General features: G+C 39.0%; 2 protein-coding genes across 2 annotated transcripts in view; one reads left to right on the top strand and one right to left on the bottom strand.

Annotated features, from left to right (window-relative positions):
* The first annotated feature begins 33711 nt into the window (after positions 1–33711).
* LOC117295809 (GTP-binding protein Rit1-like) lies at positions 33712–51775 on the top strand. The gene is made up of 5 exons (XM_033778572.1): positions 33712–33901; positions 40292–40348; positions 44432–44505; positions 49321–49512; positions 50037–51775. The coding sequence occupies exons 1-5, from the start codon at positions 33736–33738 to the stop codon at positions 50274–50276; spliced, it is 729 nt and encodes a 242-aa protein (XP_033634463.1). The 5' UTR covers positions 33712–33735; the 3' UTR covers positions 50277–51775.
* Positions 51776–69354: 17579 nt separating this feature from the next.
* Positions 69355–72089, bottom strand: part of LOC117295828 (integrator complex subunit 3-like) — a 33258-nt gene continuing 30523 nt past the window's right edge. The window contains exon 32 of the mRNA XM_033778597.1: positions 69355–70432. Within this exon, the coding sequence (XP_033634488.1) occupies positions 70349–70432 (84 nt within the window). The 3' untranslated portion in view covers positions 69355–70348. The remainder of the gene's footprint in view (positions 70433–72089) is intronic.

The raw sequence follows: 72089 nt of genomic DNA, 5'->3' as shown, positions 1-72089 counted from the left end.
CATTTTAAAGAGTTGTTCGGTGCACACAAAACAGCTTTTTTTCTTCGTATCAGTGAGTAGTGACTATAATAACACAACTTTGCGCCTTAAACGTGGAAGATACAATTTGCCGTTTTGTGGAGTGAAACATTTTGTTCCACAAATAGCGGACTGTGTTGTCATGAAATTACACAAAACATTACAATTTCATGGGATGTTTATGTGAACCAATCCGAATCAAAAGTGCCGAATCCGAATACAACGTGCCCCTTTAATTCTGAGATTTAAATACTTCTTGATTGACTGGCTGTTTTGCCCAATAATCAAAGCTAGCTGTCTGACTTCAGCTAGATTTTTGTTCTCCTTGTTGATTAGAAGTTTGTGTTTTTCTTTGGCTGTCTCTCTGGCGCGGAAAATCTTGAGCTTGCGTTGAAAGTTTCCTTAATATAGCCAGTAAACGCTTCCACCCAAACCTACCCGTGCATACTGACTTGTCAATGCCCCCAATTCCACATGTATGAAGAAGAAGAAACAAGATAAGCTGCCATAAGTGCAGATCGGTCGATTATCCTAACAATAATGCAATATTTGTTTCTTACTTGTGGATGATCGAGTGTACCATCTACGTCGATCTAGTTGGTGACAGAGAGCAAAGTGGGAATCAAATCCATTACATCTTGCGACCACTCAACACAATCTGGGTTAATATTGTACACTCGGATACCGATAAATCTTCAGTGGTAATATCAGCAACACAAGAAACATTATCTAATCTTGGAAGTAGAGATGGCTACGGAAGTTAACTGGACCGGGAATAATCTTACAAAATGGACACTTAATTTGTTAAGGCGTTTTCTGTTAATCCATGTGTGATAAGTCAAATTAAGTGCGTTTTGTTGAATTGTGCCGCCTTGATCTTCCCGCTTATTGTCTCTGTTCCGTGTATTCGTTTTTTTTGTTTTTTTTTACAATACTAATAACTCAATAACTCAATTTAAGGGGACGCTTTATGTTGTTTTCTTGTTTTTTCTGCAAGGCCAATTTTATTCATATTTATATCCCGTCCGGTATATATGAAGCACGAGAGAACGGGATAAAAAAATTGTTTTAAGCAAACTTCAAAGAACGTCTTTACAGGGACACGTTGCTTGCGGATTGGGCTCTTTGGGCTTAACAATCAGTTGATAAGAAATGATGGCTGGAAAGATGTGTTAAAAATAGAATATAATGATTCACACAAATATCCTTCGAATTTGTAGGGTTTTCCTTTTACTTCGTGAACCAACACGGTCTGCCATTTTGCCGAAAAAACATTTCGATGGGATTGTTTTTCCATCACATGGATTCATTCGACATAGGAACTAGCAGTTTCATGACCCATGTTTCGATGACGTGGATTCATTCGACCTCATGGAACTAGCAGTTTTCATGACCCATGTTTCGGCGGCGTATGTTTTTATAATAGTCTTAGTGGCTATTGGGACTTGGGTCTTCTTAACGCACAAAAGGACATTTTCTTCAGAAACCTGAAGAGGATTAGGTGTAATATTTTGAGTAGAAATAAGTTGTTTCTGTCCTTTACTAAGATTGGGACCAGGCTCGAGACTGATTAAACTGGGGACGTCCCATGTGACGTGATTTCCCTTCAACAGAAGAGGCTTAACGGAATCGGGTTGTAGGGCCGGAGGGATTATAGGCGATGAAAAACAAGGTTGGGTTATTGTTGTTGTTGTTGTTGTTGTTGTTGTTGTTGTTGTTGTTGTTGTTGTTGTTGTTGTTGTTGTTGTTGTTGTTGTTGTTGTTGTTGTTGTTGTTGTTGTTGTTGTTGTTGTTGTTGTTGTTGTTGTTGTTGTTGTTGTTGTTGTTGTTGTTGTTGTTGTTGTTGTTGTTGTTGTTGTTGTTGTTGTTGTTGTTGTATCCATAACACGTGGTTAGCCGCATTTTCTTAATACTGATGCTAATGTGGAAACAAATGTTAATTGAATATAGGATTTTTCCAATCATGAATCATGAATAAAATCATAAAATGTCGTTAGACTTGTGTAAACAGCTGGAGAGTTACAGAGAATGTTCACACGTCGCATACTACCGCGAACCAAAACCTATCTAGCAATACCATGCAATCCCCTTATAATGGGTTATAAAATGCAAGTTGGATGCCAGGGGCACATAGCATTGAATTGTATAATAATCGAAGTAAACTAGTACACTTTTAAATGACAATTTCTACCAGGAATTATTCTGTGTACTATATGTATTATATATTGTGAACAATAGAACCTCAAGAAAAAGAAAAACACAACATGTGTTCATAATAATTATTTTGTGTATCACGTATTTACGATACTCACGGTAATAGTAAGGACACCATAAAAACGCTTATCCAATGCATACTGATTTAACGACTGTCTAGCATAATGTAATGGTGTGTAATGTGGTCGGTCTGTGTGGAAAGGAACGGCTGATTAGTTCTTGTGTAATGTAGATGCTAGGCTGCTGAGCGGACCGTTGTAACGGCCAATTACAGTAAGTCAATGTACCGTTGCATTTCTTCACACTTGGCGTATGCATTGCATTTTATACTTCTTGGCATTTGGTGTCCATGGCTTATGGAGTCATTGTCCATCATGTTTCGTCTGAGCTCATGTTTAATAAGACTTATTAGAAGATAATTATGTTAGGTTATATTATGCCACGCGACGCCCAAAAAACTAATATAGGATTCCCATATGGATTTTCATTGGACGCTTACGACGCTTCGTATCAGATCAAACGAACAAAATAAAGGTTACGTACAACTTTTCTGCTCACCAAAGTTTATTTGCTTTGCAATCTACATGTATTTAGATGAGCATTTCTATCAGATTTGGCCCATCCGTCTTTGAATGAGACTGTTCATTCATAACGACATAGCAGCGCCTACGTCCACATCAACAAGCCATAATTACGAACACGTATCTAGAGGTTTACCAGAGGGCGGCAATGCAAATCAACGTACATTGCTGATGCCAAATAATCGAATAGTTTGTGCTCATCCAAAGGGTTAATCACTGTGCAATATTGACACAATGATCAACAGGGAAATCATACTAAGGGTTTTTGCGCTAGAGTGTGATTAACATCCATCAAAATCAAACAGGAGAGTGCTTTTTAAGTTAAGAAACGGAACAAAATAATAGCTGTTGAAAACTATATTTTTATTTACCAATGGACACAATAAGTTGTCGTCCTCACGTTACGACCCTACACAGACAAATTTGCGGGTCAGAATTGGGCCGGAATCTGGTTGAGTCAAATGAGAAAATGGAAACGGGTCAAACAAGTGACGCAGTATCTGAGTTACAATCCAATTTTAAACAATTTTCTGGGTCAATCCCGACCCCAAAATGGCCCGGGTCACCGAGACCCAGTCCGGATCACTATGTCTAAGGACTTCTTAGAGTAGTGGCAGAGTCTACATTTTCGGATGTGCTCAACATGACGCAAGTTACACATTTATTTGTTGTAAAGGATTGCCCAAAGAAGTCCCAAGGTGTCCCACATTGTGGTCTGACAGTGTTGCCATTTTGTGTTAGTCAGTATATAGGGGGTGTTTTCTTTGTGTTTTATTCCTAATTTCTTATTGTTAATAAGGGTGCTCAACATCCGAGGATGCGTGGGATGTTGGTAATTTTAATTAGCTGATTATTTACTGCGGTCAGAGCCATGGAGGAATCATATAACATTAATAATTGCGGTAATACTGGTCAGGGGCTGTCGTTTTCCGTCAACGGACGCATAAGGTCATTAAAAAAACAAGGATTCATAAATTATTTCTTGAGTAAAGTTTACCCTTAATCTTGGCCGTGTACCATGGACTGAAAGGCCATATAGGCAAGTAACTGTGTAATATTCCGTAATGGTACGGGGTCAAGTAAGAAACACGAGACTTGACGAGACTCTCTAAACGATCCAATCAATTGTGCGTTGAATTCTCGTTGGATCTCAGGCCCTATACGAGATATCGATATCCACATATTGCCCACTGCATTGTATTGTAAAATGTAAAATATACAATATACACGTACAAAGAGTAAGCCTAGCTGAAAGGCCGCCAGGGCTAACCTCTACATGGCGATTGCATAATGGCTATTTCGATTCCTGTGATAACAAAGTGCCGTAAAATGGTGCGGCATAGTGCCGTGTGTTTCAAGGGGCGTAACTAACTAATTCACAGTATCATTACGGTGGTTAAACTGGCTGTATGCATGGAAAACGATTGTCGTAAAATGTATGGGTTCCCATTTTCTACGTATTATTTTGATATGACTCTCTCAAGTAAAAATCGGTTATTGCACTGCAATGTTAGCGATCGATTACAACACAACGGTGCCTTTTTACGGTACATGTTTGGCAGCGATGCGTCAAGGCAGGTCAAAGTTGAACAATATTTCCGAATTTTTAAGAATGTGGAACAAACATAGATCCATAATTGAGAACTTTAATTAAAGCTAACCCAATTATTAAGACAATCATGTATCTATAACATCATAAATATTATCATGATGACAATAATGTTAAACTTTTGTTGGTAAAGTGTCATTATAATACGACACGAACACGGCTGAAACATGCAGATAATGGTATCGAAATAAAATGCACGATGGCGGCCACAAGCAAGTGCGATAACCTAGGCTTGATTGTTTCCGTCAGTTTACTTTAGACGTTGACCGCAAGGACAATTCAACTTTCCTTGAGTTTTTATCATGGTGGTCTTGTTTTATATAGGCCTAAGTGAGAAACTGAGACAGAAACGCAAATTGGGAAGAAAAACCCCTAACTTATTTTGATCAAACATCAAGAACCAATATGGTGCACACTTAAGCAAGCAGGAATCACAAGATGCAGTATGCTGACATCGCTACTACAGAAACCAACGTCATCGTCAAGCAATAAGTTGTGAAGATACAGTGAAGATTGGCCGCATAACAGAAATGTGAAGATTTACAGGAGCTTTTCAGACGTAAATCCTTCTGAATTGAATATCTGTAGGCGACAGGCTGTTTTAATAGAAACAAACGCTAAGTCTGACGTTTGTTTCTATTAATTTAATACCCATGTTTGCACACTGTGAGGGATTGTTGGGATATAATGGAGAGCACTTACGGCAATATTCAACAGACTGAAAATATTCATGGAAATAGAAGCCTTAAGGTAGCTTTACATTAAGGATTATACTGGCTCGACACGACACTGCGTTTTTGTTAGTATTGTTAAGTTCATCTGAAGAGCAGTTTCGATAAGATATTTTTTGTGGTTGGGTATCATGCGGTTAACAGTTTGTGGAACTAAGTTACGGGCAAAATCTACATAAATTGTTGACATATTTTCACATTCACGTTATACTAATTATTTCTTCTCATCGAACAATCGCGCCCACACATAAGCATGGGAAAGAACAATAGAGACAAAACGTGAACTTCAAATACAAATACAAATATTAGTAAAATATTAAAAGAGGGCCCTTATAAAAAGAAAAGTTAAATGTGGCGACACTGTTGCATGTTTCAAGAAGGAATAAGAGTCTGGCTCACATTGATCATTGTGTCCCGGATTTGGGAAAGATGAAAGACCGAGCTGCTCAAATTAAAAGACAATCTTAAAACTTATAAGGAAGATCATTAATATGCAAATTGTACAAAACAATCGAGGCCAAAATCGATGATAAATCTTATAAATATGCATGAGTAAATAGCCGTATGGTTAATGACCAACCAATAAATAGCCGCAGGACTTCAGAATCTAAAGCCATAGAGGTACGATTAAGGCCGTGTCCGAAACGACGACTTCGGCTACAGCTACGGCTAGATCGCGCGCTTCTGCTATTCTTCAACACTGGTAGACGCGCTGATCTAGCCGTAGCTGTAGCCGAAGTCGTCGTTTCGGACATGGCCATAGCGTCTCGATGGCGATGAACCAGGTTATAAATATCATTACTAGAACCAATCGATTAGAAGGAGGTCGAGTACAGGAAGGGAACTTTAATTGCTTGTTTATCCTCTCTAATAAGGCATAGATAGCCTTTCTCTCAAGGCACAATATGTCGTCTCGCCATCGTTAAGGCAGTGTCTGGTTAGTACATTGGGATTGATGTCAATAAGTCATGTTTTCTGACTTGTGTTGTTTTTCTGCTGTCAACTGCCCTTCATTACTAGACTCATTCTCTCACACGGCAACACCATAGTAGAAATGGCAAGACTGACACGACTCACAGATTGACAGTGATTGCACGAAAGGTCCTCTCACAATATGGTGCCGTTCTCTGGCAAAAAATATACATTAACAACAGCGATCGAAAGTCTTGAGTATTTTAAAAACACCGTGTGATGCACAAACATTTCCGAATGATACACCAGGGCAACACATCTAATTAACGTACTTAGCTCCAAATCATGCTCCCATATTGTTCCCAATAATAATATAATGCTACCAATGACAGAACAAATCAGCATGGAATCTACACTTTTGACAGAAGACACCAAGCACATCAACAAAAAGGCACAATCCCCAAACAGTGGAAATGGTATTTAGCATGCCTTCCCATATCAAAGGGTGTTCAAACTTTTCTGAAAACATTATTATTCAATGAAGGAGCTGGAGATGACATGGGAACTAAAGTGGACGGTAAAAACAACAAACATGTTTGTGTGGAAGTTCTTACACACTGTTGTGACCCCAGAGTTTCTTTGAACCAAAATACCCTTTTTCCATTGTTCACAATATTCTGGCCATAGTTTTTTTGGTTTTTTTAAGGAGTACCCCATGAAAAACAAGCATAATATTCATTAGGGATACCTAAGTGCTCAACAGACTTATTCAACATGTATACACATAAATAGTAAAACAAGACAATAGTGCATAATGCAGGAACCTGATATGCTCATAACAATGGAATAATTAGCTTGTCACTTCAGCCGGGGACAAAGGGCGCTTGATCTACAAACCTCAAAGTATCAAAACTGGATTTTCCGATTGATGTAATTCAAACGCATCCTCTACCTTTTTGACAATCCCACCTTTAACAAACAAATCATCCCAAAGATTTCCATCTCCGTATTCTTTAATAAAACAACCTCACTCAATGCACCACTCAAAAGATGCTCACTCTCGACGTAGAGCAAAGGTGTGATCTACTTTTGAGCTAATAAAAGTAGCTGTGCCAACATATAACGTAATTAAAGTAAAAATGTCAGTGCTAAAGGTTGTAAATCTCAAGTTTCTTGTAATATCAAAAACTTTCACCTTTCACAGCCCGGATTTCCTTAGAAAGCCATTCAGAACACCTTGCTGCTTACGGAACAATTCAAATATTATCTGTATTAAGTTTTTTGATCAAAAACGAAGCTGACCTGAAAGGGTGTAATTTCCCTGAAGATGAGCTACGCATAGAACATATAAAATGCAATCAAAATGTAATCGAGACTGAAAGTCTTTATAGGTTACAACTGATATCGCCAGAAGAAGAGTAACTATTGAAGTATTGTAATAACAACGTCAGCAGCGAGTACAAAGTTTGTGGTTATCTATTTTAGGCTTCAATTCTTATATTATAGGGACAGTGACATTTGATTTTGGTCAGTTAATAATTATAATGACTTGGACTGTCCAGAGCAGAAGCGATGTGTATTAAAAGTGTTTGGTTAAAAGTAACTATTGAAGTATTATTGTAAAAAAAATTAAGTCAGTAGCGAGGACAGAGTTATCTATATTGAGCTTTCATTCTTATTTGAGACAGTGACATTTAATAATTGTGGTCATCTTTATAATTAATTGGACAGTCCAGAGCAGACCGGAGATATTTTGAAGTGTTTGGTTAGGATGTTTGCGGCCGTAGCACCTGAGACCTTAGAGTACTGTAAGCTTAACCGGGTACCGAAGGTTGCACTGACATTTCAGAGCAAAGGTTATATGAATTAAGAATTCATGGAGAATAATAAAACAGGACCATGGATTGTCTTGTAGGTTGGCAAGTTCCAAGTTGGGTAGATATATCGAAGGACTGGACAATCAATGTCCTTATTCGTGCACGAGGTTCAATACTGAGGCCTTCTCGAACCGATCGACGGAAGCAAAAGAGCGGTTGTGATTTGTCTTTGGTAGATTTAGATTGGGGTCGGGTCAGAAATGACCTCCATTGTAAAACTGCGTCTTCCTCTTCCGAATGAAAAGAGACAAACGGGAAGGAAGTTTAAATGCTGTGTTTGATGAAACATTGAAGGGAAATATACCAATTGTCCCCTGAAACCACGTACTGGCAATTTATGTTCACGAATCCGAATGAAATAGCTTTTTAAATATTTCAACATGTCAACTATTCACAGCAAAATTTCACCATTAACTTTACAGTGAGGGATGTGTGAAACAAAAGAAGAAAGAAAATATTTTCTATAAAACGCGATAGGTGAACATTTGCCGTTCCTCGTCACTAGCCATTCATAAAATCGGAACGATATAGAAATATCTTGACCAACAGACCACTGAAAGGCTGGTCCACATTACATCTCATGCCGTCTGGATTTCTGCAACAGCCTCATTTATTGTCTTCCAATCGCCCAAATTTTAAAACTCCAACGTATTCAAAATTCTGCTGCTATAGACTGGTTACCCGCTCCTCACCTCGACAACATATCACCCCAGTACTTCGCTCACTTCATTGGTTACCCGTCTCAAAACGCATAGAATTCAAACTTCTCCTGCTGACATACAAATCTCTTGACCAATCCGCACCTCATTATCTTCAAGATCTCCTTCATCCATATGTACCTCATCGTATCCTCCGCTCCAGCTCTACCTCTCAACTAGTCCCATACATTACTCGCACGAAGTCTTATATTCTTCACCCTCACTCTGGAACAACTTGTCACGCAACATCAGAACTGCTCCATACGAGAACATTTTCAAACATCTGCTGAAAACTTATACCTGTTTACTCATTAATTTTTGTTAAGCGCTTCGTGACTGTTGTGCGAAGCGCTATATAATTGCCGTTCATTATTATTATTATTATTATTATTATTATTATTATTATTATTATTATTTTTATTATTATTATTATTATTATTATTATTATTATTATTATTATTATTATTATTATTATTATTATTATTATTATTATTATTATTATTATTATTATTATTATTATTATTATTATTATTATTATTATTATTATTATTATTATTATTATTATTATTATTATTATTATTATTATTATTATTATTATTATTTCAATGATTGACATCTTGTTCGAGGTTCAAACCTCTTCCACACACTTGCTGTAATGTCCCTTTAACACAACTATCTTTTGATAAAACACTATTCAGAAAAATACTTTTAAAAAAAACACAATCGCATCTTTAAAAATGGAAAATTTTGAATGTTATGTCAGCACTTTGCCTCCAGTCAACTTGTCAACGATTGTTCGTCTTGATCAATCAATCGGTAGTTAATTGTCGTTGCCTTATTGGCGCCATTTTATTTAATAAAAAAAAACACTTTCCAGGATCAATCAACAAAAGACGTTTTGACACCTGCTCATTCGATGGCTCACACGTCGGCAAGTCTTTTTGTTTCTAAATCACTGAGTAAACACAATTAATTTACACATTCTGCATTGGTGGATACCATGGAGCAGTGGATACCAAGACAAAGTCCATCATATTGATCAATCCCTAATGATTTGTCTTTCATGATAGAATTTAGTTTAAAGGCAGTGAACCCTGTTGGTAATTGTCAAAGACTAGCTTTCACAGTTGGTGTATCTCAACATATGCACAAAATAACAAACCTGTGAAAATTTGAGCTCAATCGGTCATCGAACTTGCGAGATAATAATGGAAGAAAAAACACCCTTGTCACACGAAGTTGTGTGCGTTTAGATGGTTGATTTCGAGACCTCAAGTTCTAAATCTGAGGTCTCGAAATCAAATACGTGGAAAATTACTTCTTTCTCGAAAACTATGGCACTTCAAAGGGAGCCGTTTCTCACAATGTTTTATACCATCAACCTCTCCCCATTACTCGTCTGCTAACAATTATTTTGAGTAATTACCAATAGTGTCCACTGCCTTTAAAGGGATACGTTTGGTAATCACTGACAATAACAACTTTTGGTTAGAGACCTACACACATTACACTTTCAACGTAGCTATGTACACAAATAGAAATTTTTATGCCTCAAAATCGGAACTAGAGAAACGTTACCATGGTAACGCTTCTTAGGTTGTGTTTTCCTGGAGGGGTTAGTCTTCCTGCATAATTAGCACCGATTTTACGGTGATATCTCAAAACCGCGACATTTTTTAATGAAATTTCCACAGGTTAGTTCTACTGTGTAAACCTACATTTGTATAGGATTTCAAAAGTCGAACGGTTCCAAAAACGTTTGGTATACTTTTTCTTTAAAATTATATTCCTTAGACTACGCTGGAATGGAAAGAAAGCTTTATCTTCACCTTCAATACACAATGCTATATAAGTCCCATGCTCTTTATGTTATTTTTGTTTTGTTAAGTACTTGTCTTGTTTTTATCGATTGATACAAATTCACCACGTGGGAGGGAGTTTTGAAATAGGTAAGCCGAACGCTGTCAATCATTCTAATACTGTGTCGCTAACGACACTCCTGACGTCATATACTTAATTAGTGATTCATAACAACGCATTGGGTTGCACTAAATGGACTGCGTTGTCCATAAGAACGTGCACTAGTTTATCGACTCACTTTTTATTTTCTTCCTTTTTTCTTTTTTTATAATTTAATCAATAAATTCTTCAACCTTTCTTGTTCTGCCTGTATAGAATCCTTGACCTTAAAATGTTATAGTTCTCTGAAACCCAGCCTTGCATTCTCATTCTCAGTACAAACATGTAGTATTACTGTATATTTTCCCAGTTCAATTCATCAACAATTAATTCATTTTCGTTCAAATGGATTCAAATGTAAGCATTTCACCATATTTGATCAAAGTTTATCATTCATTTTCGTGTTCGTGCACACTTCTTTACATACACATGTATATTTGAGTATTTATATTTCATTTATAACATTCAATGACTATAGTAAAGTAGTTATGAACCTTGAAATGTTCTTTTTTTCTTCAACTATTCAGTTAAAATTCTCCTACAAACTATGAAATTTAATGGCTGATCAGCCCACTGTTGCTGTATGGCTTGTACACAATCTAATGATCTTTGCGACCTATTTAACTTGCATAAGCATATAAATATTTGTCCAGAAAAAAACAAAATGTTGATTTTAAACTCCTTATTGTGTGTGTTGTTTCGCTGATACGATGTAAAATTTATTTTTAAACAAAACTAAGTTAAGTTGGATTTTTTTTTTTTAAGTGAGGCACCACTTATCTTGATGATTTCGGTTACATTAATGCTTGATCTTACCAATGCTTAAAGCCATTGGACACTTTCTGTAAACAGTATTGTCCAAGGCCCACACTTCGTGTATCACAACTTATATATAAAATAACAAACCTGTGAAAATTTAGGCTCAATTGGTCCTCGGAGTCGGGAAAAAATAACGGGAAAACCCACCCTTGTTTCTGCACGTTTCGCCGTGTCATGACATGTGTTTAAAATAAATCCGTAATACTCGATATCGAGAATGGATATTGTTTTAATGTTTTCTCAAAAAGCAAAGTATTTCATGGAATAATATTTCAAGAGATGTCTTTCACCATTACATTCTGTAAACCCTGTAAGTTATTTGTGAATCTATGAACTTTTAATTTGTTTTCTGTTCCGAAAGTGTTCAATGGCTTTAAGGGTTGTGTACATTATAATCCCACGGTGCACAAAAAGATGGTCACGGTGGAAACCTATACGTAGAAAGTATACGGAAAATGATACAACCATAAACTAGGATAGGCTATCACTCCAAAGGTTGCGACGATATCGCGTTATCTGACACCAAATGCGCCTCTGTAACCGAAACGAAGCTGCACAAATTCCCACACCGTGCCGTAAAATATCGACTAAATCTTTAAATTAATCATTTCTAGACCTAAGATCATCGAGCCACTTGCCGTGCAACATCAAAGATTCGCCGGTTAGTCTATTTTCTCCTTCATTAAAGTACATTTTGAGCACGTTTGAGCTTCTCAGGCGAAGACCCGTAGCTCGTTTAAAGGTGCACACCAAGGCCTGTACGCACCCATGTCTTTACGCACCCATGCCTGACGCCACCAACCAGCTTCGCCAATCCTTCTAAACCTATATATTCTTACCTTTTTCTTTTTTTGCAGAATGCCGCTAACCAATTAAACAGTTCGCGAAGTGATCAGCTCGTTTCTGTGCTTTTATATAACTAATTTTGCTAATAGTATTTGTTAGTTATTTTTTTTTATTCAGGATTCAAACGAGAGTTTTGTTTATTATGCCAAAACATGTAGCTAATCCAAGTCAAGTGGTACACATACCCATCATTGACTCAATAATTACGTGCTATTTCCATCAGGAAAGGGTTATCCCCATAGAGATTTATCCACCAACTAATAGGCGTGTCCCGCTAACAGAATATTCAACTTCTTTTTTTTTTAAAAACACATAATGGCCAAAGATAATTCTGTCCATCACGATTACTGAACATATACAGCCCTTTAAATAATATGCATGACGAAGACAACCAGCCCGTCGTAACCGACTAACGATGGAATAAAAAGTGCACTGCTTCAAATTGAAGGTTTGCGCGCGAGTTGCCATGGCAATAATTTATGCATCGTTGACAAAATTGACGCAAGAGATATGGAGGAAATGCGCTGCCTGTGGCCATGGGAGTTGTCTAATAAGCCAGAAAATATTCACTGGACAAGGTTTGGGACATTCTTCCAATGTAAAACAAATCCCACAATCTCACTGTTGCAGTGACGACAGAGCTTGAGTTTTTCTTGTTCATAACATTTAATTATTTTACCCAAATGTTTGTTTTTGTCGTTGTGTTTTTGTTGTTGTGTGTGGGTGGAGTGAATACAACGCGTATATTTTCCGTTTATACAGAGTCTAGTATGTACTCACTGTATTTAGTCTTTTCACAAGTGTAAATAACAGCATTGCAAATCTGCCAGTAAATGTCAAATGTGTTAAATCATTTTCTGAGATGATAGGAACAAAATATGAATAAAACATGCATCCATAAATTAATTAATTTATGCACAGCATTAATGCACAAATTTATGTATACGCACGTTTCTTTTAGACAATTGAATTTTCTCTTCCCTCGTTCTTTGATTAGGTTGTTATAAATAATGCATAAGACTGCATGCGAAGAAATGGAGAACTCATCACGCATAGCTGTCAATGTGTTTACAGAAGATCTCATCTCGAGAGATTTTCAGACAAATGCGCAAACTAACAGAAACCTCAGTACCTCAGTGAATATAATCAAATAAAACATCTTTCCCAACTCACTCCCTCTCTATTTGTTCTGCAGTCCTTCTGGATATTGTTTAAGACGGAAGTCCGAATGACGTCAGTTGCTACGGATAATATAAGGGTCCTTGGCACTAATGGTCCCAACACGAAGAAAATTAATAATTTCTGTCACTTTGTCATTCGAAGGTGGGAATTAATCCCAACATATTAACTAGCTCCTTGAAAAGAGAAATAACTTTGTGATGAATATTACCCCAGACAGTTCAGAATATCCATACTTTTTGTTAAAGCTTACACTGAAGAATGTATAATGATGATAATGCATAGAAATGTATAGCCATGACAATGTCAGTATACATTATCAACAATCGCTCTGTGCACAAAACTCATCGTGAATATTGAGAGGAGCTACCCACCGGTCGGTAAACTCGTCCACACCATAAAGGGACCATGGCTCAAACTTGAGGTGGGCTACCCACCGGTGGGTAAACTCGTCCACACCATAAAAGGATCATGGCTCAAACTTGAGAGGAGCTACCCACCAGTCGGTAAACTCGTCCACACCGTAAAGGGATCGTGGCTCAAACTTGAGATGGGCTACCCACCAGTCGGTAAACTCGTCCACACCGTAAAGGGATCATGGCTCAAACTTGAGAGGAGCTACCCACCGATCGGTAAACTCGTCCACACCATAAAGGGATCATGGCTCAAACTTGAGAGGAGCTACCCACCAGTCGGTAAACTCGTCCACACCGTAAAGGGATCGTGGCTCAAACTTGAGATGGGCTACCCACCGGTGGGTAAACTCGTCCACACCATAAAGGGATCATGGCTCAAACTTGAGAGGAGCTACCCACCGATCGGTAAACTCGTCCACACCATAAAGGGACCATGGCTCAAACTTGAGATGGGCTACCCACCGGTGGGTAAACTCGTCCACACCATAAAGGGATCATGGCTCAAACTTGAGAGGAGCTACCCACCGATCGGTAAACTCGTCCACACCATAAAGGGACCATGGCTCAAACTTGAGATGGGCTACCCACCGGTGGGTAAACTCGTCCACACCATAAAGGGATCATGGCTCAAACTTGAGAGGAGCTACCCACCGATCGGTAAACTCGTCCACACCATAAAGGGAATGTATAATGATGATAATGCATAGAAATGTATAGCCATGACAATGTCAGTATACATTATCAACAATCGCTCTGCGCATAAAAGTCATCGTAAATATTGAGAGGAGCTACCCTCGGTCGGTAAACTCGTCCACACCATAAAGGGATCATGGCTCAAACTTGAGAGGAGCTACCCACCGGTCGGTAAACTCGTCCACACCATAAAGGGACCATGGCTCAAACTTGAGAGGAGCTACCCACCAGTCGGTAAACTCGTCCACACCATAAAGGGATCATGGCTCAAACTTGAGAGGAGCTACCCACCAGTCGGTAAACTCGTCCACACCATAAAGGGATCATGGCTCAAACTTGAGGGTAAAATCCACAAGACCACAGGGCCCATGACCAGAATAACAAGGGAATACAAACCTGTACAGTTTCATGTAAACTGTTGTTAAAAAACAAACCAAGAGAAGCTTCATCTCATTTGTACTAAGGCGAGTTACACAATTTAAAGATATTACACAGTGATTGAAAAAAACAAGCAAACTATAAATAACTATAAACCTAAATATAAACTAATAGTAGACTTGTAGGTACAACCATGTATCAACTTTCTTTTTACATTCCCTCAATTCTTTTGTCTACTCATGGTTGTACCCGCAAACCCACTATTTATATTTATCATTATTGTTGTTGTTACTCTTCACACCCTGCAAAGCTTCAAACACCATATACAAGCCAACTAGACTCCGGTCATAAGTTTACATGGCCTTATCTTAAAATCACTGGTCTCAGAATGTGAGAGCCTTCGTGATGCCGTCACCTTCTGCATTCATTCTCACGGACTGTTTTAAAGAAGATCTTCAACACTAAAGCGATACCATCCTTGCATAGCCTGATTTCTTACAGTGCCCAAGTTCCAGACCAGCAAGTTTGTCCATATAAAGTATATTGGCATTGAGAAGACTTATTAACATCGACTTGAGGAATACTTCGTCTGATTTTGTCGCTAATCCTGTTGTATTATTGACAAGATGCCCAGCTAATCTCATTTGGGGGAGAGATGCTTCTATAAGCCATTTGAATTATTCAAATTTAGGCTTTTGGATTTCCTGTGTGCTCAGATCTATTTTCATATCAGCGCCAAGAAACCCAATTGAAATGTTTTCGTAAATGCGATTGGATTGAAGTCTATCAAATTTGAAACTGCTATTATACGGGAAGTCGAAATAATTTTATTGCGGTATATGATCAGAGTTTTTTATAACGATAATTTTTGTGTGAGTTAACACAAGAGGGACAACAAAGATGTGGGGGGGGGGTGGGTGTGATGGTGTGTGCTAATTAGTCTTTTCGTTGTTCAAAGAAGACATTCATTTAACAATGCGGCCCACATTTCACTTGTATAAAATTACTGAAGTACTTTTTTTCAACGGAGGAAATTGTTTAGTAGATATTGACCTATTCACCATTAGTGAAACTGCATAAAGATGTTATTTTGTTCCAGTTGTCAGAGGTTTAGAGGTCGGATTTCAGCGGCTAATGCAAGTCTTGATTTCCATTAGTCTTCCTTTCTTGACGCAGTACCCCGTGTTTCTTATTTACTCCCTAAACTGCTCTCTCTCCATTTGTCCACAAACCTCTTTCCTCTCGGAAGATTCAAACCGGGAGAGAGGATGATACCTCGGCTTGAAGACACGGACACACATAAGGTGACTCACTCTAATGGATTGGAAACATAGAAACCCCATCGCTTTAGGGACCTTTCGGTACAACAATGCGCCCCCCCCCCCCCTTCCTCTCTCCCATCCCGGTTTATGGATCTAGGAGCAGGCAGGTAATGAAGCGCTCAGACATGTTTCATGTAAATCTCTTGGACGGCGTAATCAACAACTAGAGGTTTATATATAGAAAGATAGATGACTGACTTGAGGCGGTGTGTGGCCCTCTCTATATGTGAGCACGTACAGTCGTCTGCGGCGGTGGTTTACAACGAAACTGCACGGTCGGCTGGTCCTTGGCTGATCCAAATAAATCAGATGCAATCAGTAAACACGGAAATATTTCAGCAGTTATTTTTTGCTAAGAAACATTAAAAACAAATCTGACCCAGTAGTAAGTACATTTTGTTCGTTCTCTTTATATGCAAGCATGCAAAATGGGTACCCGAACAGAATGACATTTCAGCTCTTCAGTAGCCGTTAACCTAAATTAGCCTAAATGTATTCCGTGTATATACACGTACAGGCCAAAACAAACCCACTCAGCACTCAGAACTGCTTCCATTATTTACAGTGGTTCGAGGCCTTTCTTTAATGAAGTTTTATATATATTAGTAATTTTGAAGTCTTGTTCAGTATTTATATACTTTGTACCTTAATGACCAGTTTTATAATTCCCACTTGACGTCACATAACAGTGTTTAGTGTCAAATTGTGGCTATTTTATGGGCAAATTTGAACGCACACCTGTACGTGTATGCGTAAAATGAACTGCCACTTGTAGCAGGCAGGTGTTTTGTCCAATTGCTTGAAATGCTTGACTGCATGGTCGGAACCACTTGGCTGCGTAAACAAATCTGACACACTAAAAGAAACCTCGTTCTGATAGTACGATCTCGTCGCGACATTTTCCCCCCAGAATTTCTTGCTCGATCGTAAGTGACGAGAAGCATCGGTGAGGCTGCCCTTGGTTAAAGCAATCCAACTTTGCAGTAAAGATGGCGTTTATCGGTTTAATATAGAGCCCTTGCATCGCGCAATGCTATTGGTACGCTGAAGTCACGTGCATGTTTTTACGCACCATAAGTAGTTCTCGCCCAATGATCTGCCTCCTTTTGCTCAGTAGGGCGCTGTTTGAAAATGTGACGTCACATGAAAGGGTATATTAATGTTCAGTCGAAACGTTCAAGGAAAAAACATTACTTCAAAGACGCCCCAATCTGCCATGAATAACATGAATCGTTTGGAACAACAGTCGAGTAATTTAACGGAAATCTTTACTGCTACAGGAAAACGTTTCGATCCCTCACTATACGAAACATGACCAGACTCCTACGTGTGTGTAAATCAGTGGCCGATCAATCTCTGCGGCAATTTGTCAAAACTGCCAACAAGATTCGGGTGAAAGAGAGAGCGAGGAAACTTTGCTTTCTGACAACCAAAGATTTCCCGACAATTAAACATTGGCAACAGTTTTAATATTTGACAAAACGCATCAGCGATCTTTAAAGCGAATTGCATGTGACCTATTTATATCAAACATTGATAAGTGAAGAGTCCAGTGTGTAAATAAAGGAGTGTCGGGAAGCGATGTCAGCAAAAGAAAATAAATTGTGAATGAGTTGATGGTTTTCACGATATGTTGCTATTGTATGGTGTCGTTTGGCCTAATGTGTGGAATGAAATGCATTCTTGACACGCAAAACACAACATGTACGGTGTTCTAATTATGAGTCAAACACTGTTTAATCAACGGGCGCATCTATTTTGTTAGACCAATTATCGACAACGCATGGGTGAAGTCTTTTTTTCACCCAAGTACTAGTTTCTCCGAAAGAAAAATCAATGATGGCACTTAAGTGAGATACCAATTTAAACGAGCAAATAACCTCAGCTTCTAAAAAATAAAAAAAAATAAATGAAAAACTGATGGACTTGTTTTAGGGCAACGAGGCAGAACCCGTAAATCCAAATATTTGTTTTCATTTCTCAGCCGTTATAAAAAAATAAAGCAAAGTTTCAGATCCCATAATGTCAAGGGCCACCGTTCCCTCTAATTATTTCAATTAAAAGTATTATCAAATTTGCACATTCCCCTTAATATGAAGATATAAAAGGTCAGCGGTGAAATTAAAATTAAAGTAAATAGGTTATTCTTTGATGTAATCATCAGAACCCCATTTGAAGTGTATGTTGCCGCCCGCCGCCTTCACAATTTTTTTTAATATCCGGTCAGAGATGATGAATTAATGAATGTTATTTCTTCATGTTCTTTAAGGCCTGAAGACCATATTTCTTTGCAACTATTCTCCTTCAAGCAAGTACCAATATATTGTTTTTTTCTAAATGCTGAAATGCTCATAATCACAATGTTTAATTTTAATGACCTTATGCATGCCAATTGTGTTAATAATCATAATTACCAACCAAATGATTTGGTTCCTAAACTTGAAACGTCTCTGATTGATTGGGTATTTCAACAAACCGTTTATACGATTCACATTTAAATCACAGCTTTGTATTACGAAGTTTGAATCTACCTTCGCCTTGACTCTATATTGTTTCCTCTGCAGATACCCTCTTCGACTTCCGTTAGCATGTATTTTAGGCCGTACAACCTCGTTCATATAGTGGTGTACGATCTCGCATCGCCATTTTGTTTCTTTCCCAGAAAGTAAACCTGCAAATTGCACATACAATAGTCGTCGCGTATATTCATATTTGCCGATCGATTGTTTCCATGAATTGAACAGCACAACATAAAATGATTATTAGCTGAATAGGCTCTGAGGGTTGAAACAATACAGATCCATCATAAACCATTATTCCAATCGCATCATTTGAGGTTTTAACATTCCCCTTTCTATAGGTGCGAGTCATCCATGCCCTAACGAAGACTCCCACGCCCCACAACTTCTTCATTAGAGTCACCAGAATAACGAAGTAAATGCGCAGCATATACGCTGCGTGCACGTCTTATCCCTCTAGTGATTGAAATAAGATTCGTTCAATTTAAGGGCTGCCGATACTGGACCAGAGGGTCCATGGAAACGACAGTCGTTTTAATTGCGTGCCCGCACTGCAGAGACATGTCTACTACACGGGATGGCATTAGCTTCAAGAATACTGTACATTCTTATCTTACTTTCATTTTTCAATAAAAGAAATACGCTAAAGATATTCAATAACAATATGCTGAAAATGTTATGGAATAAAGTTTTAAAAAGTCTGATCACTGACTGAAGAATTGTAATGTCTTAAAGGCAGTGGACACTATTGGTAATTGTCAGAGACTAGCCTTCACAGTTGGTGTATCTCAACATATGCATAAAATAAAAAGCCTGTGAAAATTTGAGCTCATTCGGTCATCGAACTTCCGAGATAATAATGAAAGAAAAAACCACCCGTCATGCGAAGTTGTGTGCGTTTAGATGGTTGATTTCGAGACCTCAAGTTCTAAACCCGAGGTCTCGAAATCAAATTCGTGGAAAATTACTTCTTTCTTGAAAACTATGGCACTTCAGAGGAAGCCGTTTCTCACAATGTTTTATACCATCAACCTCTCCGCATTACTCGTCACCAAAAAAAGGTTTTATGCTAATAAATATTTTGAGTAATTACCAATAGTGTCCACTGCCTTTAAGTATATTCTATTAACTCAACATTCAATATCCTGTTTTATACGAGTACAAGGTATCTGTTGGATTGACTATGATACCTTGCGCGTTTTATTTCGTTTGCTTTTTACTGCAACAAATTAAGTGAGTATGCATGCCTACTAAGTTAAGCAGGGTTACTCTTTAAAACCCAAGTAAATTATTTTTAACAGGGTGAACAACAAATAAATTGCTATAGGACGGGATTTGAACCTGCGCCTCAGGATTAAAGTGCTCTACCAATAACTGAGCTGTCTAGCCCTAATATTGGTGGTATCCCAATTGTATGAAGTCATTACAACCCGAAACTGCCGTGTAACCAAACCTCATCTAAAATTACTTTACACGGTACAACCATCTGTACTTACAAGTTTACACCGTCTTTAACCAATCTACGCAAAGGAAAAATACAATTCTTCTGATGTTTTTTTTTCAACACAGACGAAGTATATGTTGACGTCGCTACTTGGCTACAATAGTCTACATGGAGGTAAATCAATATACAATATGTGAACTACCATTGAGCAAGGCAGATGTACACGGACACCATTGGAATAGAGTATTCATCGTTAACTGCCTCAAGCACCAGTTGATAAAAGAACTGCCGAGAAGTAACTCATTTCTAGAAAGCCTCAGACAGATTTTCAAGATAACCCAGAATATATTTCAGATCAAAGGAGTGCAGCCGTAAAGAAAACACATCTGGTTGGTACTATGGTGGATTAGAGCCGGGAGCTGTTAATACAATTCATTTTAGTATCATTAAATTTGGATCTTTAAAAGAAATATTATATAATTTTCAGAACGGAAATTAGAAGAAACGAAGAAACGAACCAATGATAAATACAGGTTGTTTATTACAACTTTAACTTGTATAATCAATACCGCAATAGAACAATGGCATCAATCAAGCCCTATCGCACAATATAAGTGGCTGAATATAATCGCATAAGATCCAAAATACGGACTTTTGCGATATTTCCAGGGAAAGTGCAGTTGTCTTTTATTCACATTTTTTACATCAGGTAACTAGCACAAAGTTAAGACGAACTTCTTGCTGAACAAAAGTAACGAATGATATCCCCCCAAAAGCTAGAATTTCACGGCACGCTGTCACTTTGTGAAGTAACGTACTTCGTAAAAATTATGACATTGTTTCTTTTACATTCATCTGTCTTGTATATTACAACTCTAGCAATTCGGCGGGTCTTAACTTTCTTTTTACAATGAAACAAAAAGTAATTTCAACAAACCGTAATTTATCACCCTCGTGCGATGACCGAGGGAAATAGAACTCTAAATCTCCATATAGTTTCTTTATTTGCATTCCTCACAATGCCTGCCGATGAGTGTGTGTATGTGTGTGGGGGGGGGGGGGTCGAGCCGGTTGCCCTCTCCAGCAGCACCTCGACAACTCAGTGTTGGGTTCAGTGAAACCAGAGACAACTGCTCTCTCACATTCACACCACACCTTCATGTAACCTTAAAAGATAATGTCGAATAAATTGTCCTTCCTTCAAAGTACTGTGAAATATCACCAAATCACGTTGCCATGGGAACACAGCTATATCAACTCCTTTCGTGAGACCGTAAGGCGAAAGCGGCTGACATCAAAGGCCTACGTACATAATTAACAACAATTGTTTTATCATTAGAAAAAGCACTGCATACTCATCATGACCAATGTACTGTATAATTTATTACTTATCATTTCCCGCCGGCCTTATTACAAAAGCCCTTTTTCGACAAAGCTAAAAAAAATTAAAAAAAAGCATCTGAGAGAATCTTCCAATAGTTTTCCCACATCGTTGCAAGCCTTTGTACGGACGCCTTTCAATGTACTTTGAGTAAGTCGGCCGTTAGGGTATATATTCTGCCGCAAGCATGCACATCGCATTTTCCCGCGTTATTTCATTTTGACACCTTGTTCTGTCTGCCCCGTGAACCATGCGTGCAGTCCAGTCGTGACTTGGTTTTAAGTATCACATGAGACACATAAGCCACTCGAGGAAAAACACAAGTGAGAAATCGTAAAGTGACTATCTCAAGCTTGAATACTGATATCTGAAAGTGTCGTGCTAAACTTTAACCTGGCAATACGGTTGGTGTCATAATTGTCAAAACATTCAATACTGTGTTGAATAAACTAGGGCAGTGGCGTAAGTATATCAAGCTATGGTGTTTCTGATCTGCAGAGTGTGGGTTCGAGTCCCGTTCTTGGCACTTCACTTTTGTGTCCTTGAGCAAGGTATTTTATCCTCATTGCTTTGGATGGACATTAAACAGCATGTCCCGTGGGATTAAAAGTGCTAAATTACATGTAACACTTATGTGGAGTTTCTGGTTCACATTATAAGAAGCACTCTTGTTAACAGGTTCCTTAGATTTCCGGGTTACATTGATTAAGTTCACTAATGAGGCATCATTCGTTTGTTTACAAGAAATAGTTAACAATAATAATTGTTGTCATTGTTTTGACATGTATGGCGCTTTAGGGACGCCAGTGTTTGATAATCAGACACACGCCCACACAAAGCAGCATGTCATGTAAGTTAGCACACATTAGTTAGTAAGCTCATGCCCTTAGGACGGTGACAAAATGTCGAGTATGTTGAAGAAAATGTCGAATCAAATTCAACATAATGTCTAAGATATCAAAAACAACACAGCAGCCAAGAAGACTAATCTGTGACCCGGGTTACGAAACAAAATACTGGCGTGCGTCTCCAGATTGATTTATTATTTGAAGCTCCGATGCGTGTTTATTTTGGACTCATTCCATCGGTTTACGTGTCTGATTAACCCAACAGATTTGACCAGTGACGGAATCGGATGTTGCGTGGTCTTTGACCAAGGTTAGCTTGCCGCAAAGCCTTCCAAACCCTCTACAAACACCGACACATTCTCCCCACGATCAATCCTAATTATAACCCCAACGCCTCTTCGTTGATATAGATCATATGCGCATATTAAGCACCATGCTAGAATTGAGAATATTATTGCGGAATAAAAACACATTCCATAAGAAGGAGCTATTTACTTCCAGAGAGCGGCCGAAGCTTCTAGCAACGGCTGACACCTGCCGGTCACATCGACCGGGGCGCACCATTGATCCACGGCCGGTGTTGGTGTTTGAAGAGTGCGGCGTTACGGAGTCGGGGATCCTCTCTTAAGTGATCCACAAACAACTTTAGTTTAAGCTTTAGATTGTCACGTATTGGCAACTAAAATTCATAAAAAGCAACTTCAAATAATAAGTGAAATATTGGAAAGAGTGTCAAGTACACAATACACCTGTTATTTAGCTATTTTGTTTATTCTAGTTTATGCTACGTAACTTGGATTTTTGTTTGCTCACAAATTGCAACAAAACAAGATCAACAATGTTGCGCCTGTCCATTATGTCTTTCTCGCACAGAAAAAGAAAAAGCTTCATGCAAAGTTCAATTTGGCCTCACCACGAATTTCAATTTTCAGCTCAAAAATATCGTTTGATTACATACATAACATTGCCCCGGATATTGCTATCACGAAATTCCGTGACACATAGGGCCATGCTCGTTTTACTCGAAGACGCTCTACAAGAACTCGCTCTAATTAAAATGTCTGGAGCGTTTACAATTACGTTCACGTACTTGCCGTCAAAAATAACAGGTCTTTTGTCTTGGGATCTTATATTTATGCACGTCTGTTTTTCATTACCATGCGTCCACGCTCTTTCAGGAACATGCACACGCATAATTTCCGGCTGTGTAAGAAAATGGTGTCGACGAGTGAGATGCGCAAAATACACACCGATTGAAAACTCTCAGAAATGCTGTTGCTGTTTGGAAATGGAGGGTAAATAAACTCCTGTTCGGCAAACACATTTCGTATTTTTGTATGGGTGTTCGATTTGGAAGTAAACTTGCCTGTTTTGTTGGTTTTTCGTATAAAATTAGAGACGGGGTGTTAAACTTTTCTTTTTAGGCCTACTGCTGGATGGAGGAGATGGGAAATATTTCAAATAACAGATTAACATGACATCTTTAGTAGACTTTTAATTGAAAGGGTTGTCTTATCATTAATAAAAATTTGACTTTTATCTAAATGGCAGTTTAACAGATAAATCCATTTCCGGTGTTATCAATACTCAATGTTTTTATCAGAATCGTTTCCACATACCATTGCGTCACTGACTCCATTATCATTTTGTTCGCCTAATGTAAATTTCAACTAGAACCTGTTCAATTTTTATATAATGAATAGGCATTATATGGATCGCTCGTTATGTTCATTTACGGGTAAAATTCGTGTTGTACTTAATTGTTTGCTTATAAATCCCCATTTCGCATTTCTAGTTTACAGCAGCAAACAGCAGTTGATCCTGACAATTAGTTTGAAAGACAATTGTTTAAAACCTGCTTCGGAATACGTTGTTATGATATTGTCTCACCAAGCGAGGCGTCGAAACGCTGTGGTTTGTTTGAGCAGTTGCCCGTTGAATTGAATTCACGTACTCGCTCTTCCAAGCAACAGCATTTTATAAATACAGAAATCAAACAGCCTCTTATCAAATTAAGCCACCCGCTATGTACAGCGCGTGCATCCGATGATTCATTATTAAAACCTCGTCAGAAATACAGTATGAATATAATGTTTTGAGAATTGGTTGGTGGAACGAAGCAAAGCAACAGCGCAAATATAGATTGAGCTGGTTTGGTATCAGATTAAAAAGCATGTCATAGTGGCTTATTGGTGATCATTATTGTATCGCAGTATAGTGACTAAATGTGTATTGTATTTCGACCATAATGAACTCGTCCATTGTTGGTTGATATTATATATTTGAATCAAGAAATAAATTACATATATTTGACGATGGTTTACTGTGGTTGCGAATTTATGGCTTCAGAAATTAAATTAAGGCTTTACTCATGAGGAAAATAATCTTTTAAGTCTCTCAAAGCATCTTACCACTCCCAGTAAACCTTGTTGAATCCACCAGAATACATCATCAGAATAGACTGTAGGACAAGTCTCACGTGTATTCGAACATATGGGGCTGAATTTGTTTCGCGTTAAAGGACCAAAGTAGTACCCCCCCCCCAAAAAAAAAACAAAAAAAAACAAAACAAAAACCAGTGTGCAATATACGCGCGAGACTAAACACGATCTAATACAATAGATGTTAAATTTGCATCGGGATAAAGAATATTAATTTTTGGTTTTTACCCATACACCGATATGTGTTAGCACTGTATACTCCCGAGTCCTGTGAAACAAAATATCACAGGCATGTTACTCGGGTGGGATTCGAACCCACGACCCTTGCAATTCTAGAGCAGTGTCTTACCAACTAGACTACCGAGGTTGCCCGGTAGCATAGCGGCAGTTCGAATCCTATGTTTTGGCAGCGGGTACCGCAACGATATAATAGATGTTAAATTTGCATCGGGATAAAGAATATTAAAAAAAAAAATTGTTTTTACCCATACACCGATGTGTGTTAGCACTGTATACTCAGTACTTTCCCGAGTCCTGTGAAAAAATAATAGCCTATAGCGATAGGTATACTAAAACTAAACCACATTTCTTTTACTTTCGGAGTGCAATGTTGAGTTCATCTAATGCAGGCCAATCCTGCTGTGGATTTTGTTAAAAAGGCAAAAGGTGTTTTTGCTCTATGCTCTTCTTTTTTTTAATACAAATAAATACATAGGCATATTAATGCTTCATTTGTTATCTGCGAACAACAACACGTTCTATTTAGTATGATGTGATCGTATTCCAGTAAAAAGTCAAGTTGTTTTCAACTCACAGATTTTATTCTTTCTGGCAAGGACACAAACACATCCTCAGAAGAGCCTAAAGCCATTGCAGCCCGTCCACCAAAACGCACCCTGAGGAAACGTGTGCAGCGTGGACTATGAATGAGATATTCTTGGTTTTAGACCGTGGTAGGCAAACCCTTGGGACTCTGAAACCAAAGCCTACTCTAAATGGCAGAACAAATCCAAACCATTGTAAGATTTAAAACATGTAACTGAAGCCATGCATGGAACTGGGAAACTACGCACAACACTACATTAATTAGCATAATTTGGATGTATTTTTTTGCTCGGCTTCGTAATGTTGTTTAGTGTAGCATTCCACGCCTTTAATGTCCATTTCTAAAATCGTTTGTGATTGCAATTATAAATCATGATGGGTCTAGTCATTTCTATCCAGCTATGATTCCAGCGCACCATAAGCTATAGTTTAGAAACGCCAAACGATATTGTTGTTTTAGAGGAAGGGTTACCTTTGGTAATTACTCCCAAACAGAATTATCGTAAAATCGTACTGGGTAAGAAGCGCAACAGCTTTTCAACATGAATAATGTTGATTAATTAGAGAAAGGGGTTGAAAATCATTCCAATATGAAAATGAAACGTTTCTCTGGTTGTGTATTAAAATTACGGGTTATTCTTCAGGCGTATAACATAACAGCTCCGAATTTCCGGCAATAACTCTACCCCAAATTCTACCACCTTTTCAAATAAAATTTTCACAGGTTAGTTTTATGTATAGGCTATGTATATCCGTTTCCAAAAACCAAAGGTATACTGAAAAGAAGAAAAAACTTTTATTTGAACGGTGTTAAAAAAGGATCAACCTAAACCAACCTTAAGTAATGTTTTGTTGTCTGTTGCTACTGATTAATAATATACTTGTAAAGCCACCAGTATACACTATTATAGCAGCACTCGTCTTTGTGTCTGAATTCCTAATTTGATACAAGCAAATCTATTTAAATGTTTGTCTTTCTGATTGAGTTTAAATTTAAAATCATGTTCCTTCCTGGTAAGAGTAAGTTCCCGTGTGATGAAGAAATAACTTTTTGAATATTATCAAAGCATAAGGCCCTATTAATCTGCAAGCTATGATTGTTTGCCCACCGCACGTGTGCAGATTAATATCATAAATATTAATAAGCTCTTGAGAAGACATGTTTATTTAAAAGAAATCACCCACTCAGTCCCCCCTATATAAGCCGAGGTCATTATATTGACATACTTATCGTTATCCACACTATAACTACCCACCTGTTATGAATCCATCCACGGAATAAAACAAATATGTTTTCTCATCAATGCCAACGATCATAATTCACTTGGACGCACGTTTTCTTTTCATATTTTTATTACATGTTTTCTTTGTCAACCCAAAGTAAGTATTTCACCCCCTGTATGAAAGCGTTCGAAATAAATAAATTAATCACTTAATAAATAAGTAAGCAAATTCTGAGACGTTGCATAAGTAAACAATTCGGGGAACTCGTCATAATGAAGTGTCAAGGTTTTTACACCTGTCGCTTTTTATAGATTCCTAGACGTGATTTTACGGGACGAGAATGATCAAAGTGTTTACTCACGGCCGACATTGGCTCCTCCGAAACCTGCCTTTTCACCCATACTACAAGCTCAAACACACGCCCAAGAAGCTAGCCTCGTGCACGCTCGATAACCACACAGCTGTCAGTACATCATCGCTATCTCAAAATCACTCCATAATTTTCTGGTGTGGACACTCGCCGTAAATGCCACAAAATTCCACTTTTGCCAACAGTTCAGCTTTTCATATTCCGGAGACTACACTACATCTGCGATAAATTCTTGTGAAAAACGGGGCTGAGATTTGAAGAAAAATTCTAGAGATGTAGCTCTGTGAGCATTAAATTCCTTGTGTTGTCTTCAAAGCGATTGTGTGATGTAAACGTTGATGCGGTACTGCGTTGCCGTTATCTCCTAGCGCCAAGCATCAACCAGTGAATGGCTCCTAATGCAATTTCATGTAAGAGCAGCAGTACGTGTACTCCTTAGGGGAATGTCGCCCGCTCATAACGATCACGATAATTGTGATGACGAGGTCGCTTGGTGGCGCTCATTAACTTTTCTCACTATATGATTATTTTTCTCTTTTATGGCACATGCAGCTAGCTATATATATATTCGGTGTCCAGGTGATGTACAATTAAGGGTTGCCTGCGAGTAACATGAGAAGAGGCTGCTCTCACTCTGTTCTGATTCTTATAAGAAAAATGAGACAGTAATCTTGTTAGCCCACTGTTTGTATGATGGGTCAGAAAACAGGCCACCCGCACTCAAAACTTAGACACAAAACAAACTAAAACACAAAGACCCACGAAATTGCTGAAACGATATCTTGTTCTGACTGCACCTCGAATTCAACCGAAGGTGGAATCGAGAACTATAATACCGTCGTCCACTTCGATATACAAACCAGTCATTACAGAGCATGACGCCCTCTGTTGTTTGGTCTGTACTGAGTGGCCAACTTGAAGGGGCAAACAATTACCCAAACTCAATCCTGCAATATAAGCAGAGGTTTGTTTAAAACTACAAGAAAACTTCATTGTGTCTAGTTTTTATTATCGTTACATAGTGTAGACCGACGTATGCAGCAACTGCAGCAACAACCAAAGAATGGTGCTTCCCTTGTGTTAAAGTCACTGCATAAGAATGAATTAAAATGACATGCACAATTTTACGATTACACAAAACCGTGGGAAATACATTAACAATACATTAAAATCTACTTTTGCACGTCTATTTATTTTCTATTGAGTTGAACCTGTTTCTTAAAACTCATGTAAACAGGAAATACATTTTCATTCTAATGAATATCTCAACAGTTGAAACCATTTACTTTTGATAAAAAATATTCTTATACGTCAGAACCAGAAGTTTTCAAAAAAATGAGTTGTGGTCGTTACTAAATGGTAAAATGTCTTAAAAATGAGTCGTGGTCGTTACTAAATGGTAAAATGTCTTTAAAATGAGTCGTGGTCGTTACTAAATGGTAAAATGTCTTTAAAATGAGTCGCGGTCGTTACTAAATGGTAAAATGTCTTTAAAATGAGTCGTGGTCGTTACTAAATGGTAAAATGTCTTAGAAATGAGTCGTGGTCGTTACTAAATGGTAAAATGTCTTTAAAATGAGTCGTGGTCGTTACTAAATGGTAAAATGTCTTAAAAATGAGTCGTGGTCGTTACTAAATGGTAAAATGTCTTAAAAATGAGTCGTGGTCGTTACTAAATGGTAAAATGTCTTAAAAATGAGTCGTGGTCGTTACTAAATGGTAAAATGTCTTACAGCACTTACACCTTTCTTTAGATGTCAAGACTTTTGCGAGAAACCTGGAAACCTAGGCGAGAGAAAAAGGTGAACAATCGACTTCTCAAAAATAACATGCTAAAAAGTCGCATATAGGCCTAGGCCTATAGAGTAGTTCCATGTGTTAAACTCGTCGTCCTTTTTTATGACTTCCGTACAGGAAATTAATCTCAAACAATATTATGGCAACAGAAGAAGGCGTACAAATAAGCGCACGCTGAAATTATTATTATCTGTTTCTAATTCTGGTGATTAAACCAAGGATGTTTTTATTTAAAATAAACGTAATCACTGCAGCTTGCAAGCCAGAGTGTATTTGTAAACAAAGGTGCTTACAGTGAACCAGATATACCGGGATCAATCCCTCAGCTGTAGTGTGCTGGGTTCCATAGTACACAGGACCTACGGCGTAATGTCCCAACCGAAGGACAAATCATATGTACAATAATCTTGCTTAATAATTAAGGACACAAGTGCCATTACTAGAACCCACACCCCGTTGATCAGATCTGAACACCAGAGCTTGAGTATACCTCTTAACCGTTTGACCAATAAGCCACAAATTTTCATAAACTTAGATTGGAGTCTAAATTTATTTGTTGATTTCGCTTGTTCAAGTCTCCCAGCTTGCCATAACCCCTCGTAGAATAAGTGCATTACGGCCACACTGAATAGACCAATTTTCTGTACAAAAAAATATTTTTGTACTACAACTGCAGTTCCTTTTCCCGAAATTGAATTAACTGTGTGCATACTTTGGAAATGTAAAAACCTGTTTCTGCCCCGTCTTCCCCCCCCCCCCCTTTTTCAGGCGAATGGTGATTATGACATTAACTTATAATAAGTTCAATTGAGATATGAAAGTGTCCACCAGTCATTCATTACAATAATAATTATTTAAACTTACATTAAACCACAAAATGTAATTTTATGTAATTTATTACAAGCTGTTTTAAACCCATCGCCCTATACAAGATTCACAGTCGCTGTTTTAAACCTATCGCCCTAAACAAGAATCTCTCCACAGGTAATGACTATGGTGATCCATGGACAGATTATGTAAATTCATCCCCCTGTTAAGTCCTAATAAAAATAATATTGAACAGCTTTAATGTCGGAAATTGCCTGTTTAGATTATACTCAATCATGTTTTGTCAGATGCTGGGTTCGCCCGTAGTTGTTTCAAGCACCATGACCCACTGTCTGTTATAGAGCTATGACGACAGCACACGCCCTCATTAAAACAAACCTTACATCAGACAAAATGTTGACCTTCCCAAGGCACGCCCAATATTGGTCTCACACGGTACGCCCAATATTGGACTCCCATGGCACGCTCAATATTGGACTCACATGGCACGCTCAATATTGGCCTCCCATGGTACGCTCAATATTGACCCTGCCAAGGCACGCCCAATATTGGTCTCCCACGGTACGCCCAATATTGGTTTCCCACGGTACGCCCAATATTAGACTCCCATGGCACGCTCAATGTTGGCCTCCCATGGTACGCTCAATATTGACCCTCCCAAGGCACGCCCAATATTGGCCTCTCACGGTACGCCCAATATTGGCCTCCTGAAGACACCCCTAGCTTCACAAACATTGCTTAACTGTTGTCTGCATGGCAAAACAAAAAAGGGTACCAGTCACAATATGTAATGTTTTTGGGCTGGTACCTATTTCCAGTAAGAACATTTTTGTTTTACTTGCTCAGCATCTCTGTGTTGGGCCCTCAACGAGATAAGGAACGGACGTCGGCCATTAATGCTTGTGAAAACTAAAGTGATGCTTTTCATCGGTCTACCCATCAAGATTAATATTGACATGTACTGCAACATTGTTAAGAATTTTCTCAAATATTGCACTGTTTTCATATAATGAACAACTGAAACACTTAATTTCTAATTTCTAAAGTGAATAATTCCGTCGATGGTAAGTTTTCGCAAGTGAAACGTTTACTGCATAATTCGAATTGGGTCCATGCCGCCAGACCATTTATTTTTTAGGGGGGGGGGGGGGTTTGACTGACCCCCCTTATTGCCCCTTCCCTCCATCATGTCTAGCTCGTAACTTACTCCAGACAGAGGGTTTTTTGAGATATCAGTCGCTTACGGTGACTCATTTTAATTCGTTTTAGCTTTAATCTCGATCATTAGAAGGGGTGAGCCCAGCACAACTGTTGGTAAGGGGGAATCTGTGACGGATCATGCTGATAGATTCATCGATGAAAGCTTACATATAGGGAGGGTCCTAATTCTACTTAGAAGGAGATGTAAGCCCATTACAGACAGAAATGAACCTCCCTTTTCGCCAGAAACCTCACTCGAGTTTCGGTCTTGATTTTAGAGCTTGATTTGTAATGTTGATATGGAATTAATTTGGGCTATCTGAAAGTTGGCCATGATAAGTAACTATTGCCTTTCTTGAAACCTTACAATATAAAATGACCCCAAAAAATATGCAAACGCATTTATGAATAAGTAACCTAATTCTAAAGAAAGATGTTTCCTTAATATAAAATCGGGCCAGACGCTTGACTTTTCCCCTCCAACGTAAGTACTGGTGCGCCCTCTCGTGACAAAGACAGAATCATATATAATGTAAAACAAAATCAAATTCTGGAGGGGGAGAAACAAAAAATACATTCTGCATCGTATAGATGTTCCCCCTAGCATATGCCTCCAAATTCTCAAAACTCTAGCTACAATTTAATGATTATATTGTGCTTAAGGTGGGCCAGTCGGCGTTTTAGTGGTATCTTATCTTATCTCGCCTTTTAGAGCCCGGTTTGAATTCTGCCGGGGGCACTAGTGGATTGGGTTTTCAGTCCCTCTGACCCTGACTGCGAGTGGGTTTTCGTTCTCCCTGAATTTTGTCTAGAGTAAACCCTGGAATATTTCTCTAGGGTTTCCTCCCACAACCCAAACTGAAAATTCCTTCTGTTTCCTCTCCCCATTGGGTTCTTGGATTTTGATTAAGTTCGCTTTTCTAAGAGTCATGCTTCACAGCCAATATAAATACATTAAATGATATGAAAAGATGTAAAAAGGTTGTTTCCCTCCATATCTCTTTTGCAACGAAGCAATAATAACCTCATACAAGCCAAAACACACAACCAACACTCCTCGTCGTTTATGTTCCAAAAACAGCTTGAATGTCAAAATCAAAACACTTCGGACGTGGGAAACAAAGGTCCGAACACGGCACGAAACTCAGCAATAGTCATCAAAGCGCTGATCATTTTTGAGACAGTGGTTTGTTTAAGATTTTGTGTATTTTTTGGAATTACGAGACCCATATTTCTCTGATAAAAGTGCACATGTTTTGCATTCTGCTGATTCGTGAGAAAGGACACACAATTTGGAGACGGTCCAACACATCCATCTTCAACAACAGTTAAAACGGCAACACAAGGAAACCAAAATATTAAATTACCGACCGCTAACTTTGCACATAACATGGCCTAAATATGTCACACTGGTTAGGATTCAAAATTAGCATAAATCATTGAGGGTTTAAATGAAAGGAAATCATCCGGAATACCGTTATTATCTCAGCTAGAGTTTGATGTTCGAGGATGTTTGAGGTAGATTTCCGGTAGACAGGGTCGCAATGAACAGGGGCACTCGATCATTCTTCTTGCACTTATACTGGATGGTAAAATAACTTTTAATGTCCGTACATTGACCTATGGATGATACCACAGCAGCCAAACTAAAAACTTTAGAAACAGCTACCAAGAAAGAGTTGGAGTCACTGAGAATCACAATTTTTTCTCATGATTCTTAATTTTGTGAACTGAAATTTTAACCAGAAACTATAATGTTTTTATGAATTTTAATTTATATTCGACGCAACGGTGTCAAATTGGTTTAAATAAAGTTAGCATTCATAATACTATGACTTTTATTAAGTGCCAACATTTTCCAAAACTTTTCGCTGGAACTTTAACATGTTTTGGTTAGTGTTGAGGCATCTATTTACTATACCTGATCAGGGTGTACCTTCAACTTTTTTTTCAGTGACATAGCAAGCAGGACCACTAAGCTTGTCATTTTCACTAGTCCCCACCCCCCCCCCACCGTTTTCACTATATTCCTTGAGTTCATGCTATGCTAACACTGAACTATCCAGATTGCCAACTTGGAAAGACTTTTGAATGTCCTCAGGTGTTTACAAGCGTTTGGCCAGCGGACCAGTGCTAAGGTAGAACAATTCTGAAACACAGAAAATAGAGACCAAACTCCAAACTACTGGCAACATCAGCACGTCACGCATCATCGTCTAAATCTACTTTTTCAGACATCATTATTATCTTAGTTTAATATGCCTACACGATTTCAGTGCCATACCAATAATTGATAATACATGCACTCGACCCAGTAATCCTAAATAATTCAGCGCCACTTATCCCAAATGAATAATGGGCGTAGTCCAGTAACACTTCTCCTTTACTGTTTAGCAACGTTTGGGTGTGGTTATACAGTAAATGGTGAGTGTAGTTTAGTTTAGGGCCGCTGTGCATCATTGAGCTCATAAACGCCCAATATACACAAGCCGCATCTCGCGCATGCGCACGTCGCGCCATCAACTATGCATTGTGTTACCGATGTAACGTACCGTCCTACGTGAATCAGTGATACAGGAAAAGTCATCGCCAGGCAAGTTACAAAAATGAGTGTTTCTTCCTTGGAAAGGCATAAGGTTTTGTCGACGAGCACAAGCTCTACAGCCTCAGACAGAGATTCAGAGTCGTTAATGGAGGGAGCAGTCATGACTAAATCTGGAATGAGAGTTTATAAGATCGTGTTGTTGGGACAGGGTGGTGTAGGCAAGAGTGGTGAGTTTGTTGATTGTTTTTTTCTTCTTCTTCCTTCATGTTGACCGTGTGATCACAAGGTTGGATACCGGTTGCATGCACTGATCGTCGGTGTGTAATTCTAGCATGATCAGCACAGTCGGCTCAGTAGGTAAGGCTGCAGTGCTATCATGGCTTACGTACACTCCTTCAAGAATTCAAGATAGTTGGAATTTGATCTTGAGGAAGGTTTTTTTCAGCTGGGGTTTTTCATTTTGAACTGTGTTTTTACACTGTGTTTACCAAATTGATTCCTGTTTGTAATTTTTTTCATTTTATTATGTTGCTCGAGTACCAGACTATTTCTGAATGTTGCATTGACAAACACGGTCCACATAAAAGGCTTGTATTTTCGGTAATTCGTATTTTCCACTTTCATTTTACAAAATTGTCATCCTACATTTAACATGACAACAAGTAACAAGTGTGAATTTTAGTTTTTTTTACTAGTGACTGTATTATCTGTTTCAAACTCAACGCATTTAAATTACAAAATGGACTTTGTTCGCCCATTCATTTTGTCTGTCAATTATCTGATAGTTCATCTTGATTTGATCTACTTCAGAGTGGTACCACATTTTTTTCACGATTTGTTCATGAAAGAAAACTTATAATAGGACCAGACACAGTTTGTTTAAAACCATTGTTTTTCAGCTTCCAACTCAAACAGTACAAACTTCAACAATTCATTTCAAAAACTGCCCGTACCGGGAATGTGAATGCTGATAAAAAAAATTGTAATTTTTTTTACAACTTCTGCAGTTTTTGGGTTTCATTTTGGTCAGTTGAAACATAGAGTAAACCTTGCTCTATGATTGAAATAAGCTGCATTAAAACATTTTAATCACACATGGAGGAATGGTGCAATGTTTGAGAATGAACAGTGATGATGATCACAATAGTACATCTCATTAGGACAACATTTCATATACGACCTTCAAGTAGCTAGCACAACACTTCTAGCTTACAATACAAAACAAAGTAACCTGTAAAAAAAAAAAAAAAGGGTTAGCCCTAGAAATTGTAATTTTAAGCAATTTGCTGCATATAAGGCAAGCAGCAAGCAGTTCCATGAAGTAGGGCCTAGGGCTGGAAATGACCATGGGAGGTACCTCCATCAAATTACCACCCAACCTGGACCCAGGGTCCACTAAAATGATAACCTTGTAACCTAACAAGTTCAGTGGGTCAACTTCTTTTCCTGTCACTCCTTTAACAGTGACAATACTTTTCAGCCCCCACCCAGCCACTACCCCCCCCCCCGAAAAAAATTGTTTGACTTGTGGTAGTCTTGCACAGATTTTCTCTCTAAGTTCAAGCCCTGTTCATATTTCACATGAGTTCAAATCAAACCATGCTACAGACAAGGAAGCACCATTAACTGCAATCTGTTGGATACAGAAGTTGAATTTATCTTTGGTTTCTATTACAGCGCTATTGTTTGAGGCTGCCCTAGATTTGATTCCTGGTAATCATCACAAACACTGTTTGTGAAAATGAGCTATTTCTGTAGAGTCCCTTGATTTATTATACTGCAGTGTGACTTGAACATGCAGTTTAGTAATACAGTGTAGTCAGAATGTTGTCATTATGCCAAACATACCTTTGTTGTGGTTTCAGGTTTCCAACTCAGCACAACATACAAAGTATTTTGTATTTTAGTAAATCAGATACCCCATAGAGAGCTGAGTTTCTTATTTCATAGACTTGTATTTTGTGTGGACACAGAGGACCCTGCAAAAAGGCTGCAAGGGCAGGGTTCAAAGTCAAGCACAAAGTAGGAATTTTGTTTTGTACACCCTAATTATTTTTTAATTTTAACAAAGTCATTATTTGTATTTTCTTTGAGAAATTAAAACTCCACATGCAGCAATTTTATTTGTTTTTTAAATTATTTGATTGTATTACAGGGAAGATAATCAAGAAGAAAAATATAAAAAATACCAACAGCAACAACAATATTTGAAAAAGTAAACAAAAGTATAAACATGAGCACTACACATTACACAAAGATGAGAATTGTTTAGAAATTTTCACATTAGTAGGGGACACAATTCATAGTATGTAACTTTATTTGTATTCAGATTTGGTTGAAATTAAAGCATTATATCTGTGCAGAGTCTTTCAACTTGTGCTGTAACAAAGAGTACTGTGTTAATTTCCTTTGTCACATCCAACCACAATTGCCACTTTGTTTACATTGACCTAAGTATCCATTGTGTGAGATGACTTATCCAAGCTGCCATTAGTTTCTGAAGCCATTGACCCTGTGCAGTTAGGTTGAACTTTGTTACCTTTATGGTTTGAGCTGATATGAACTGTGTTACTGTATTGGTTGATGTCTGCTGTAGTACTATGGAATGTCATGACACATGCCATGCCATGCCAGTAGAGTTACATTGTAACTTACACAGTCACTTGATACTATGCAAGAATTTACCATAGTAACATAAACACTGTACTCTAAAGTTTCACACAAAAGACAGAAGCCTTGGGTCAAAAAAATTAGCAAGTTTTTGAAAGAAAAAAATATATAAAAAAATGTTCAAGACATGCATAAACACGTTTAGCTTCATAACACATGGAAGTGAAATAATGGGAAGGTAACTGATTGCTTTTGTTATTGATTTGTGATGAGATATCATTAAAATAAACACCATCTCCTCTTTTATAGTTTTGATCAATCATCATAAACAACTTTAAAATCTCAACAAAACTGATGGTGGCATTTTAATTTTAAACTCAAATAAAAATATTTGGTGATGGACTTTGGGCATATTCACATCAGTATTATCATAATTGAAACTCAGTTTGCCATATTTCTACCTTCATGGTTTGCCCATGGTTTGCCAGAATGCCAGCCCAGTATATTTGTTTACAAAAACTCAGTTTGCCAGCCCAGTTTGTTTACAACGAGTTCCCACCACACCTCTTAGTGCAACATGTTGGGAGGTGACAGGTAAAATGTGTTTACCCTAGTCAACAGCATGTAAAGAGGAGGGTTTTGTTGTGCAACTCATGTACAAGCCAGTGATATTCACAACAGTTTCTTTGTTACCTTGTCAGCTCCACCCATGTGGATGCAGTGTATTGTGTGTGGTAACAACCCTCCATTGTAGTAGTTGGTGGCTATCAAAGAGATCTCCTATCTACAGAAACATGGTCCTCCTGTGTACAAATAATAATAATAATAATAATAATAAGACTTGTAATGCACACATATCCACCCTGCTGGGTGTTCAAGGCACAGTAAGACCAAAAACAAAACATAAACAAAAAAAAAGAAAAACAGACACAACAAAATAAGTCCTTGAAAACCTGTGACATAAGATAAGTTTTGAGAAGATAACAATTCTATTTAGGCCTATAACGACATTTTGGAGTTGTAAGGATTTCAAAAGTGTTTTTTTGTAAAAACCTTTTACTCAAATAGTGTACTTGCAGGCCTGATGCTTCATTTTCTCCTTGTTAAAGGAAGGGGCACAAAGGCAATCACCAGGGGCAACAGGACAATTGCCTCCATGAAGTATCTGGGTATTCACTTGCTATACATACTTGTACAATGTGTACTGTGCATTACTGTATGAATGCATTACAAAATTGTGTAAAAATAACAAGCTAAATTAACAACCTTGGAAATTCATGTAATGCACCTTTAAGTGCGTAAAATCACACACATTTTTTGTCACCTTTGCCACTAGTGTATATGGCACATACACGCAATGCTGCCTATTTGTGTTTGATTCGACGTGTAAATTGCTCTAATTGGTCGGTCATGGCTATGGCATGTAAATTGCTGGCTTTATTCTAGGGGAACCAGGGAGTTTAAACAGAAGAAATTTACTTACGCACTCGGCAGTTGCTATGGTAACCCAGACACTGTGTGCGTCAGTTCATTTATAAAATATTTGTTTTGTTACTGAGTGTCGGAAAGTTTGAATGGTTAATGGTTTGTGCTAAAAGGAGACAAAATACAGCTGATTTGGGCATGTAATGATGGGTATGTTGTTTAATATACATAATTTCTTTTTTACCGGAAAATATGTTCAATACATACATGTACGTCCTGAGTAAACTTTATAAAAACAATTCAGTCCATACAATGTTTTGACATTCAGACACATGCTTAGAGATGGACTCTCAGAATCTGTCTAAACAATTATCTTAAACATGTACAAATCGGCAGGCGTTGTCTTTCAGACAGGAAGTTGAAGAGGTACCGTTCCAGTCCCACTATCCATGACAAAGTGTTCAGTCTTCCAATCCAATAGAGCCCTTGACATGGGACAGTATCCGCTGCCCTGTTCGATGAGCAGGTAATACCATTCAGCACACAATCAAATGGAAAGTTTGGACTGAGTGATACAGCATGGAAAACACTGTGCATGCACTCCAGATCCTACTTGTGATGTCAATTTATACAATCCGTTAGGATGTTTATTATTGTCAATATCCTGTCATTGTTCTACAGAAAGAACAAAATACAAATTATACCAAGGACATCCTCACCCTACTGTGTGCAAAGATGTACCATCAGGCCTGGTGTACACCGTGTTTAGGAACAAGTAATAGACAAATTATATAGTCTGGAGTGGCTGACTAACCTAAAGCATGCCTAGAGCTTACACATTACATTTGTAACAGCAAATGTGAAAACAAATATTTAGTAAAATGCTTCTGTACAAAATGAATAATGGAGTTGGATAAATTCAAGCTTGCTTGCTGGTTAATTTAATGCATTCTTGGTAAAACGTTAAACATACAATGAGAAGCGATGTTGATTGAGTCCATTTCCATATGTCAAGTCAATCATGTTTTGCTGTGGTAAATTTCTTATTCTGTTTTTTCAATTAGTGCGTCCCTGTGGAAAAAATATTAATAATCCATTGTGTCTTGCAGCGTACACAGTACACTGTCTGGCTTGGCAGATGAACACAAGAGCTTTAATCACTGGATCAACCTTCATATAGTCTGATGACAGACCTGGGCATTTTATGTTCAATGTACACTTTCCCAAGCTAGCCATACACTTTACCAAGCTGGCAGAGGCCAAATTTCATGACGCTGCTTACTTTGAAACTCTGCTTGCCCATCATGTACAATGCCGGATATCAGACTTTCCTGGTTATGTAAAGTGCAGAAACTTATGGTAATTGGTGAAATGAAATTGGGCCTTGGTGAGCAACAGGGACCTGGATGTGATGTTTACCGTCGACTCTCGTTATGACAAAACTCACTTGGATTGGTCAACCACCTCTGTATAACATTGCGACAAGAGGAAGCAAAACTGAACACTGTACTAAGTAGAAAATGGGATTCTGGAGTTCAGAAAGTGGGTTTATAAAAAGCAGATAACCACTTTATAACAGTGCTCTTTCTAAAGAGGATTGACTGTCGATAATTAATAAATTGAGCTACATGCACATGTACGTGTAGCTCAACTGTTGTAAGAACGAGCTACATGTATCCGTGGTTGTGGAAAACCACACCATGACAAGAACTCAAAACACACTGAAGCTCTATGAACACTAACTGCAATTGTGCTTTGGGCATGGAGGAATCATTCCTCCATGCTTTGGGTGCTACTTGATTTTGATGACAAAATCTCCTCATGAAAAGCAGTGAGCATTTAAAAAACAATGACACGTGATTCATGAACATAATTTTTGTAATTTGTTATAATTTCAACCAACGTTTGTGACCATGCCTAATTGAATTTTTTTTATTTTTACCCAACAAGGTATTGTACAGGCTTTGTACCAATGATATGCATTCCAAGAACCTGGAGCTTCATTTGACATACATAGTACATCAAGTACATGTAGGCTTCCTTGTTCTTGGTCTTTGTACTCATAACAAATATTTCCACAGAATTTAAGGTTCTTATAATAAAAGTGCCCTTTGCAAAATGCCATCATCCCCTCAAAACTAAAGACACATGCCCTGCATGTTGTAAGGACACCGTTCTCCTGACCGAATTATTGGGTTTGAACTTCAGCATTTTAATTAAATTACGGCGCATCTGACATTTTTGGTGGCGCTGATATTGTTGATGGCACTTGGACCGCTCACAAAAGCGCTGGCCACAATTAAGACGGTGATTATTGTTTGTACTTGTATGAAATTCTCTTCCCTTTATTGCTAACGGTAACCTATAAAAGGTCAGTGATTATATTTAACCCATTTTGAGAATGTTGCACTTTAAAAACACTTTTTTAAATGTCAATGGCGTCATAAATTGTGCCTCTGTCTAACATTTCAGCAGACTGATTGGCATGTCTGTATTGAAGATGACACTTTTGGTGGTATGCAATTTACTTGTGTAAAGTTAAACTGACAATTTGGTTGTTTGTTCTTTTATTATCCTTACAGCCCTGACGCTACAATTTGTGACGCACAGTTTCCTAGAATATCACGATCCCACGATAGGTAAGACCATCTGCTTGAACTACGTCATCCCTGCATGTACTGGATACCCCGATGTGTTCATTCTCGTATCATGGTTACCAGAAATCTTGTTTACCAAATATCTAAGTGTTCATTCTATTTTGACATAGCTGCCAATGTAAGCCACAAGCTAAGTTTAATATCTGTCGTCGATTGACGTCAACACTTGTTGACAGATGTTCATAAGTGAACTCCCAGAGATATTAAGGGATTAATCGGGACAGTACACCCATGTAATTATTTCCAAGAAATTAAGCATTCTCCAGATGTGGTTTAAAAGGGGTGGGAAGAGTAAAGATGGATTAGTGTTTACACATGAAGAACATGGTACCTTCTTTAAGAATGTGTCTCATCAGTTATAAATGAACTGTTGTGCCAATTGGAGAATGGATGCAAATATTAGATACTCTGTGTTCTGTTTCATCTACATGTGTTATTGTGCATGGTATACTCCCTGTACAACAAGCTAATAATTTACTGTTTCATCTACTTGTGTTATTGTGCATGGTATACTCCCTGTACTACAAGCTAATAATTTACTGTTTCATCTACATGTGTTATTGTGAATGGTATACTCCCTGTACTACAAGCTAATAATTTACTGTTTCATCTACATGTGTTAATGTGCATGGTATACTACCTGTACTACAAGTTAATAATTTACTGTTTCATCTACTTGTGTTATTGTGCATGGTATACTCCCTGTACTACAAGCTAATAATTTACTGTTTCATCTACATGTGTTATTGTGCATGGTATACTCCCTGTACTACAAGCTAATAATTTACTAGTGGAATCATTGGGCGGCTGATACAGAGGCTGGCCCCTGAAACTGCTACAGTGCTCTGTTGATTAAACATGTATTTTCACCCAAGATCTTTGAGACTCTTTCGCTCTTTACTCAGTCATACAGTAAATATTGTTTCATGGGCTCCATTAGTGATTGTACTGGGTAGCAACTTGAGCAATTACTTGACTGCATAATGAGCAATCAAGTAATCGCATGCACATGTATATTTTTATGAGCAAGTATAATTTCCACTATACAGTAAAAGCAATAACCATTGATCAAAATCTACATGTATTTTATGTCGCTGAGAATAACGGGGCCGTGTGCATTTAGCCTGCTGGGGGGTATTGGGGTTAAACAGTAGAAAGAATCAGACCCTCTTTAATAGTGCTCTCTATTTTAATTTCATGGGTATCCTCATACCCCCTCATACCCCCCCCCCCCTTTTCACCCACCCACCCTAAGCCATTTAGCTACATGCTCTACAACCTTGCACTCTCTTGTGGTTGTAGGAGTCTGTTAGAGTCTGGCTGACGCGACTGAAATCACCTTCCTCCCTGAACAGTTCCTCTCTGGGGATTTCCCTCTAGCGACATTTTATTTTCGCCCAGTACAGTATACATGTACATCCAATTTTCCAGTTTGCAGAAATCATCTTTCAATGTTGAATTTGGTTAGTGTTTATCAAGTAGTATTTCCTCTTCAAGAAACACGTCTCAGGAATTAAATATTTTGAATCAGCCATCTTAGAGATCGATTTACTCGTCTTGTCTGGCTCAAAAACTTTGTCTTCCCCCTTTTCTTTGCTGCCTCAAAAGAGCCAGGGGCTGCACAGTTCCTGCTTAAATTCCTTCAACCAGGAAATGTATCACTGAGGAGTGACAACCATTGCCTCAGATACCCCCCCCCCTTTCTCCCCATCGCGGAAATCCGCTCAAAGTTTATGCGAAAACTTGCTCTAAAGTCGCGCCCATCCGTTTACGTCACACATTTTTCGCGTGGTCATTGCGCGTGATCTAGAGGATAAAATCTGAGATACGCTTTGTGGAGCAGATGTTGTTTGTAATCTTGAGAAAGCTACTGGTGTGTACTGTACATCCTTGAGGAGGGGAGGTTTATGATTGAAACAGGAACTTTGAAGAATAATAAAAGGAAGGATCGGGGGAGAATGAATTCAGTTCAATAGTTTGTTGCTGATAGAACTTGGACTCAAGTGTAAGAAACTTTGTCCTCATTTCATTTTGGGGTGATGCTGTTTTAGACAATTAGTCACCAATACGTGTATAATTAGAACTAGCAGCACTCATTATAAGAAAACTAGGTCACATACCACCCCCACACACACACACACACACACGTGCATTGAGTCAAGAAGGCCGAAGCCTTACCCTTTGGTTGGTTACTTTTATATAAGGAGAGATTGCTTCCACAGTACATGGCTCCAAATTCTAAGAAAGTCCCCTTGCACTTGACAAGAAAATGCCTGTGCATTACAAGGGAATTGTAACATGAAGCATCAAAGAAGCTCATATTAAGAGGAAATGGTGTAATTTAAGATTTTAGGAATATTATTAGTTTCCTTAAATTTCTGTTGAATGTTAGAGCTGAAAAGTTCATTCACTCTTTAAGGATAGTACATGAATTGCTTCTCTGAATGAAACGTTATCGCAGTTATCAAAACAATTGCCACGGATCCCTCCTACCTCCACTTCTCATTGACTTTTCTAAAATTAAACATTGAGCGCTTCGCTGAAAAACAACCAGGGAGTCGCAAGATGATCAATCGCCTAGAGTGAAAAGAAAATTGGAAAAAACATCTTAGTATTTCCCGAGCGTCTCTCCTCATGTATGCATAGTCCTGCTCCCTCTTAGGAGCATTGACGTAGTACAGTCGTATGACGACATCAAGTCATCTTGCTCAACGGCTCGTGGCTACATAGCAATATGAGATGACTCTATTAAAGTAATCAGTGTTGAGTAATTAATGGACCCTCCAAGGCTTCGTTTACATTCCAATCAGTCACATTTGGTGATGCTCCTTCATGCATCTTCTTGTTTTTCCTTCCTCCTCCCTCCTACTGTTTGATGATTAGATCAATGGCCTTCCTGCACGTAGATGGTGTAGGATGATTCCTCGCTCCGATGCAATTTACACTCCTTTAAAGTGTCTAGCAATCTCCCATCTTAGGGTATTAACCAAACATGACAGATCAAGCGATCTTCAGTCCTATAAATAGTTTTAATCAAAATGCTACCTTTATCCTGCTGAATCGAACTTAAAAACACTTTCATAGGATAAACAAGACCTATTTCAAAATAGTAATCACCTGCCTCGGAGGACAAATCCCAAATAAAATTAGTCAGTATCAACCTTTTCAGTAAAAGTGTAAGAAATACTCCCGAAGCAGTTTCCAAGATCTGATAATAAGAATACAGTCGAAGAGTTGCAGTTCCATTATAAACAGGTTAAATAAAATGTCTTGAGAAAAACATGTTTTGCACAAGACAAGATCCAGTATTCAACACATGCACCCAAGACTTGCACTCAGTTAAACAAATTTATGGCCGATCGATTCCCAGTAGTAACTCACTATCTATAGTGATGGGGTTCACACGTAAACAATATCATCTTGGCAAAGAGGAAAGAAATACAAGCCACGAAGCACATGGGGGAAAATAGGAGGGATTTGAAAGGAGATTAAACAGCCCACCTTGTCAATTTAGGGACCCAAATAAACTACATATTGTATGTATATAGATCTTAATTTAAAGCGGGGGTTGTATTGTGGGGGAGTGGTTGAAAAGGAAGTAGCTTTTCCTGATGCAAAGCTAAGGGGGAAAAAAAGGCCCAATTTCATATGGCTGCTTTTAAAAGCACAAAAAGTAGTTGGGCATGACCGAATTATGCTTACCAGAATAAGGTTGACAGCCAAACTACAATGTCTGAAGTACAATTCGTGACTGGTATCGTGGTAATTTCTGCTTAGCAGAGAAATATTAAGCAATATTTTCTGCTTAAGTAGCTCTATGAAATTGGACCAAAGTCTGCAATTGGCGCCAGGGACTAACACTCTGTGTAATGTCTATACAATTCAACCCCTTCAAAAAATTATTCTTAAAAAGCTTGTTTTATTTTAACGTTATTTTTTTTTCCTGATGCAAAGCTGCACAAACCACAACCACACTCTGCAGCTCTGGACTAACATAACACTCCATGTGATTCAACCACTTTGTAAAGTGTTCTTGAAAATGTAGTATTTGCTCTTTCTTTACAGAGGATGCATACCAGCAGCAAGCTGTTATTGATGGAGAGGTTGGACTTCTGGATATCTTAGATACAGCTGGACAGGTGAGTAACAAGCAAGAGTAATTCAAGTAGAATCTGTTCTCGCCCCAAGACTTCTTGATTTTCTTTAGAATTTGAAAGCTTCCCAAACTCAGTGTCGTGAGTCAACAGTACCCTCAACATAAAGGCACAAAAACAGGCACTTAATGTAGAACTAAGTTCATAGGCATGAAATCAATCATTCTGATTAAATAATATTCATGCACAATCGTTTAGTGAATATGACAATATCTGAAGATTCATCACTCAAATTAGAAATTTTTTTAGAAAATACTATCAATCACTCATTAATCTAAACAGGTTATTAGTGATCTTTTCAAGGAGTTTTCTACCTGGGGTTTTGGGGACGGGGGTCAAAAGGAAATTTGTAGGAGGGGTCCAATGACACCCGGATACCAAAATCAAAATTGTCCATATCCGCTAAATATGATTAACCCCCAACATCAGGACCATCATTCATTTACTTAACAATATCAGCTTCCCTTGAAATAAGTGTTCTGAGTTTGACAAGCTGATAGATCAGATCCACCTGGGTGCCCTCAAAGGTCCCTCTTTACCCCCATAGGTGAAGACAAACCTTGGGTGGTACGTGTCATATTTCAGGGTATTTAAGATTGTAAAATCATGAGACAGATGGGCTAGTGGTTATTACACATCTGCTATACATTACAGGGGTCGAGGGTTCCAATCCCACCCAGGTAGTATACATGTAAAACAGTTTCTGCAGGACAAACATTTAGTTGTTTTCCTTTTTGAAATAATTCGCTACCCCAGCCCAAAAAAAACTAGTTTAATTTTGGAATCTCTCTGTATGTTGCCAAAAATACAGATCCCTCAAAAGAATCAAATCTTGGCCCAGTTACTATTTCTACCTCCGTGCATAGAGCTACTTAAAAGCAAAAAGTAGCTAAGCACAACAAAATTATGCTAATCACAATGAGGTTACCAGGCAAAACAAAATGCTGTATCTACCATTTGTGACCGGTACCCTGCTTATTTTAGCTTAGCTGAAAATCTTAAGCATTATTTTAGCTTTTAAGCAGCCTTATGAAATTGGACCTTGCCCCTTAAAAAGGATCCATTTTCCTTGAGGACAGAGATGCTCCAGAAAAACATGTTTTGTCATAAAAATGAGAACAATGACACACGGATTCACAAAGGTACAATGGTGTTGAAGGGAGAAAACAATAACGTATGGCCATGGGAGGCACAATAGAAAATATATGCCTTTGTAAAAGCACGCCAGAAACCTCACAAATTGATACCCAACAATATCTGGGCGTCGCCATGTCAAGTGAAGTAGTAAACATGAATGTGTGACCCAAATGGCAAAACAGATGACATGTTAATGCTGTCGAAAAGCTTGTACTGTTACAGTGTGGGTTGGATTTAAATGTACTTTGTTTATAGGTGGGATATTGTTGACTTTAAAATGACCACACCCAGTATAAGTTAACAACACAATGAAAAGGCAACAGGTGTAAAAAGGGTCTTTGAGTTGTCATGAATAGTAGTTTGAAAGTTCAGGTTCAGTGGGTTTGTTTTCTATTAAAAGAAGTAGGACAGTCACTGGGCTCAATCAAATCAGCCAGGATTCAATTGGTTACCACCTAAATCCATTGATACTCAGCCAATACTCTTTTGGTGACGAACCAAACCAAGTGACTTTAGCCACAAATCATATGGTTCTCTGATTAGATAGTTAGACAATCTATTAAAAAATTGCAATTGCCAACTGTACTAATTTAGGAAGAATGCTGAAAGGGTTTAGGATGTTACTCAACGAACTCCCACAGTACTCACATTTTAATTGTTATTAACTCTACTCTCATGAAAATACACTACCTAGTACATCTACAAACTGTGCACCAAAATAAAAAAGCGTGCGTCCAAGATTCTCTCCAACCAATTCTCAATTAATGTCCCCCTTTGGGACTCTCGGGGGGTGTGGGCCATGGATGGGGGAGCACAATTTAAATATAACCACCTTATTATAAATTTGATTGCTATTTGTAACCCCCCACTGAACATGTAATTTATTCTTAATTAGCAAGTATTGGAAGTCTTCTTTTTCTACCTCCACCATTTAATGTAATAAAGTTAAATGTCTGGCCCACTACCAAGATCAAATTATTCTGTTATTGAGGAAACGCTAATAAATTAAACCGCCACTTGTTTGGCGTGTTTAATTAAGTCTAATTTGGCTGCTGTAGTCAACAAACTTTCGGAAGAACAGACAATTTTAAGACATTTACTTAAGTACGACATTGAGTATTAAATCAGTGATTCTTAGCGGAAAACAAAAGCACGTTTACATTTAGCAAAAACTAAAACTTTGCGATCTTTTGATTCCCTACAGATGTGTAAGAGGAAGGGCGGGGACAATATATTTTTGATGATAATTCTTTCTTTTTTATGGTTTGTGGCTAGTTATTTTTTTTTTTGTATGGGTTGTGGCTTGTCATAATTGATTAAGAATTGGATATAATTGATGGAGCAGAACAGCTGAGGGGGATGACCGCATTAGGGGTAGGTCCGAAGACGACTTCACGCCCCAATTAAACAGACCCGATGACAAGAACATATCAGGAAATAGCTGATTTCAAGTCTCGTAATGACACACGCAGTGCCTTGCTTGGAGACAATGCAGGAAATCGGACGGGCAAACACATTTCGCTTGATCTCAACTTCTCAACTTTTCATACATTGAAGATGTATGTAAAGTTGCATAGTCGGTACTAAGTCAAAAATAAAAGGATTTTTTGGGGGCACAAAACACGATCATATGTCATACATTGAACATGAATTTCATAGCTGCATCAAAAAAACTAGCTACTGTACACACATAATAACTTAGTATCATATGTACGGAATTGTACATCGGGGACCAATTTCATAACTGCATATAAGAACTAGCTACATCCAAAACAAGTTTAGATCACATGTTATGTACATTCTGATCCAGTGTTTACAGTTTCTGTAGTTGAAGGACACAGTACCACAATACAACTGGGCACAGTAATGGACAATGAATATTTTGTCATCACATCAATCATTCAATTGCATAGCAAGTGCAAAACAGATTGATTTCAATGGTCAAACCCTGTATAGGAATATTATACAAACATAGGGTAGGTCTGTCTAACAAACAACAATTATTGTATTGTACAGCGCAACTGGTTTGTATTGAATTCAAAGTATCACATTGTATTTGTATTGGGCGTATGAGACTTCCTATAAAACAACAACTAAGTGTGTCATGCTGAATTATAAGTGGAGTAGAGGTAGCATAATATGTAAGCCTACATGCACATGAGCCTGTATCATTCCTGGAATGTCCTATGTGAGAGGTCAAGGCCACTCTTATTTTGAAAGGTCACTTTCGTTAGAAAATCTCAAAGTCAATGGAAACATCATTTTTGGTACTTTGATTTTAAAGAGTGCAACAGGCTTGTCTTAATCTGTCCAGTCCCACTTTATTGGTAGAGCCACTGGCGGGTAGTTACAACCAATAATTATAGCAAATTGCTTGCTCAGAAGGTCACATTAAATGTTTATTTCAGACACAATGCACTGGATATTTTGTTTATTTTAGGAGGGACGAGAGGTTGCTTTTCTCCAACCAGTTGTTGGAGTTAAACCTTTGATCTCATTTACCTCCTAATAATTGTTCCCCTCTGCTAATGTAGCTGTCATCACATTTTTTTATCTTCCCTTTCTCCTTTAAATAACCCAGACCCCAACGTAATGATGCATTTCCAGGCAGATTACTGCTCCTCAATTGCTCTTCATTATTTTTTCCCTCCATCACAATCAAGAAATAAATAAGTAGATCGATGTTTTGGAGCTTATTCAATTTATGTTGATTACGGATGGATTTAGTAATCAATATCTTGATGTGATAAAAGTTCTCATTTTTTTTTCTTCCTTTGGGCCAATCTTTCTCCCGTGGGCGTGGTGACTCAGTCACAGTCATCACCAGCTACAGGGGAAGGTGATATTGAGGGTGACTCCAGGGTCAAGTTGAACATTTCAGGCTCACATAATAACACTTTAATAACTCTGGGTGGTCCCTGGGACTTTTTTTTTATTTTAAGGCTTGCAAGGACCTGGACTGTACATTAGCAAAATAAAACCAGATCTTCATGAATATTAGTCTTCAATCATGTTTTATATACATTTGATATGGAAAAGGGTGAAATATTTTTGCAAACTGCTTTGAAGCAAAACACTCTGTGGTGTAAATTGACTCATATTTTGACCAAGGCTTGATCTTTCTCAAAGGCCAAGTGGGAAAGATTTAAATCACAGAAGCCCAGAACTTTAAATGAATTTCTATACCAAAGGAATACTGTTCTGAAGTAATGTTTATTATTCATGTGATTGGAAAATTGTACGTTGTACTAGACTAAGAGTTTTTAAATAATATAGCAAGATCTACCGAATCATGTAGTATAAACCTACAAGACCAGGGGTGGATTTCACAAAGAGTTAAGACTGGTCTTATCTCGAGTTACTCATCCTAACTTAGGACTAGCCATACGTTTTTCATATCTCCTAGGACTAGTCCTAACTCTTTGTGAAATCAACTCCAGGTTACTTTACAGGATTGATCAAGATTTGATCAAGAATTCTGTGTTTTGCATTGCTGCAACCTGCAGGATGGTGTAATTTGTTCCTCTGTCACCTCAAATCAATCAGATCCCCCTCCTCCCATCCCTTTGCTCCCCGTTGCAGGTGCACTAATTCAAGTCACGATCCTGTAGTCCATCCATTAAAACATCTCTTCCTCTCCCATTACTCTTCCTTGATATACAGGCAGAGTTTACAGCAATGAGAGACCAATACATGCGTGGCGGAGAAGGATTCATCATATGCTACTCTATCACCGATAGAAGGAGCTTCCTGGAAGCTTCAGAGTTCAAGAAGGTCATTGAGCGCGTGAGGAATACTGATGAGGTCCCTGTCGTGCTCGTTGGCAACAAGTATGATCTGGAGCAACGACGTGTGGTAAGTTCAAAATCAAACAGTAGCGAACTTTTTTACCAAGCAACAGCTCAACCACAAAATGGGTTAGACTTGATCTATGGCCAGACATTCTTGACTTTTCAATCTGAAGAGATACTCATCTCGCTAAAAAATGTCCACGAGCGGAGTCAGTAATCTTGAATTTTTGGACTTTCTAAAGTGTTTTTATATTTGCTAAGTGGTGAGGTGACATGCTTGCTATGAGTCATTAGTGTCCTGCGTTGGGAAAAATGCATTAAAGTGAAAAGAGTAAATCTGAAGACTCTGTGCTATGAATTGCAAAGATGGGCAGGAAAGACACAGAGAAGAAAGCACAAGTTTGCAAAGTCTGACAGAGGTCTTAAAAGCTCCAAACACTGTTTAGAAAGATGAAAAGACTGAAGAAATAATAAATAAGTCACTTGTCGTGATCTTTTTAGTAATTCAATAATAGGATGACATTGACAGATTACAATCCACTTCAAATAATGTCAAATTTCTAAACCCCCCTTTTTTTTCTTCTTAAGGTCTCAACTGAGGAGGGCCAAGCTTTAGCAAGAGAGTTCAGCTGTCCATTCTTTGAGACATCAGCCGCATTGAGACATTTTGTCGATGATGTTTTCTACACCCTGGTACGAGAGATCCGCATGAAGGAAAAAAATGACATTCTTGCCCTGGAGAAGCGATTTAAGAAGAAGGACAAATCGATAAAACTTCAGAGCCTCGTCAGGAAAGTCTTCAGAAGAAAAAGCAGCTCAACATTATGAGATATCACAAGATATTAAGACTGATAAGAGACAGTTAAAAGCCCTGACCTCAAGTGTTTTCATCATCCAGGGTCTAGACTTTGGAAAGCAAGAGGATTGAGAAGATCTTATCCCCTCTTTCAATCTGTAAAGATGGCTTCTTGTGAATCTGATCTGTGGCACTAAAACACTGCACATGCATGTAGTTGTAGTCAACAAATAGATGGACGTATAACACCAATGACAACTGAATTCTACCTATTAAAGCAATCACAACTTTCTTCAATACTCCATTTTGTCGTGGATGAGACAGCCTTGTAGACAGTCATTTCACCAGCTCGTTCGACCATGAATACCAGATCAAACTGGTCCCAGTTCTCTTTACAGCAATCTCGAAAACTAAGCTGTATCAACACCATTCAAGAAATGTTTTGTGAAATAAAAAATCTGGCCATTTTACCAAAGAACACAAACTATTAATGCTCTGTTTTAAAAAAGACGAATGTTTATTTTATGAATTTTTAAGGGAGGGTACAACAACATGCCTTTTGCGTATGCACTACGCACAACTCTCGGCCAATGACGGGTCTACTTTGACCTCAATGAGGGAGCTGTTTGAGAGTTTTTGACACCATGTGCAAGAGTTCTATATTAGTCTTGCTGCATACTTCGACAATAACCAAAGGTCACTTTGACAAAGGTATTTTTCAGAAGCAAACTTAATAAATTGCTGTAGAATTAATTTGAAAATATTTCTTTTGCTGTCTATGGAGGCAGTTCTAATGATATCCACATAGCTGCACTTTATATTAATGTGTGCTTTACAGTATACACAAGACAAATTTAAAAAAATGTAAATACGGTGTGAATATTACTTTAAAAAGTGTTTTTATACAAGTGTGTTAGGAAATTGTGATCGTAGTCCAAACTGTTTTGACTTCGAGTTCATTCTAAAGGGTGTGGGCACAAGTCAGTGGTAATTAACCATCGCAGATTTCCATCCCTAAGCTAAGTACATCCTGAGAAGCTACTCCAACTGACAGCTTTGAAAAAACAAGAAATGAGCAAAGATTCAGAAATGGATCACCTGCCGGTTACCCATTTCCAGGTGTGAGTGGAGAAGGTGAATATCTCTCGGCTGTTATCTGGAAATGGAATAATGAAAATAGGTCACGTGTGTTTCACTAATTGGTTTCCATGCGAAGTGTCGTCAGAAGGTGTTGCGCACGTACATGTAATTTTCAGAAGGTGTCTACGCCTAAGGCATGATTGCATAAATTTTACAGTTACACAACCAAAGCTTTACACTAAGGGAATAATATGAAGCTGACGTGCAGATGTCTTGTTTTCTTTGCAAATCAGACCGAACAAAAAACTATTTTTGTTTCTTTAAACTTGCTGAGAAAAACGAGGTTTGATACAGAGTGGGTAGGATTCCGAAACCAATTTAGAAAAATAATTTTACATCAGCATACCAAAAGTAAAGTTTGTTGACCTTGACCAAGGAGAAATTGATCTAACTGCAATTTGTGTTAAAATAAACCTTACATGTGAATGCAATCTGGTTTGATCCATGTGGGCACATTCATGTAAAAGCTGTTTGCATATCGGTGCGTTCTGTGCATTACATATTCTTTACATCAAACTAATATGTACTTCAGTTAGTGCATACATGTAATGCAAACCCTCGTAGTTCAACATGAAAGTTCAGTGACAATTTAGTTGTGTCTCTGTCAGGCACAAACCCAGGCGGCATCCAGGAGACGTCAATTATATTGTGCATGTGGAATCACAAATTACCATTCTAGTCAATACTCTATGGACAAAGGTCTTTATGTCAATGTATTTTCTGGCTCTTTGACAAACACATCCCATCTTTTTGAGGTATGGTGGCCACTATAGGAGTGTATTGTTTGGTTTGTGTGTATACAGACAAATATACCCAAACCGAATACTATAGCCTAGTGTCTTAGTATTGTGTCCACCATACCTTAAAATGGCTTATTCTGATGCCATTTGCACTGTTTTTATTTCCAATACTTCACTTGCATCGCAAACCATTTTCCTAAGCATTGCACATTTATCAGTGTGTATAACTGCATGTTGCTTTATTTAATAAAGTGTGTGAGCAATTGGAAAGTCTGTTTTGTATCTTGTACAGAAAAAAGGTATATTAATATTTTCTGTCAAATAATGTGTTATATTATGTGTATAAATTTTAAGGTGTAAATTATGTCAATAATATTCAAAATGATTTTTTTATGGAAATTATTTCAATTACGGATTTTTTTTAAGTCTTAAAAATTTAAAATTGCCTCTCAATTTGAAAGTTACACTCTTGGAAATGCGTTTAGGGTTGAATTTACTTTGTAATTGTGTTACCCGTTCAATTGATCTGAATGACTATGGGATAGATATAGTATGTAAGACAACATTACACATGAATCCTTTTCATAATTTTGCATATTATTGCATATTTCTGCATCATTGTACCTACTTATGCATAAGAACAATCAGTGGGGTGTGCATTATTCATAGTAACTGTCGCTGCACAATGTTTGGCGCCCCCATGCATTGCACTCTTAGAATTCTAATGAATTCAATAATTTTATTTTATTTTCAGATGTTACTTTTGAAGAGAAAACAATAAAATCAAAATTACAATTTAATGAGAAATAATGTTGTGAGTTGGTTAAGTTTTTATTTGTTTTCATTCGTTGATATTTCGCTGTAGCAAGTTGTTAAAGGGTCTGATCACATTTTGTTTGGTCTTTTAAATGGTCTGATCACATTTTGTTTGGTCTTTTAAAGGGTCTGATCACATTTTGTTTGGTCTTTTAAAGGGTCTGATCACATTTTGTTTGGTCTTTTAAAGGGTCTGATCATATTTTGTTTGGTCTTTTAAAGGGTCTGATCACATTTTGTTTGGTCTTTTAAAGGGTGGATAACATTGGTAAGATTGGAAGTGTAAACCTTGAAAGATTTACACATAACCTACATGATTTGATTTACACATAACCTACCTGATTTGATTTACACATAACCTACCTGATTTGATTTACACATAACCTACCTGATTTGATTTACACATAACCTACCTGATTTGATTTACACATAACCTACCTGATTTGATTTACACATAACCTACCTGATTTGATTTACACATAACCTACCTGATTTGATTTACACATAACCTACATGATTTGATTTACACATAACCTACCTGATTTGATTTACACATAACCTACATGATTTGATTTACACATAACCTACATGATTTGATTTACACATAACCTACCTGATTTGATTTACACATAACCTACATGATTTGATTTACACATAACCTACCTGATTTGATTTACACATAACCTACCTGATTTGATTTACACATAACCTACCTGATTTGATTTACACATAACCTACCTGATTTGATTTACACATAACCTACATGATTTGATTTACACATAACCTACACGATTTAAATATAATAATAGTGGCTTGTGTTATAGCGCGCATATCCATCACTCAGTAACACTCAAGGCACTTTAACAGGCATTACACAATACACGGGACCAACGCCTTCACGTCCCTCCTGACGAAAAACACCATCTGACCATCAAAGTGAAAAGGGACAGGGGAAAGATTACCAATCCTGTACAGGGCTTGGACCACCAGACAGAGGCCAGTACTTTGGGTGTTGGGCCAGTCAGCTTTTGATCGGACAACTCCGGCAATCTTGTGTCTAAATACCTCATTGTGCAACATCTTGAACTAATAAGAATATGTTGACTTTGAGGTTGATATACCTACTGAGTAATGACATAATGAAGTATACCTACCGGTAAAACACATAAAAGACAATGGAAATCAATCTTCTTGGTCTTAAGAGCGGTTTATTATTCTCTTCCATGTCTTAGCGCTTGTTCAAATAAAAACAGTTAACTTAAATTCAAAACTGGGTCATTAAGTTTTTCTTGTAAAAAGAATGTTGGTTTAGTGAACATTTGAGACACAATCCCTGTGGTCTTGTGCACCCCCCCCCCCCCACCAACCCTCCACCACCCTCATATTCAAACTCTGCTGTAGGACTGACACACCGAGGTAGAACAGTCATCAATTTCTTAGTCTGATCTGGTTGCTTCTGAGAACATTTTACATTACAGACATTTTAATGGGTAACAAAGAGTAATTCCTCCACTAGAGTCAAAATTAAAACTGGATAAAAATAACAGGTAAAAGATCAAAGGGGTGACCAATGTGAAGGAAATATTACATTAAAGTCTTGCACAAAATGGATTAGCGAGCAGGTCTGAGACTGAAGTCCCATGAATCTCCTTGAGGCAAAGCAAGTTTTTTAATATTAATTCTTTTCATCAGATAAAAATATTGCATTAATCAATCACAGCTTAAAGAGTGCCCTCAAGCAAATCAAGTATTGACCTTGTGCACAACGCCGAGCGCACTTACACGCATCTTTCCTGTCTGCCATTTTGGAAGTTGTGTTTTGCGAAGGTGCATTCCACATTGTGAATGGGGTCAAGACACCAGGTCGCAAACAAATCTGAGCACAAAACCCCTCACACATTGTCTTTCTCTACTCACTTTGTACCGTTGTTTCAATTCCAGATTTTGCTGAACTCCATGTTAGCTCATGATCTATAGGTTGACAGAAAGACAGTGTAAAATATTGTCAAATTGCATGATTCTTGCAGCTTATGACAGTGTTGCTGCACAGATGTTTCAAGCCAAGATGTGCCAACACTATGGTGAACTGAGCTGAAGATGTTATATCATCATATTCTTGCTGCCGTCTCAGCCCCCCCCCCCCACAAACTCATTATAGCACTGTCAGTGCCAGTGCATTGATTTAGCTGAGGCTCCATCAGTGTAGAAAATGGGCCCTAATGAATCACTTGTACCAATGAAAAATAAAAATATTAAGTAATAAAATATTAAGTAATAAACCACTAAATAGTTAGGATTTGAACACTAGAAAAATTGACTGGAGTGGGATGTGAACCAATGACCTCCGGATAACATACCAGCGCTCTACCAACTGAGCTATCCAGCCCTATAGATGTTGCTGGTCTCATTAGTAGTAATGAAAATGAAAAACAACACTTTTTAGGACTCCAAATGTTGGCCTGATGACCTTTCCATGAATTACTTTACAAATAACTGCAATTACTTCAGTAATTATCAGTAATTACTGTGTCTGCTCAAGATCAAGTTCGCCCACTAGAGGTTTCCCCCAGGACACAGTAGACACAGTAGGTATTGTACCCAGGGCCTTAATACCAACTCAACAGAGGGGGGGGGGGAGGCTAGGTGAAAGGGGTGAGGGGGAGTCCCCCACCCTGCCACCTCTGGTTAATACAGGACACAGTAGGTATTGTACCCAGGGCCTTAATACCAACTCAACAGAGGGGGGGGGGGGGGCTAGGTGAAAGGGGCGAGGGGGAGTCCCCCACCCTGCCACCTCTGGTTATTACAGGACACAGTAGGTATTGTACCCAGGGCCTTAATACCAACTCAACAGAGGGGGGGGGGGAGGCTAGGTGAAAGGGGTGAGGGGGAGTCCCCCACCCTGCCACCTCTGGTTAATACAGGACACAGTAGGTATTGTACCCAGGGCCTTAATACCAACTCAACAGAGGGGGGGGGGGGGAGGCTAGGTGAAAGGGGTGAGGGGGAGTCCCCGACCCTGCCACCTCTGGTTAATACAGGACACAGTAGGTATTGTACCCAGGGCCTTAATACCAACTCAACAGAGGGGGGGGGGGGGCTAGGTGAAAGGGGTGAGGGGGAGTCCCCCACCCTGCCACCTCTGGTTATTACAGGACACAGTAGGTATTGTACCCAGGGCCTTAATACCAACCCAACAGAGGGGGGGGGGGGAGGCTAGGTGAAAGGGGTGAGGGGGAGTCCCCCACCCTGCCACCTCTGGTTAATACAGGACACAGTAGGTATTGTACCCACGGTCTTAATACCATAATTCAATGAGCTGCATGAAGGGAAACTACATCATTGGTTTCAGGAAGAGCTCATTAATTCCACATCCTCTAGTTTAGATTTCACTATACACACCCAACAACCAAGCTATGAAAACTTCATCATATTCCTTGATCATTTTTGAGAGCGTGGGGATGGGGTATGTTTTGTTACTTGGTATTGGACCTTATTTCAATCTGCAGCGATCAAATGAAACAGTGATTGGTGGGGTCTTTCATGCATTTGTTGGTCCTAAAATACGCATACTTGAGGTCCACACTCAATACTCAAATGGATAAGAATCTCAGTGTAGATGTAGACTAGTACTTACTTGGTGCTTGAATACTAGTGCTGGTACTCCTAAGTACGAGTACTATTTTGTTGGTACTTGCGCTTGGCCAGCAAAATACTTATACATGAGGTCCATATACACTCTTACTAAAATGAAAATAATCCGTACACAAAGTATGTACTCGATTAAGACAAAATAAAACAATAACTTGGTACTCCGAACTAGTCTGTCAGAATACTCATTACTCAGAGAGAGCTAATTGTACATAACAGTCACAAGTACCCGTTCTCAAGTACTACTACAGTCACCCAGTCCCAAGTTCTTGATACTGAACTAACCAACTACACCACCTGAACACAAATAGTTCTCTTGAGGATTGGTAGATTTATGATGTCAAGTCAATTATCTTTCCCATCGAACCTAATAAATTTTACCTGATTAGTTAAATTGAAACTCTATAAATCTTGTCATGTTTGTGCAGAAGTTCACTCAATTAGCTCAAAATATAGGGTTACCAGACAAAATAATGTCATTCTAACCAAAGAGTAAGGACTATGGTAGTAATACTCATACAGTGCTTCTGTAATACTCAGTGGTGGTAGTGACTGGTTCCCTCCTTTCTTTTGCTTTATATAAATAATTATGCCAAACAACAGTGGTTGAGGTCCATGGCTTTGGTCTTAAGTTAGTTTGTTATGTTTAGAATAATGTTAACTGTTAAAAGTATGACATGATTACTCACATTATGTGCAACAGTTATACTCACAATTTACATCCTGGAGGTCTTACGTGCGGTGCAGTGTCGGACCAAACGAGTCTGGCTCCAGGTCGACAAGGTTCGGCCATGCCACGCCCTCGTGATTTCAGCATGGAGGAATGTCTCTCTAAACAGTCAGTCATCCACTTTGTTGGCTTCGACACATTGTCAAAATAATTGTTGTAACATCACTTTCATATACATGTAAGCCTATATTTACACAGTTCCGTAATCTTTCATTCTGGCTTTTGTCGAGGTACGGCTGCATTTTCAGCATTTTGTTTTATTTGGAGGACGGACCGGATTCTTGCAATCACATTTTGGCACCGCATTTTTTCTGACTATTTTTGTGTGTCGTTCAACTTGGGCACTGAAAAGTGGACGAGGTTGACCGTGACGTCACTGAACAGTATTGGGGCAGACATTTTTTGATTGATATCGTCGTAGTTAAGACGTGCTCAGGCCGTTTCGTATGACGAATGTTAAGTTGTAGGCCTTACTTTTTTTCTGGTATAAATTTAGAGAAAAGCACAGTAACCGACAGTTGCATTCATCTTTCTTTTCTAACATTTCGGAATGTTCTGTCATTTGCTTCAGTATAAACAGTGCCGAAACTTGGCATTCGAGAAGGGCACAATTATGACCAGACAATTAACATGGGGGTGTGCCATTTTTTTCTAATTAAATCTTTACTTTTTTTCTGAAACGCCTATTTCAGCACTAGGCCTATAGCTGTTATGCCATTTTACTATTTTCATAAGATAATCTGACATGCAAGCAAAATAAATGCATTGTCTCTATAAACAAATATACCTTTACGGTGAAACTATCTAACTTGATAAGGCTTTAAAATGTAACATTTTACTCTGGAATTTTTAAATCTCAATTGACGAGATGAGGGCGTTGCAACCATTTAATCAATTTCAATCAATTAAAGCAAATTCCTTCTCCAATAAATTAATCTGAAAAATCTACGAAGGGATTAATTGGTTGTTTGTTGTTTGTTTATGAAGAAAGTAAATGTTACTAGGAGGCCCTCGATACTGCTCATTTCAGTGTGGTCACGAAGCTAGTTCTAACTTCTACCCCTCCCCCCCCCCAAATAATGTTAATCTGCCTGCGGGCCCGGTTCATTATTAGACGGAAGCTTATTTTGCTTAACTGGTACATTTATTACTAACTTGCCATTAAGTAGCTTTCTTAAAAAGGTCGTTAGAGGACGACTTTTGTCAGTTTCATTAATTTCCTGTTTTCTTGAGTATGAAATCCAGACAAAACGATTTCGCGTGATGTTGTCCAAACGCACCTTTCATGCCTGTGGTTTTGTTTCTTGGCAAAATATGTTGAATAATTAAATTTTTATGTGAAACACATTTCTTAACAAGGATTAACGTAATTGCTAAATGATCGAAAAAATTACATGCGAATACTGATGACATGTTAAATAGCACAACTGTCAGCTACCATTTGGGTATACATTTCATAAAGTCGCATTTACATACAAATGCCCTTTTCGTAATGGCGGGTTTTGAACTCATCGTAACCTCAAGAAGTGCGGACGTGGTTACGGGTATGATTTATGGACTTAAGATTTAAGAGTAGCCCCGTGTTTTCCAGAGACGTCGGACACAGTGCCTGAAGGCAAAGCAAGATGGCGCTGTACTCGTGTAGTGACGTCATGTGCTATCAAAATATTTTTTACGTCAAAAACAAGGTAAGTCGTACACGACCTTTTCGGACTGAAAAGGTAACTGCAAATCGTAAAACTTTTGTAACGCAAAAAAACCCATGAAGAACAACATCAATAATTGTTTTTCTCTCTGATGTTTGAGTGTTTTATGTACTTAGATCTGTGAATATCTAATGAGCCAGAAATGATTTGGACACGATATTTCCATAACGGAAAAAAATTGATTAATCGGTAGCAGAGTTTGTGTTATCTTTCATAAGCGATTTAATTTTCTAATAACAAACCCAGATTCTTGAGTTGAACTGTTGGATTCAATCATAATAAATACATCAATAATTAAGGTTGTCATTTCTGATAAGATTATTGCGTGTTTTATATAATGCAACAGAACTTTCGTTTTCAATTTGGAGAAAAAACATTCTAGACAGGTGTTTTGATTTAACTGCTTTCATGCTCACATTACTTTCTGGGAGTGGCCAATCAAAGTGGTTTAATCCTCACACATCAGTCGCCCTTGTGAAGATGTCTACATGGTCCACACTGTCATCTCAAGTAGCTTTTGATCGCGATTCATTACAATTGTCTTGGAACAAAAGACACAGACACGTCCGGTGTGTCATCAAAGATTTTATCTCCTCGAAGATCTCAGACAAAATGACCCCGAGGTGGCGTGAAACAAAAGCAATAGTAAGAGGGGATGACAAATCGAAAAGAAGTTGCCAGGTTCTTTTCCTCTTTCTTCCTTTTTGTTGTAGTGCGAGAGACAAGGGATCTGTGATCGGAGCACAAAGCCTGCTCTTCCGGTCCGTGACAAGTGAGCGCAACATGGGAATGACGTTAGCACAAAGCCACGGTCTTTCTCTACTATAAGGAAGGCGGCTGGGGCCCCATGGTCTATGTGGGTCTAGTCTGGTATACGGAACGAGTCATCGAGTGACTAGGGACGCGGACACACCCTGACCAAACCTCATCCCTTTAAGCTGCTAGGGTTTGACGATCTGTACTGACAGAAACAAAGCAGAGGCATGGGCAAGATAGCGCCCAAAATAAATAACTGTAGGCCTAGGTCGGTCGATCTACTGTCGCAGGAGTTCTGCAGGTGTTCAAGTGTCTCGCACTTTTCAAGGGCGCGGTTCCAAAGGGGCTATGCAACTCATGTTCAATCAAAAACGCCCTCTATAGACGGCAAGAAACGATAACGTACCTTGCCTGAACATCTCAGTGAATGTTGCTGAGCTGTTCTATCTGTACGGTGTAGCATACCTTGTTGGCGGAAATAGTTCATAGCCTGAACCAAACGGGTTGCCTTGGCTGAAAACATCAATTCCGATTTCGGATGTATCATCCAATGTGTTAAAAATATAGGTGTGAAACTGTTTTGACTGCCCATAATCAGAATCAGCTCCTGCCCCCTTCTAAGGGTTAAAGAGGGGGCAATGTGACCCAGTCGGATGAGGATTTCATTAATAAAGAACGGTGTCGAGACGATCCGGGACCGATCCGGACCGGGAAACTTGAAGGAAAAAATGCCCTTCCAGACCAGCCATATTTTTGTATGCTCTCGATTTTCAATACTACAAAACTCCTTGTAACAAGCAACAACATCAAAGCAGACTTGGGGTGGGGGGGGGGGGGGAGAGCAGAACTTAACTGTTTTGCTGTAGTATCTTGTGAATAACCGTCTTTGGGATTATCTATTATACTATACAGACACCTCATTGGTCGGCGAAACTGATTCATAATGCTTTTATTGAAAGTCATAGCTAGTTCGGTCAGGAAGTGATTTTTTTCTGGGAAATTGATGGACGCTCATAATTAAACGATACATAAATATTGCATACAAAGTCTGGGCTGTGAGGACCAGGATGATACGCTACCAGAGACAATGGGCCTAGTGGCGTACTCAGAGGGGTATTATAGGGGGTAGCAAGGAGCGGTGGCCCCCCCCCCCTTCCCCGAGCCCTTGCCCCTAGCCCAACTTGAAATCCAAAAACTGCACGGATGATTTTATGTCTTTGACCCATAATGTCTTTCGAGATGTGCCAAATTGCAGGTGTTTACACACGCGCACAACCTTACGAGTAGGGAAGGCCTATACGGGTTCCTGCTATGTTCCTTTTTTCTAAGGGATGTCCTTGTGGGGTCCAAATTGAACAAAGCATACCTTGTGGGTAATTCTGCCCCATTAGGGGACAAGAGCTAGGGAAGGGCTGTTGGATTTGGGATTTAGGGAACTTGTATCTCTTAAGATTATAGGTGAATGAAAGGCGTCAACCGGCCAAGACAACGAATGGAGTGTCACATGAAACGGACACGAAGCAGACAATAAATTCCTGTCGGTAAAACTCGACTATCACTCAAGATAATGATTCTCTAAATCAGTTGCTGATTGATAAACTAAATAATGGAGCTGACCCCAACCCCCCCCCCCCTCCCCTTATAGGTTCCTATCTCTTCGATCAGTTGGTGCGCCAGCACTTTGTTTCTCTTCACACGCCCTTTCCAATTCACACCCTTCTGTCCCAACTTAAAGACACTGATGCACAGGGTCTTCACACTTAAAAAAAGAAAAGAAAAAAGAAAGAAAAAAAAGTCTACTCACTAACATCTCCAGGTCAAAGTTGACCAGGATTCCAGGTCCCAGTGGTCCTGAACTATTTATGGGTCAGGTTGACCCGGAGCTGGTTAAAAATGTGGCTTTTGCATCAGTTTGACATACAGTTTTGTGTCAGTTTGGCACACTATTATTCCGGGTCAAAGGAAATTACCAAGATATGGGTACCTGAGACCAAGACTCCTGTAAATTCTGATCAAGGAGTTTTTAGAGTAAGCAAATAAATGTTTCCATTTGGTTTAAATTCTTGAAAAACGCCTTATTTTGCTGTGATCTTTGATTGTTTACATATTTTCTTCTGAATGTTTGAACTGCAAATGTTCAGATCGGATGTTGTGTTTCTTGCATTGAAGGCAAGAGAACAGACTATAAACTCCAAAGATGGTTCCTCGAGCGACATTTTCAATGACATTTCTAAGATTTGGTTTTTAAACTAGGCCGGTTCAAATGAATTTGCTCAAGTTTACCAAAAATCGTTGTTATGCCAATCCATTTTTTAATATAACGAAACTGAGTTAGTAAAAAGTCTAAAAATAAAATGAAGGAACTCGTTTCTTTAATTGACGAATTCCTCTTCATGAGTTGATTTTCTAATATACAACTAACATCAATCAAACGATCAACCTATGTTTAACCAATAACTTCTTCCCACGTGTGCTCCCAGGATACATTTATAATAATCATCAATATTCATTTAATAATAATTCTCAGGTGGGTATTTAGGAAAACTGGGTCGCATCGAAATTCAGGAAACATTTTTTTAATGTAAAATCAAGTAAGACGGTTGTAAGAGCTTTGAACCTGCATCTGTAATTTATAAGATCAATAAATGATATGAGACTGTATGTTCACTATATGGGTAGGAATTAACCCGGATTCAGGATCCCATGGGTGGCCCTATAAATCGATTTCAGGGTCAGACTGACTCAGAAATTGATAACGTAGGGGATTTTGACCCGGCATTGACCCACAAATGCTTCAGACACAATTTGGCCCCAGATTTGACCATGGATTTTTGGAGTGTACTGCACAAAATAGGAAATGTGGTAAAGTTCAGTTTATTCACATTTTAAAAACTCTCTGTAACTCAGTGGTCATCTTACTTCTTAACTGAAGGTTAAGACAGAATTGTACCTCCATCTTATTCTTATACAAATAGAACAGTCTGTTTTCAATTCTGTTCATTCGTTACACCCAACCCTCACCCCAAGCCCCACCCCAGCCTCAAATGGGGGAGAACATGTGGACAAAACAAGGCTGTTGTCTTGGGCAGCGATCGAGCAGCTTTCTTGGGCAAAGTCTTAGCTGGCGACTGATGCGGGAAAAGCCAATACTTTGAGATCAAAGCCAATTAAGCCAAGAAAACTTGAACCTGGTGGTGGAATGGGAAAGGGCGGGGAGTTACTAGCGGCCAATTGGCGGCATTATTCGAAACAGGTGTCGATCTAAAGTGACTGAAACTGAACAGGCGTTGTCTAGAAACTAAGGTGATTCTGCATAAAATAGGTCGAGTTTCTTGACAAGGAGCTCGGTATCTCGTGCAGTCACGGACAGTCTGAATCGAATGGATTATTATGCGGTTATCTTCTTTTGAGGTTTAGTAGTGTGCTCAGTAAATAATGGTCGTTAAGTTATTTTTGAATTTTCCTTCCAAGTAGGCGAAGATTTTCCGTGATTTTGCATAAAGTAAGAAGCTCGAGAATTCGTGTTAAACTTTTTATTTCTTTTCTTTTCTTTTGGGTGGTGGATGCCTCTTGATCTCATAACAACCAAACACACCAGCGACTAGCTTTTAAATAGCCCTTGATTCTCTATGCGGATTTATAACAAAACATAAATATTATTGTAAGTTTTACACAACATGTCATAAGGAACTGAAGCAGTTCTGCAAGAAATAATTATTTTCGGTGGTGTGCGGAACTGACTTTTCTACAGTAACAGACGCTTCACTGATTCCAATTCTTAAATAAACGTCGTGTGTCTATTTTAAGTTCCAGAATGGTTTTGATAACCTTTTCGTACGTAAGTTGTGACCTTTAAATCATTATTGTGCATCGAATGCTTCCTTTTAAAATACAGATCATTGTGGCTTTAAACAATAATAAACATATCAACTGGAAACCAATTGTCTTCAACTTCCACAACAATGCAGGCCTATTGTCACTTAAAGACAATTGCCACTATTGGTAATTGTCGAAGACCAGTCTTCTCACTTGGTGCATCTCAACATATGCGTAAAATAACAAACATGTGAAAATTCGAGCTCAATTGGTCATCGAACTTGCGAGATGATAATGAACGAAAAAACACCCTTGTCTAGAAATCAAATTCGTGGAAAATTACTTCTTTCTCGAATCTACGTTACTTCAGAGGGAGCAGGGAGCCGTTTCTCACAATGTTTTGTACTATCAACAGCTCTCCATTGCTTGTTACCAAGTAAGGTTTTATGCTAACAAATATTTTGAGTAATAACCAATAGTGTCCACTGCTTTAATCTGGATAAAGGTGTATGGAGTCAGGATTCTAAACAAATACGCAAACACCTCGGGCGAATGGTGGCTCTTTGATTAGGGGGGTGGGGTGGGGGTGGGGTAAGTTGCCCAAAATGTTGCCCAAACTGTGGGTGATCGGTATGGCGCGATGGTATCTTTTCTCACTTTCCACATCTAGGACCCTGGTTCGAATCACGCCAGAGGCACAATGTGGATTGGGTTTTCCCTGGAATTATTCTGCGTGGGTTTTGCCTGGAATAATTCTGTGGTTTTCCTCCCACATCGAAAACTGAAACTTCCTTCCTTAGTGTCTTGGTTCTTGGCTAGTACAGTCATTAAGTTCGATTTCCTGTGAGTCCTTGGCTTCACCCAATTTCTAATACCAGTTAGAAAATCTTGTTGCTTTCTCTCTCAAGTTGCTGTGCCTGAATCCACAACCGTTTCGCCCGCTTTAGGAAGCAGTGCAGTTGCCCTCCCTGCACCCCTTGGTCTTAGGGCCTAAACCTATGTTTTGGAAGCGCTTCGTATTTATTACAAATAGAACCATGACATTGCCCGCTTTCGATGTTCAGAACGTTTTGAATACAACTGTCATGCAATTTGTCTGGATCATCAATGTATGCCAAATCGCAACCATCACGAAAATCTCACTGCCGAAATTCATGCACAAGGTACGAACTTTAATTACGGTTGTATTGTGCGTTAGCTCGTTTGAATGATGATTTTTTTTTCAATTGTTTGTTTGTTGTTTGTTGTTTATTGCTATGTTGTTTGTATCTCCTATATAGCAACCAGTTGCCCCCATGTCCCCACCCTAGCCATCGAGGGGAAATCCAATTCTTAGGGAGTGACCCTTGGCCCCAAAACCTTATCATTGTTCCCAAACAAGTCTGGAGGCGACGCCCAAACATCTCCCTCCAAAAAAGGACTGTGTCGCTCAAGATAAAGCCCGTACGTCTTACGGGTTAGTCCCAGGGGTGGGCCACCACGTTAACTCCTATTGCTGGAGTTGGCCGTCAATGATGCCAGCCTGTGAGGAACATCCACCAGGTTCCCGCGTACAACTCAAATTGAAATATCACTCTAATAGATTGTGACATCGGAGTGAGTTTCAGATCGAATCCTAGAGTGACTTGTCCAACATTTTGACAGGAGAGACATGAATAAGTTTCGGTCGAAAAACAGATGCAGTTGTTGGCAATGATTCAACGTTCTGGTCCTTTCTGCCGACCGGGGTATTATGTTATTGTAAGCCTGACAAAGGAAACTTGACAACGCTTAAAGCGCATAGAGTGTGGCATTATCAATGAAAAGTTTCTCGTGTGTGTACGAAATATTGCCAGGCAACTGAACACAATTTAACGAAGTCCTCACAAAGTGGAAACAAATTCTCGTTAAAAAAAAAACAATACAAATTTGTGGACAAAACAAACCTGAAGCACTTTTACAAACAAGGACTCGAAGAGAATTGGCTCCAAATGGGCTACCTTGTTTGCAAGTTTCCTGTAAGCTACAATGTTTAAGTTCACTTATGAGGCATCCTTGGTTTCAATTACCAGAAATAGGTGTATTTTATTTTTTTCCATGGTAAAAATAAACAGTGCTACACCATACCTTTAACTTTCTCCCTTGAATCAAAGCAATAATGCATAGCCCTCAACAAGCAGTATTGCCAACCCTAACAAATTGAAGACCATAACTTTAACAGCAAGCATCCTGAACACGGGCTAAATTCGTGCACAGGAAAGGCTGGAGCAGTTAACAGGTGTAATGAATTGCATATCAGATGAACAATGTTAGTGATGCAATTAAATTAAATGGCATCTCCTGTTCATATGAAATATTCAATAGGTGTGCACCATTTCTAAAAATGGCTGTGACTGAACATATGTTGCTTGTTAAACTCCATCTTTTGGGGTTGAACAAAGAAATATGCTAGCGGGAGTTGGACCTGGGACCTCCGGATTGACTGAGCTGAGCTATCAAGCAGTATGTTAATTGTTTTTGTTCAGAGTGCCATTCAACCTGTAAGCAATATAAACCAAGTGCTTTCCCAAGTCCATAGAGGGTGGGATTCGAACCCCCTACACCCTGTATTCTAGAGTGCTTTCCCAAGTCCATAGAGGGTGGGATTCGAACCCCCTACACCCTGTATTCTAGAGTGCTTTCCCAAGTCCATAGAGGGTGGGATTCGAACCCCCTACACCCTGTATTCTAGAGTGCTTTCCCAAGTCCATAGAGGGTGGGATTCGAACCCCCTACACCCTGTATTCTAGAGTGCTTTCCCAAGTCCATAGAGGGCGGGATTGGAACCCCCTACACCCTGTATTCTAGAGTGCTTTCCCAAGTCCATAGAGGGCGGGATTCGAACCTCCTACACCCTGTATTCTAGAGTGCTTTCCCAAGTCCATAGAGGGTGGGATTCGAACCCCCTACACCCTGTATTCTAGAGTGCTTTCCCAAGTCCATAGAGGGTGGGATTCGAACCCCCTACACCCTGTATTCTAGAGTGCTTTCCCAAGTCCATAGAGGGTGGGATTCGAACCCCCTACACCCTGTATTCTAGAGTGCTTTCCCAAGTCCATAGAGGGTGGGATTCGAACCCCCTACACCCTGTATTCTAGAGTGCTTTCCCAAGTCCATAGAGGGTGGGATTCGAACCCCCTACACCCTGTATTCTAGAGTGCTTTCCCAAGTCCATAGAGGGTGGGATTGGAACCCCCTACACCCTGTATTCTAGAGTGCTTTCCCAAGTCCATAGAGGGTGGGATTCGAACCCCCTACACCCTGTATTCTAGAGTGCTTTCCCAAGTCCATAGAGGGTGGGATTCGAACCCCCTACACCCTGTATTCTAGAGTGCTTTCCCAAGTCCATAGAGGGTGGGATTGGAACCCCCTACACCCTGTATTCTAGAGTGCTTTCCCAAGTCCATAGAGGGTGGGATTCGAACCCCCTACACCCTGTATTCTAGAGTGCTTTCCCAAGTCCATAGAGGGTGGGATTGGAACCCCCTACACCCTGTATTCTAGAGTGCTTTCCCAAGTCCATAGAGGGTGGGATTCGAACCCCCTACACCCTGTATTCTAGAGTGCTTTCCCAAGTCCATAGAGGGTGGGATTCGAACCCCCTACACCCTGTATTCTAGAGTGCTTTCCCAAGTCCATAGAGGGTGGGATTCGAACCCCCTACACCCTGTATTCTAGAGTGCTTTCCCAAGTCCATAGAGGGTGGGATTCGAACCCCCTACACCCTGTATTCTAGAGTGCTTTCCCAAGTCCATAGAGGGTGGGATTCGAACCCCCTACACCCTGTATTCTAGAGTGCTTTCCCAAGTCCATAGAGGGTGGGATTCGAACCCCCTACACCCTGTATTCTAGAGTGCTTTCCCAAGTCCATAGAGGGTGGGATTCGAACCCCCTACACCCTGTATTCTAGAGTGCTTTCCCAAGTCCATAGAGGGTGGGATTCGAACCCCCTACACCCTGTATTCTAGAGTGCTTTCCCAAGTCCATAGAGGGTGGGATTCGAACCCCCTACACCCTGTATTCTAGAGTGCTTTCCCAAGTCCATAGAGGGTGGGATTGGAACCCCCTACACCCTGTATTCTAGAGTGCTTTCCCAAGTCCATAGAGGGTGGGATTGGAACCCCCTACACCCTGTATTCTAGAGTGCTTTCCCAAGTCCATAGAGGGTGGGATTCGAACCCCCTACACCCTGTATTCTAGAGTGCTTTCCCAAGTCCATAGAGGGTGGGATTCGAACCCCCTACACCCTGTATTCTAGAGTGCTTTCCCAAGTCCATAGAGGGTGGGATTCGAACCCCCTACACCCTGTAATCTAGAGTGCTTTCCCAAGTCCATAGAGGGTGGGATTCGAACCCCCTACACCCTGTATTCTAGAGTGCTTTCCCAAGTCCATAGAGGGTGGGATTGGAACCCCCTACACCCTGTATTCTAGAGTGCTTTCCCAAGTCCATAGAGGGTGGGATTCGAACCCCCTACACCCTGTATTCTAGAGTGCTTTCCCAAGTCCATAGAGGGTGGGATTCGAACCCCCTACACCCTGTATTCTAGAGTGCTTTCTCAAGTCCATAGAGGGTGGGATTCGAACCCCCTACACCCTGTATTCTAGAGTGCTTTCCCAAGTCCATAGAGGGTGGGATTCGAACCCCCTACACCCTGTATTCTAGAGTGCTTTCCCAAGTCCATAGAGGGTGGGATTCGAACCCCCTACACCCTGTATTCTAGAGTGCTTTCCCAAGTCCATAGAGGGTGGGATTCGAACCCCCTACACCCTGTATTCTAGAGTGCTTTCCCAAGTCCATAGAGGGTGGGATTCGAACCCCCTACACCCTGTATTCTAGAGCAGCTATCCTTACCACTAGACCACCCTAGTCCGGTGATGAGAAGTGAGCATGTCCGTTGAAACCTGCAGTTAGATTGATGTGAATGTTTCCTTGTGTAATACTATCCATGGAGACAATGTACTCTAATATATACACAGTAAATTATTATGTCAAGGGGTTTCCCCTGGGATACAAAACTAAATAAATAATTCTGACTGTTATCATTTTTTTCTGTATTCCAACAGATTTCTTTTCTCTTTCTGCTTAAATCACATATTTACATTTCTACATAATGTACATTTTTCACTCTATTTGTACAAAAGAATTCAACGTTATTGATAAACATGGTGTGTTATACAATTGTATCTCCTGTAAGAAAGTTATAAACAGTAGATATGAAGACTGTACATTTCTGTAACTCGGTGAATTGTTAAGTTCACAACCTTAAAGAGGAGTAATATTTCTCCAAATTGAAAATTCCAAGTTGAAACCCGGTCAATGCAACACTACTATGGCAAATTATGCGCACCCCCCCCTCCCCCCCAATGTTGAGTAATACCACTACATTAAAACTATTTTGGGAAAGGCATATTCTCAAGACAATAAATTCATGATAACAATATCGAGTGAGGTAAGTAAACAATTAATTCTGAGCAACGCAATTGAAAGTTGACACAATTTCAACTTTGACCCTGGCAAAAACTTTTATAGTAGCAAAGCACACAAAAAAGTTTTACAGAATAAGGTTACCAGCCAAAATACCATGTCACATGTACAATCTGTGACTGGTACCAGTTTATTTTTGCTGCAGAGAAAATCTTTGTTTTTTGCTGCAGAGAAAAAATTGTTGAAACAATATTTTCTGCTTAAGTAGCTCTATAAAGTTCAGCACTGGGCTGCTTAAGCAGAAAATACTGCTGAACGATAACCATAATCTGGTAAGCATTGGTAAGCATTGGTGTGCTTAGCTGCTTTCTTGTGCTGAAGCAGCTCAATGGAACCGAGCCCTGGTGCTTTCTGCTTGTTAGTTGTAGGAAGTGGCTGAAACATTTCCTGTAATCTAAATAACCCATTTCCACCAATTGGCTTCACTCGATAAGGATTTACTCTCAATGTAAAGTGAACGGTTGAATGATGGATGTCACTCTGGGAGCAATATCTAATACAATGGGGCACCTGGGCCCAGTAGACCCCCTCAGACAGTTCACTCACTTGAGGTCTGTGTAAGACATTCTCATTTGCTGACAGTTCTTTGCAGGACTGGTTCCCGGTCATCTTGTGCTTAGCCACAAATATTATTGATTCAAAACAACGTCATGACAACCTGATTGACTCTGAGAGGTGAAGATGGTCGGGGTTAACCCGTCAAATGGGAAGGGGCACTCCTCCCAGCATTGGTGGATGCAAGAGAGGAGACAATTATGCAATTGGTCACCCAAGACAGTAGCCAATGAGAGAAACACAAGACTTGGTCATGAACAGTTAACCTTTAAATGTCCCTCGGAATTCAAGTAAAACAGTGGGGTCTGGTATGCTATCAAAAACAAAACAAAAACGAACAAAAGACCCTCTGATGGTTTTCATTTATAGACATCTCAATCAGCTCTTGACATCCTCTGAGGAATTAAAGAACCGATTACTGAACATGTCCTAAACTTGGACCTGCCTTTCCTTCAGCAAATCCCCCCGCTCAACGTGCCAGGTCTGATTAAAATCAGCAAAAGCCCAAAGTTTCATTTCCAGCCCTGATACGTTCGGGGATTTCAAAAAAAGGGAGACAAAAAATAAATGACAAAGAATCAATGACTAATACTAAATCTGCTATCAATGAATTCAATAAAAAAAAAGGGGGAATGGAGGAAACAAAGAAGTAGAAGAATACGAGCAACGCCTTGGCTAGAGGCTGTTATCTTAATCACTGTCAGATCCACCAATCGCTGATGACTTCTTCCTTTTCTTCGCTGGTTTTGGTTTGTTGCTCAACATGTCTTCATCCTGGAAGTAAATTAGAAAGGAACGAGGGGTTGGGATTGAGTTAAGAAACCCAAGAACTCTTCAAATTGATGGAATCTGACGTCTTGCCTTTGCAAAAAAGACTTAAAAGACTGAGTTCCTATTGTATGATGACAGCTTGTTTAGTTTCGATGCATGAAGGGTTTTTGATTTAGTTGTATTTGTAATAAATTTTGGGAGTCTAAAATGCAAAAATAGAAATTATCGTAAGCGTGTTGATGCCACATCGCTGTAATACTTATTGCTAGCTTCTTGATGCCAGATCACTGTAATACTTATTGCTAGCTTCTTGATGCCACATCGCTGTAATACTTATTGCTAGCTTCTTGATGCCAGATCACTGTAATAACTATTGTAAGCTAATTGATGCCACCGCGATGTAAACATTTTGGATATCACATCGCCTAAAATGCACATTCTACTGTAAAACACACGAGGACACATAAATTCTAAAATGGCGCCACTAAGATAAATACTAAATATAATAATGATGCCAGATGAATTGGGCCATTAGTCCCAAATTTTGCTGCAGTTTAATTGACTGACTGTCTGGTTGCAATTGTCTAAAGTGAAACATTGATGGAATTAGGGCTTCCACACCCTTCTTAATTGCTGCTTTTTAATTGTGAGAAGGGAGCCATAACTGTTCACAAACGGATGTGTGAAAGGAGCTTCATGTACAGTGAACCACAGCTACACAAACAGATGAAAGATTTTATTATTGTTGCATCTTATCCAGCTTCTGAAAATGTTTATCTGTTAGCAGATTAATTGTATTACCCATAGTGTGCACGGCCTTTAATCCAATTAAAGAAAAAGATAAATCAAATCCATTAAATTTGCATTAATCAAATTTGTGTATATTGGTAAGGAAAGGCTTCATGGCAGCTACTATGATGACAGACAGCTGTTATGAATCTAGGACTCTGGATCTTAGATCTTGATCAGCAATTACAGCGGCTGGATCGGGAAGTCCTGCTCGGCCAGAGTCTGTAATAAGCAGCAGGCTATTGAGTCTGTAATAAGCAGCAGGCTATTGGCTAGAGGTGTGGGTGTTTACGGCCATTCAACCCCCCCCCCCCCCCCAATAAGCAGCAGGCTATTGGCTAGAGGTGTGGGTGTTTACGGCCATTCAACCCCCCCCCCAACCACCCCCCCTCCCCCAAACGACAGGATGTCGGGGAAAAGAAAGAGGGGAAAGGCTCAAGATGGGAGTTGGCGAGCAGTTCTGCAATTCATGCTTTGCAAGTATGTGACTCCTTTCCGTAGAGCCAGGCCTCAACGTCTCGCTTGGAGGTAATTGAGCATTCAAAAACCTCAAGCCAGTTGTGTGGTTTGGAATTGTTCAGTTGACTCAATCATGAGAGGAGGTTTAAAAAAAATATGGGTGCCTTTGGCGTTATTACAGACAAATGATAATGACCTATTCTACTCCCACTATCGCCCTCTGTGTTCTTTGGGCACTATAACAAACAACTGCTATTGCCCTACTTACACCACTACTCTGGGTTTATACTCTGGGTTTCTTGGGCATTATCACAGACAACTTGAGCCTTATTCAACTTCTACTAATGCCCTCTTGGTGCCTTGGGTATTATTACAGAAAGTTGCTAATGCCCTACTTCACCCCTACCAAAAC

This window comes from Asterias rubens, chromosome 10 (assembly GCF_902459465.1).
Source record: "Asterias rubens chromosome 10, eAstRub1.3, whole genome shotgun sequence".
Taxonomy (NCBI): domain Eukaryota; kingdom Metazoa; phylum Echinodermata; class Asteroidea; order Forcipulatida; family Asteriidae; genus Asterias; species Asterias rubens.
This window is presented reverse-complemented; position numbering and strand designations above follow the sequence as displayed.

Bases quoted from the DNA above. Each gene is read 5' to 3' on its own strand.
- LOC117295809 (XM_033778572.1), top strand. From the start codon at position 33,736: ATGAGTGTTTCTTCCTTGGAAAGGCATAAGGTTTTGTCGACGAGCACA. The intron at 40,349-44,431 runs GTAAGACCATCT...CTTTCTTTACAG, and splicing joins ATATCACGATCCCACGATAG to AGGATGCATACCAGCAGCAA. The intron at 44,506-49,320 runs GTGAGTAACAAG...CTTGATATACAG, and splicing joins TCTTAGATACAGCTGGACAG to GCAGAGTTTACAGCAATGAG.